The sequence below is a fragment of the Citrus sinensis genome, chromosome 6 (genome assembly GCF_022201045.2).
Source record: "Citrus sinensis cultivar Valencia sweet orange chromosome 6, DVS_A1.0, whole genome shotgun sequence".
NCBI classification, from domain to species: Eukaryota; Viridiplantae; Streptophyta; class Magnoliopsida; order Sapindales; family Rutaceae; genus Citrus; species Citrus sinensis.
In genome coordinates this window covers 5,387,612-5,459,700 of record NC_068561.1, presented here as the reverse complement: position 1 = coordinate 5,459,700, position 72,089 = coordinate 5,387,612, and the positions used below count along the sequence as shown (strand labels likewise).

Below are 72,089 nucleotides of genomic sequence, written 5' to 3'. Positions count from 1 at the left end.
AAAGATGTTTTAAAAGCAGTACGATATACCCAAAGTGTATCAATTAGTCGAAGAGACTAATCTTTACGGTTTGGATTAACTGTCTTTTCTAAAATTTGTTTTATCTCCCTATTTGCTAATTTAACTTGACCACTTATTTGACGGTAATAAGGGGTAGCAACCTTATGTGTAATTTCATATTTCTTTATTGATGACTCAAATGGCTTATTATAAAAATACTTACCTCCATCACTGATAATGGCTCGAGGTATTCCAAATTTGCTCAAAATATTTTCTTTAAAAAAGTGGATCACAATCTTGTGATCATTGTGCCAACAAGGAATCGCCTCGATCCATTTTGAAACATAATCAACAGCAACCAAAATGTATACAAATCCAAATGATGATGGAAAAGGGCCCATAAAATCAATTTCCCAACAATTAAAGATTTCAATGACAAGGATGGGGTTTAAAGGCATCATGTTTCGCTTTGAAATGACCCTACCATTTGACAATTCTTACACATTTTACAGAATGCATGTGAATCTTTAAATAATGTAGGCCAATAAAATCTACACTGCAATATTTTTGCAGCTGTCTTTTTTGAAGAAAATGGCCACCTCATGCTTTAGAATGACAAAATTGAATGACCCTACTTACCTCATCGTCTGGTATGCATCTTCGAAAAATTTGATCGGAGTAGTACTTGAACATGTATGGTTCATCCTAGTAAAAGCTTTTCACTTCTGTTAAGAATTTCTTTTTGTCTTGGGAACTCCAGCCACATGGCATTTCACCTGTTGCAAGATAATTAACAATATTAGCATACCAAGGCATTTTGTTTATAGAAAACAAAAATTCATCAGGGAAAGAATCATTGATGGGTATTGTTTCAATTGAAGACTCATTTGTAAATCTTGAAAGATGATCTGCAACAACATTTTCAGCACCTTTTTTGTCCTTGATTGTCAAATTAAATTCTTGAAGTAGCAAAATCTATCATATCAACCTTGGTTTGGCATCCTATTTTGACATTAAATATCTCACAGTAGCATGATCAGAATAAACAACAGTAGATGAACCAATTAAATACGAATGAAATTTATCCAATGCAAATATTACAACAAGTAGTTCTTTCTCAGTTGTAGTGTAATTCATTTAAGCACTATTCAAAGTTCTACTTGCATAATAGATGACAAAGGGCTTACCTTCCTTTCTTTGACCCAGAACAGCGCCAATGACATAATCACTAGCATTACACATTAGCTCAAAAGGTAAAGACCAATCAGGGGGTTGTATTATTGGGGCTGATGTCAAAAGACTAATTATCTTTTCAAAAGCTTGTTGACAATCTGTAGTCCATTCAAATTGTGTGTCTTTTATTAGGAGGTTACAAATTGGTCTAGATAAGGCACTAAAATCTTTTATAGACCTCCTATAAAATCCTGCACGTCCTAAAAAAGAACGAACTTCTCTAATTGTCTTTGGTGATGGTAATTTTGAAATGACTTCAACTTTGACTTTATCAACTTCGATTCTTTTTTAAGACACAATATGGCGTAAGACAATTCCAGAAGTGGTCATGAAATGACATTTTTCCCAATTTAAAACTAGTCCTTTTTCTTTGCACCTTTTCAAAACATTTTCTAGATTATCAAGACATGTATCAAAAGAATTACCAAATACAATTAAATCATCCATAAAAACCTCTAGACAATTTTCAACCATATCACTAAAAATGCTTAGCATGCACCTTTGAAATGTTACAAGAGCATTACAAAGTCCAAAGGGCATTCTCCTAAATGCAAATGTTCCAAATGGGCATGTGAATATGGTCTTTTCCTGGTCTTCTAAGGCTATAGGGATTTGATAATAGCCAGAGTAGCCATCAAGAAAGCAGTAGTATAGATGTCCAGCTACTCTTTCGAGAATTTGGTCTAGAAATATAAGGGAAAAATGATTTTTTCTATTGGCATCATTTAATTTTCTGTAATCAATGCACATGCACCAACTAGATGGAATTCGTGTTGGGATTGGTTCACCTTTTTCATTTTTTACAACAATTATTCTAGATTTTTTTGGTATTACTTGTGTTGGACTTACCCATTTACTATCAGAGATAGGGTAGATAATTCCTACATCTAGTAGTTTAAGGACCTCATTCTTTACCACTTCTTTTATATGAGGATTTAGTCTTCTTTGTGGTTGACGAGTTGTTTTGGCATTTTCCTCTAAGTGTATTCGGTGTGTGCAAATTAAAGGATTAATGCCTTTTATGTCTTTTAAGGTCCGACCAAATGCAATTTTATGTCTTTTTAGTACAGATAACAACTCACCTTCTTGATCATGTGTGAGCTGAGAAGAAATTACCACCGGATATGTCTGTTGCTCTCTAAGATAGGCATACTTCAATTTTTGTGGTAAGGGCTTTAATTCGAGCTCTAGTGCTTCCTCTTCGTTTGCTTCTTCAGGTTGTACCGTATCTTCTAAGTTCGATTGGTCATCGTCACCTATAGGTACCTGCATAGAATCAAGTGTAAGGCATATGTTAGCAGTATCAAAATCTAATTCCTTACTTGATTTAACAGAACCAGCAAAATAAATTTCTGCAGAGTTTGTAAAATTCTCATCCTGAATGTGTTCCTCAATGATTGGCTCGATGAGATCAATTTTCTCATTCTCATTATCATCATCTTCTTAGTGGTGAGGTTGTTTACACATGTTGAACACATTGAGTTCTAGTGTCATGTTGCCGAATGATAAGTTCATTAATCTATTCCTGCAATTTATCAAAGCATTAGCAGTAGCTAAAAATGATCGACCCAATATAACAGGAATTTGTTGGCATTCATTAGCAATTGGTTCCGTTTCCAAAATAATAAAATCCACAGGATATATGAATTTATCGACCTAGACTAATACATCTTCAATTATTCCTTTTGGAACTTTAATCGATCTATCAGCAAGTAAAAGAGTAGTAGAAGTTGATTTTAACTCACCGAGATTGAATTGTTGGTACACTGAGTAAGGAAGCAAATTAACACTGGCACCAAGATCAAGTAAAGCATGTCCAATTTTATGATCCCTAATAGTGCAAGAAATAGTTGGACAACTAGGATCCTTGTATTTCAAAGCACTATTGGTTGAGAGAATAGAACTTACCTGTTCTGCTAGAAAAGCTCTCTTTTGCACCTTATGTTTCCTTTTCATCGTGCACAGATCTTTCAGAAATTTAGCATAAAAAGGTACCTATTTAATGACATCCAGTAGAAGAATGTTAGCTTTTACTTGTTTAAAAACTTCATAAATTTCTGGACTGTGGTTTGATTTCTTTGGCTTGATTAGTGCTTGAGGAAATGAGGGTACAAGAGGAGAGTTGGTTATTTCTTCATGGGTTAAAGGTTCGATAAACTCTTCCTTATTTTCTAAAATTGAATCTTTACTAGTTTCACGAGGGTCCACAATATGTTTTTCAACCACTTTACCACCACGAAGGATTATAACCGATTTGACTTGACTCATATTTTGGTTTCCTGAATTTCCCATCTGAGTATGTTGTTGACTCTTGGGGTTTGGTTTAGGTTGAGCAGGAAACTTTCCTTTTTCATGTATGGTTAGAGCAGATGTAAATTTGGAGATAGTTTTTGTCAAATTGGTTAAGGTTTGCATCGTTTGGTTATTGATCGACTCTTTTTTTTTTTTAATAAACGAATGCAATGTGTCTTCCAGAGTTTTTCTTGGTGGTGGGACATATGGTGGGTAACTTTGGGAGTTTTGGAAATTTTGACATGGAGGGACTGGTTGTGAAGGTTGTGCATGATTGTCATTTCTCCAACTGAAATTTGGGTGGTTTCTCCAACCAGAGTTGTAAGTTTGGGAGTATGGATTTGGATTTGGCCTTTTGAAATTGTCAACGACATTTACTTGTTCATACAAACTTTCTCTCAGAGCTGGTAAAGTTGGACAGTCCTACGTAGAATGGTCAGTAGAATCGCAAACATAACATGAAATATTTTGAATAGACTTTACATGATCATTCTTTTTCGACTCTAATGCTTCGACTTTTCTAGCTAATGATGCAAATTTGGCTTGAAAATCATGGTCTTCTCTAAGGTTATGCATGCCTCCACCAGATGGAGATGACTGGGGTTTACATGATGACTCATAAGAACCAAATGTATCCCAGTGTTGTGCATTTTCTGCTATATAGTCAAGATAGTCTAATGCATTTTCAGGACTTTTATCCCTTAACTCACCATTACACATCATTTCAACGACTTGTCTACCTTGGGATGTTAATCCATCGTAGAAATAAGACACTAATCTCTATGCTTCAAAATCGTGATGTGGGCAAATGTTATGTAGTTCTTTAAACCTATCCCAATATTGGTAGAGGGTTTCTCCTGATTTTTTAGTGAAAGTGGTGATTTGTCTTTTGAAAGAATTTGTTCTATGGGGTGGGAAGAATTTTTTCAAAAATTGTGCTTGCATTTCATCCCAAGTTCTGATGGATTCTAACCTAAGATTTTGTAGCCAAATTTTAGCTTTATCCTTAAATGAGAAAGGAAAAAACTTAAGCCTGATTATATTTATGCTACAATTTTGATCAGTACATGTGTTACAGACTTCCTCAAATTCCCTTAAATGCAAATATGGATTTTCATACTCAAAACCATGAAAAGTAGGAAGAATTTGAATGATACCAGGTTTGAAATTAAAATGTGATGCATCAGAAAGGAAAACTATGCATGATGGTGACCCTGTACTAGTAGGATGCATGAAGTCTCTAAGGGTCCTAGGTTGTTCATGAACATTTTGCAAGGCTTGGTCATTTTCGTGCTCCAAACAATTTTCAGCTCCTATGTCAGCCATATTTAAGGGTGGTGAAGGTGATTTTTTAATTAATCTACCACTATTTGTACAAGACCAACGACGCATGCAATGCTAATGATGTGTGCTAAACTAATGATGGAAAAACGCTAAATGAAAATTGTAGAAATAAAAATAAACTGGAAATTAAATAAGTAAAAAAATACGAAATAAAAATAAACAAACTGAAAATAAATAAATAAATTAAGTGGTGAAACCAGCCATTAAAAGAAACAGTTTAGGCGGTATTTTAAAACCAGACATATAATAAAACATAAAATTAAATAAATTAATGCACAAAAATAAATAAACTGAAATTAAAATGCTAGGCGGTAGAACCGACCATATAAATAAAAATACATAAATTAACAAAATTTAAATAACAGTTAGGCAGTAGAACCGACCATTTAAAATAAATGCGGAAAGCAAATTGAAGAAATTTAAATAAATAAATTTGATTTGGGGACTGATTTGCAAGGGTTTTTGGATTAAGATGAAGTTTCTCACAAATGTTATGGATAATGTTAAGGTTTGAAAAGAAGAGGGGTGCTAACTGAAGTTTTACAAAAAGAGAATAAAATAGAATCACGGAAAGATGGTAACGACAAAACAAAAAAAAATTAAAATAAAGTAAAGACAAACTAATACAAAATTTAGAAAACTCCCCAGCAACGGCGCCAAAAACTTGACGTGGCTCAAAAGTATATTACTCTCAAGTATAAGAGTGTCTAGTTATAATATAACCCGGTGAGACCGGAGTCGAACCACGGGGAGTTTTAAATCTAGTAAAACTAAGAAAATTAATTGTGGGGAAAAAAAATTATTTGAAATCAATTTAAAAATAAGCTAAGGTTTAGGATCCACTCTCTGTATTCAAACTATAATTTTAATACTCTCTCATTTATATTTTGACTCACTTTTACTAATTAATTATTACATCATTTAATTCTATATGTGTGGATAAATATAGAATAAAGTACCTAATGTGCCACACTTTATTAATGTGTCGACATTATGTCAAAATACCATAAATACCAGTGAGATTTATAAATTAACATGATATAAAAATAATTAGAAAAGAATTAAATAACTTAAAAACTCATTTGAGAAAATAATAATAATTAATAATTTGAAACATTGAGCTTCACCATACACCTCAGCTTAATAAAATTAGCTACTCATATTGAAAGAAAACACAACACTCTTTTTATTTGATAAACTTTTTGAAATATATTACAAAGAAAATTGATACAAAAGGAAACAAGAAAAGAAAAGAAACAAAGATATAAATTCTTCAGTCTCGGTTTCAGCTCTCAAAATAGCTCTCCCTCTTCTGGCCTGCATCCCCTTGCCTTTTATAGGCAAGGGAATCGTCTTCTTTTATTTTATTTTATTAATATTAATATTTTATTTTATTTTTATATTATATATATCTATATATTGAATTGTGTGATGGTTAGGAGGCGTGATGGCCTCCTGACCAACACCAACATGTTTTTGTTCTTTTTATTATTTTATTTTATTTTATTTATTATTTATTATTTATTATTATATCTCTTCAATTTTATTCTAGTAGTTCTTCTTTGTTCCCGCTTTCAATTCAAATTCTATTTTTATTCCTGAAAAATATTTACAAGATAAAAATTAACAAATTACGAATTAGTTTAACATAAAATATATTTGGGGAGTATTAAAATAATTTAGAAATAATGAATGCATTAATCGACACAATAAGTGAAAAACTAATAATTTTATCCTTATTAAATGTACACTTTTTAGTGTCAATTAGTACTTCTTACTGCGGCTACTGTTACCATCATTATTTGGACGCTCCAACACAAAGGTCCAAGGGTCTGGCTCCGGTATATAAGCTTGTAACATATCAAGTAGCTCATTAGCAGTGTGAGGACAAATAAAAAGCTTTTTCGCTGTGGAAGGAATGAAATAATTTTTTATTGCATGGTTAAGAAATGCGATGAAGCCATCATAAAAGTTATTGACATTTAACAAACCGAATAGTTTCTGGTAAATGTGCAGATGGGCCCAAGATGCTAGTGTGATAAGTGCCTCCAGTGTTGCAAGATTTCCTGAAAGGAAAATAAAAGCATCAGCATGATTAAGTATTTCAGTTATTCTTTCTTGCATACCTGAGCCGACTAACTCTTCTCCAGTCGGTGAGTCAGATAAACTACCCAAAGAGTTTAGAGCTCTTGGGATGATGCCTAACACTTAACTTCCTCTAACAAAAGCAACTTTTGAGACCAATTTTGATAACCCTCGGTTACCCCCTCCATACACCAAGTGTAATTTTCTTTCTGCTATACTTCGACCAAATCTATGACTGCCTCAATGAACTCTTTATGTTTGCCATAGTTAAATCCAGAAAGCACACAAATGTTCTGGAATTGTCTATGGGGAGTAGCTGCCATTGGGATACTGTTGTGAAAATTTTAATATACTCGCAAGCGCACGAATCTAGAAATAGAATAATGGTAACGAGGTCGATCCCACAGGGATTGTTATAAATTTAAAAGTCTAATTTAAATCTAAAATTAATATTAATTCTAACCTAGTTGACCAAATTGAGTTTCTAAGAAAATTAAACCAATTAAACTAAGGAAGCAATTAAAATAAAGGAGAATTCAATAAGATAAGAATTACCAAGTCTTTAGAATCCACCACTATTCAACTAATAATTATCTAATTATTAATTAATCCTCAATTTTACAGTGACAACTCGAAATCAATTTATGTCATCTCATGGATATAACAATTAAGCCCAAATAAAATTAATCTTGTGTAGGTTCTTTTTCTGCTTAATAATATGACATCTAAGAATCTCATGTAAACATATTGAATAACAAAGAGTCAAAGTTTCTTAAGCACTCCATGTAAACAATTTAATGAAAGACATAGAATCAAAGATAATCATGTATAAACTTTATAAATCTAAGCATAGATTTAATCGAATATTAATCCTAACAATCAATAATGCATGACAAAATTGATGAAAAGATTTTATTAACATCCAATTAATCATGTGAAATAAAAATCATAATCATCAAAGAATATATATAGGGAATTAATTAAATAAAAAGATAATTATTTCATTGAATAAGGTTTCATCCTTAACCTCAGTATAAGAAAATTAGTTAGACATACTTGAATTGGGAGCAACAAAATAAATAAAATCAGCCATGGAAAGCCGAAGTGCTGCTGCCGCTACCTCTATTCTCTCTGTCTCGCGTCCTCCCTTTTGTTTCCGTCCTCTGGCGGCTACATCATTCAAAAGCCAAAACTCTCTTTTTATAATGCTTAGCCACCGAATCCTCTTTGTCTACTAATTAAAATCCTTTTCCAATTATCAAACAAAGCTTCCATAATAACGCCACCATAAGCCATTAATTCCACTTTTGAAAGTCAAGTGTGGGCCCCATTTAAATTTATTTCCACTTTTGCAATGCCATGCACGTGCAACTCAATTGGAGAATTGAGATTCAATGCAAATTGCTCTTGGCTCTTAACTCTGTCACGGCTTCAATTAATATTCTCCCAAATTGTTATTCTTTTTGCACTTTTTATTTCCAATCTCCAATTAATTCCCTATGCAATAAAATAATTCAATTAATTAAAAATAACAAATAAAAATAACTAGTAATTAGATAATAAATGGTAAAATATGTATATAAATTATGCTCATCAAATACTTCTCAAAAATAATTTGTGAGTGCTTGACAAAAAATCATATTTAAGAATCTTAGTGACAGTGGGTCACAGCTGTGTATGAGGTAGCATGTCAGTGTCAAATAACACGTAAAGCACATGGCTCGCGAGTCAAAAAGGAAATAGTAAAAAGGAAAAAGTAAACAGTGATAGAATAAAATTATTAAAGACAATAATGCAAATGATAAAACAATAGTGAAATAAAACAATAGTAAAGTAAAAGGATATTTACATGTAGTTACGACTGTGGCTCACATCTTCCTCTGGTTTTACGTCCAGAAACAACTTGAACACCCTCTATGGGTCGAGGATAGGCTTCCCATCCAGTTTTCTTATAAACTGGTAAACAGGGTCGTTTATAGTCAGATTCCCGAGACTATATCGTGCATGCTCTTTCTAGAATAATGGCCATAACTAGAGAATCGCTCCTTGCACATATCCACTAGGATGCGTTTCAAGAGACAAAAGGATATCATCCAATGACTCTTTATTCAAGCCATCCCTAATGAATTGAATCTTATCTTCCCTGTTATCAGACACCATTTCTAAAGAATATGAGTTTTTATTGCATTTCATTCTGGCACATTTATGACAAGCAACAGAAATTCTTCAAGCTCTTTGTTTTCTTACATAATTACTTTTACCACAACCAGGCATGTATGCTATAAATTTTGGAGGTAACTCACCTGCCAATCGTACTTTGGCCTCGATTAACCAACGGATATCAGCAGGTATGTTATTCCTCATGAGCAATCACATGCGTTCGGACCGAACTTTATAGATTGTAAGGAGGGCATTCTGAGAAAGTGAAGGGAATCGATTGTGAAGCTTTGCTAGAATCTCGTTTATGTCCATACATTCGCCTCAGAATATCAGTTATTATGGGAAACTGAAGTAACCGACTTGATTGTCACGGAGTACTGTTATCCGCCACTTCACTGGGGTGACAAACTAAAGCACACAAACAAAGAAAAACAAACTAAAACACATAAAGAAAATTATAATGGTCCTCTTATTGAATTTACCTCAAGCTCCAACTGGATGTTGTAGACACTTCTCTCAATGTCTCTGAGTTGGCTTTCTAAATCCTCAACATAGGATACTAACTCTGGTGGTTGCAGAGCCCAAATACGATGTGTTTTATAAAATCGAATATGCCTTTTGAGATGAGATTTTACACGTTAAAGTGGTTTAAGAATGTCCAGGAGGAACTGTTTAGCTATGGCACTTATGATTAACAATGATAAGAGAAAATTTAATGGTTAAACAAACACACTTATGCAAAAATAATTTCAATTAGCAAAAGAATAATAAAAAGAAAGAAAAAAAATCAAATCACCAAAAAGAAAGAAAAAACTCAATTCAAATTTGGTGGGTCACTCAAACTTATTTCGGTGTCTTCTTCATGTGGTTGGTACTCTAGATATGACTTTAATCTTTGACCATTACCTTTAAACATGACACTGTTCTTTGGGTCCTTAATTTCAATTGCCCCATGTGGAAAAACAGTATGAACAATAAAGGGGCCAGACCATCGAGAGCGTAACTTACCTGGGAATAGATACAAGCGAGAATTGAATAAAAGCACTTTCTGACCTGGAGTGAAAGATTTTCTCATAATTTGCTTGTCATGAAAGACTTTTATTCGCTGCTTGTAAATCTTGACATTTTCATATGCATCATTGCGAATTTCTTCAAGTTCTGCCAGTTGTAATATTCTTTCTGAGCTAGTTTGATGCATGTCAAAGTTGAATTTCTTGATGACCCAGTACGCACGACACTCGAGTTCCACAAGTAGGTGGCAAGCTTTTCCATACACTAGCCTGTAGGGTGACATCCCAATCGGGGTCTTGAAAGCCGTTCTATATGCCCATAATGCATCATCAAGTCTTAATGACCAATCTTTTATGTCTGGCCTCACCGTCTTTTCTAATGTGCTTTATTTCTCGATTGGAGATCTCAATTTGGCCACTAGTTTGCGGATGATATGGGGTCGCCACTTTGTGAGTGATTGAATACTTTGTCAAAAGAGCTTTAAATGCTTTGTTACAAAAGTGGACACCACCATCACTGATTATTGCTCGAGTGAATCCAAAGCGTGAAACAATGTTGCTTTTCAAAAATCCTATCACCACCTTGTGATCATTGGTTCTACATGGAATTGCTTCTACCCATTTCGATACGTAGTCAACAGCAACCAATATGTATTGATGGCAAAAAAAATGGGGAAATGGTCCCATGAAGTCGATACCCCACACATAAAAAATCTCAACCACTAAAATTGGATTTAGTGGCATCATATTCCTTCGTGTAATGCTCCCCATTCGTTGACACCTATCACACGAAGAACAGAAAGTATAAGCGTCTCGAAATATAGTTGGCCAATAGAAACCAGATTGTAAAACTTTAGTAGCTGTTTTCTTAGCACTGAAATGGCCTCCGCAAGCTTGTTTATGGCATAATGAAAGGATATTATGAATTTCACTTTCTGGGACACATCATCTAACAATTTGATCTGCACAATACTTGAACAAATATGGGTCATCCTAAAAGAAATTCTTTATTTCTGTAAAAAATTTGGCCTTGTCTTGCTTGGTCCAATGCTCTAGAAGTTTACCTATAACAAGATAATTCACGATGTCAACATACCATGGTAATACTTCCACACTCATTAATTGTTCATCTGGAAATGACTCATTCAATGTTAATGGTTCTGTAATTGTGTCAAAATAGAGATAAGAGAGATGGTCAGCCACAACATTCTCTATGCCTTTCTTATCTTTAAATTCTAAGTTGAATTCCTGCAAAAGTAACACCCAACGAATTAGTCTAGCTTTTTCATCTTTCTTTATGAGAAGATATTTAAGAGCAGTATGATCTGTGAATACAATTATTTTACAACCAATGAGATAAGATCGAAATTTTTCCAATGCAAATATCACTGCTAGCATTTCTTTTTTAGTAGTTGAATAATTCAATTGTGCATCATTCAATGTCATACTAGCATAGTAAATAACATAAGGAATTCGATCAATTCTTTGTCTTAATACTGCTCATACTGCATAATCTGATGCATCACACATGAGCTTGAATGGTAAGCTCCAGTTTTGGGGCTAAATGATGGGTGATGATGTCAACAACTACTTTAATTTTTCAAATGCCACAAGACATGAATCATCAAAGATAAAAATGTACATTCTTAGCAAGTAGATTGCATAAGGGTCTAGAAACTTTGCTAAAATCTTTAATGAAACGTCTATAAAAACTAGCATGCCCAAGGAAAGATCTTACTTCTCTACCTGGATAAGCACGTCCTCCACAATACCACGAGGTATTTTTGTGGACCGATTTGCAAACTATAACACCACTGGAGTTGGGTGTAATTCGCCCAGTCCAAGTTTCACAAATACTGAATAAGGCAACAGATTTACACTAGCTCCTAAATTCAATAAAGCATTCTCAATTGTGTGGTTTCTTATACTACATGAGATGGTAGGGGAGCCTAGGTGTTTGCATTTTAGAGGAATTTTGTGTTGGAGTATAGAACTAATGTGTTCTATTAAAAATGCCTTCTTTTGAGCGTGAATATTTCTCTTTTTAGTACAAAGGTCTTTAAGAAACTTGGCATAAGATGAAACTTATTTTATAACATCAAGTAAAAAGATGTTAACACTTACCTGTTCGAAGATTTCAAGAATCTCACCTGTGGATTTTTCCTTCTTTCCTTTAGCTAACCTCTGAGGAAATGGAGCTTTGGGAACATATTCTGGTGGGTTGGTTTTTTCTTTCTCTTCCGATGGTGAGTCCTCAACATTCACATGTACAATTTGATTTTCTTTTGTCACCGGCATCTCCACTTTGTTGTCGACTTCTTTTCCTTTTCGCAAGGTCATGACTACTTTGACCTCTCCATGCTGCTGTAGTGAACTGGTACTTATTTTATATACTCCTTTAGAATTAGGCACTGGTTGACTTGGAAACTTGCCTTTCTCAACAGTCATTGCCAAGGTATGAACTGAAGAAGTAAGTTGTCCCACCATTTTCTCGAGGCTTGAAATTGATTAGGCTTGTGAATTGAAGCCTGCTCTCATCTCATTTCGTAGTTCATCAATGGTGCGGTTCTGTTACTCAATCGTGGAGTGAGTAACATTCCTGAAATTCTGGAATGCATCCTCCCATGGTTTGGGTTGAGAGTAGTTCTGGTTCTGATTGTATGGTCTAAATGGTGGCTGAGAGGCTTGAGGAATTGGTTGCATTGGTGGAGCTGGAGCTGCTGGTCCATTCTGTTGGAATCCTTGAGACCATGAAAAATTGGGGTGGTCTCTCCATCCAGGGTTATATGTGTTGGAGTATGGATTGTAATTTGATGGTTTTCTCATTACACCTATGGCATTGGCTTGATCTGAGTATGAGTCATGGTCATGTGGTTCTGTTGATTTAGCAGTCGATAACGATGCTATTTGTCGAGAGAGACCATCAACCATCTCCTTGACTTCTTTTATTCTCAAAGTTGACTCGCCAATATGAACCTCATTCACTCCTTTAATGCTTTTAATATTCCTGAGTGATCGACTCCGTTGTTGGAAATTATCTGCTTGTCGCTGGAAGAATTCCCAAATCTTTGATGTATTTTTTGACATTAGTTCTCCCCCACTTGTTGCCATTAGTCATTCTTGCACATTCAGCAATAATCCCTCCAAAAAGTATTGGCATTGGAGCCATTTCTCGTACCCATGATGTGGACACTTTAAGAGTAGCCCATTGAATCGCTCCCATGTTTCGAAAAACTACTTGTCTTCTCTCTGGGTAAACTCTAAAATTTCCCTGCGAATAGCATTGGTTTTATGCACTGTGAAATATTTATTCAAAAATTTTGTAACCATTTGTTCCCATGATGTAATGCTATTAGTAGGCAATGTATTGAGCCATGAATGAGCTCTATCCTTTAAAGAAAATGGGAATAGTCTAAATTTAACATCATCATCTGAAAAATTCTCATATTTAAATGTTTAACAAACAGTTTGAAAATCATTCAAATGATTGTATGGGTCCTCATTTTCTAGGCCATAAAATGTTGGGAGACAATTTAGTACACTAGGTTTTAACTCAAAACTCCTAGCAGCTACATTTAGGTATCTTATGCATGATGTGCTCAAATTAGCTAAGGGACTAAAGTAGTGCTTAAATGGCCTCTCCTGTGGTGCTTGTTGTTGGTGCAAATCCATTTCACTTTTATCTTTAATTACAATGTGTTTGTGTGTGCGAAGTGTTTTCTCAAGTTTAAGGTCTATAGGCTCAAGACTAGGTAATAATAACCTTCGACCATGCATTCAATGAATAAAAAAAATTGAGAACAAAATTAATAAAAATAAACCAGAAGGAGAAATTACGGTACTAACCTTATCACGCTGTTAAAACCTTTCTATAAAAACACACTAAAAAAATACGTGAAATAAATTAACTAAAAATAAATTAAATTACAGAATTGTAAAGAATAGAGAAAGAAAAGAAATTTTCTTTCCTCTAAATGCAGATTCATTTTTTTCCTTTTTTTTAATAAGAAAACAAATAAAAGAAATTATTCACAAAAATTAATTCTACGAATTAAAATAACTTACCTCCCTAGCAACGGCGCCAAAAACTTGTTGTGCAAATTTTATTAAACTCGCAAGTGCACGAATCTATTGTAGAATAGATCAATGATGACGAGTGTCGATCCCATGAGGAGGTGAATTTTAATTATATGTAGAATTAATTTTCTATGAGGGTGGTTGGATTTGTGGTGAAAGTGATTTAGACTATCTTAGAATTTAAATTGAAATGACGGAATTAAATCAAATTGGAAATTATTATAATTGGAGCACTTGGGTATCTGGAGCCGCATCAACATGCATGATGAGCTAAATATTCCGTATTAGTGCCAATTAAATCATGAGGGGAGAATCTATACCTCATGAATTATACTCTAATCAATATGGTGCTAAGCGCTTATCGTGCCAAATAATAGTAACCTTGTACTATGGAGCCGGTGAAACCAGGGTGGTATCTAGACAAGATTATTATTATTTATCGACGAAAAGTCAAAACATCCACAAAAATTAGAAGGGAAGAGAAAATAAATTTACCAAATAAAGCCCATAGCACATGTTGAGACTTCACCTTCAACCCAAGTTTGAAAGAAAATTAGCTACTCATAATTGAACTAGTGGCAAAATGAAAATTTATTAAAATACGTAGAAAATACAAGATGGAGAAGGAATTACAGAAAATAGAGCCCAAAAATGGATTCAGAGATATCAAATTAGGGGGGAGAGCTCCCCTTTTTATAGATACATTGAGTAAATGATGGCCATCGGATTAAAAACAGTTTGGACGCTCAGGATTGCGCCACATAATCAGTTAACAGTATGCGGTTTGACCGCACGGTTTGACCACGCAGTTTGAACAATCAACCAGTTTGAACAGTGACGCGGTTTGGTTGAAAATAATTCTGTGCATATGCATGTACCGTACACGTAATTTTTGGTCCACTAACATGCTGCCATGTCACCGATCAACAGTGCATAAGAATTCTCTCCAATGGAATCGTGACACCTCATCAGTCAATGCCACATCATCGGTCAATGCCACGTCATCGATCCGTCTATGTGAACAGTGTCGTGAGCAGTAACGTAGACAATACCGTATATGTGAATAGTACCGTACATGTGAACAGTGACATTTTTCCGTCTGATTTCTCGTTCATTGTAAAATGACCATGATGCCCCTAAAATACATAAAATACTTAATTAAAATAAAGCACACATAATTAAATCACAAGAAGCTTAAATACATAAAAGTAAGGGTGTTAATAAAACTTGAAGTGTAAAATGATGATTTTCTCCTTTATAAATATACATTTTCTAACACTCAACAGTTGCTGCCATCGACATAAATCCGAATTTTCTAAACTCAAAATTTTAAATTTTTAGTATTTTATAATCATGAAGAAAACCATAAATTTTTCTCAATTATTCATCATTAAAAGGCTCTGATACTACTTGTGAGAAAATAATCATTTAGTAAAGACCATCAGCTAAAGGATCCCTCTAAGTTACGTTTATTGTAAGATACAATCAGTGAAAAGACTAGTTGGTGAATAAACGTTTGCCAAGTGGATACATAAGTGATAAAATTAAACTGGTTTAAGCGGTTGAAACCGGTTACCAAAAACAAGCAATGCGAGATACTCCCTTCTACAGCCGGTCTTGACTGGCGTAACGGCGTCGTTTTCACCTTCAAATTCCCATCCCTTCCAACTTAATCCAATCGTCGTCAAAATTCAATCCTCCACCACCGAAGTCGTTACGGCTCACAAGAGAAGAAACGTGACTGATGCTTGGTTAAATTTTCTATTTATTTTCAGAAACTATTTTCTTTCTCCCTTTTCGGTTGGTTGTAACGCTGATGTTCTTTGGTTACTTGAGAGTTACAAATTGAATGGATGAATCAGGAATTGGCCTTCATGATTGTTAAGGTTATTAATTATATGTTTTTCGATACATAAATAGTCAAGCGATAGGTATTGGTAAATTATAGGGCTCATTGTGAAGGAGAAAACAACAACAATTAAAATTGAATTTTAGGGCTCAAAAGTTGGGACATCGGGGTATAATGACCGGAGAGGCATTGCAGATATCTCCGGCGAACGATCCTCGTGGAAGTCCCGCAAAGGAGCAGCAAGTCACTGGCGTTGGCATAATCCTCCAGATCACGATGCTTGTACTCTCTTTCGTCCTCGGCCACGTCCTTCGTCGTCACAAATTCTATTATCTTCTGGAAGCCAACGCTTCTCTTCTCATAGGTATTATTTTAATTACTTTTATTCCTTTCTTTTCTTTTTTCTTTTTCTGGCTAATTTTACTTTAATTGCTGGCTGAATAATTATCCTTGCATCGTATATTTTTCAGGTTTAATTGTTGGTGCACTGGCTAATATCTCTAATACTGAAACAAATATTAGGTATTCATTTTCTTTTAATGAATTAATGTCACTGGATTTTCCATTTTTGCTTCTATGATGTGATCCTAAAACTCTAGTTGCTCAGGTGCAACCTGTCTCGTCATGATTTTGTTTTCCTGGCAGAAAGCTTTTATTTTTAACTTTGGAGCCATTGTGACATTTGCTATTTTTGGAACCGTTTTAGCTTCAATGGTCACGAGTATACCAGTTAGTGTCCTCTTTCTATTGTGCTCTTCATTTTCTTTTTGGGCTCGCTTTAATTGTTAAAAGTTTGTTTTACATGCTGACTAAGAAGCTAACTGTATGATTGCCCACCTCAGATTAGGAAGGGTATGTAGACGATCTTTTTAAGATGGGTGGTATTTCCATGTTGATTGGGCTTACCAATAACCTGCATTTTCTATTTAGTTTAGATAAAGATTTGAGAGTTTTATGTCTTATATACTGGAAACAAATATATATACTTTTATTTTTCTTTTCATTTGTTTTCTTTATATTTTTATTGTACTGAAAACATTTGAAGTGGTTGATATGTGAAATTCAAAATTATCAATGGTTTACAATTTCAAGAATTTGTAACTTTGAATTCTATTTATTATTATGTAATTCAAAACTCTTCCTCAGTGTTGTTTCTAGATTTATCTGGGATAAGATAAAAGGAGAAGGGAGAACTGGTTACTAAATTACATAGTAGTTGCCTTCTATTAATTTGATTGTGCATATCCACTTCCTATTTTGTTTGATCTTGTTCTAAATAATATGATATCTTATTCTAAGAAATTTTGCTAGAAAAAGCAAATAGGATATTTGCCTTATTTGGTGACGCTATCCAACTTGATTGTGTGACTTAAATACATATTTAATTTTGTAGGTTTCAAGAGCTGGATCCTTCTGTAACTGGACTTGGTGCAGAAGCTGTATATCGTGATAAGAAAGGTTAGGAGAAAGTGATTTTTAAGTTGGCTGGATTTGCATGTTGCTTAAATTCGAGGTTTCATCTGCTTTGGTTTTCATTATCTGTATTTGATTTTTTTTTCTTAATGGTTGGTGTGCTTATATGGTGTTTGTAGTTAGTTCCCATCTGATGCATTGGTTTTTGGGGAATCTGTTTTGAACGATGCAGTAAGTCTTTGTTGATAGCTATGATGCCCAATTTTCTTGCGAGTGAAATTTCTGTTTTATCCGGATAAACATTTAATGTGTGAGAATTGATCTTTTTGTATGTTTCACAAATGGTAGATGGCGATATCCTTGTACCGGTATGTAAAATTTGCATTTGTCATAACCAGTTAGATCATTATGTGGGTTAGGATTTGGGATTGAAGTAAGCTGTTCTTGATATGCAGGACAATGTCCTTAGTGAGAAGTCATGCTTCATCTGGGCAAAATTTTTTTCTGGTGATTGTCAGGTTTCTTGAGACCTTTGTTGGCTCAATGTCTGCAGGTAGTTTTTTCAATCTATCTTGCAGTTTTGCCAAAAATTATACTTTCCGTTATAATTTATATCATCTATAGTTTTGGGTGTTCTGCTTTATATTCACTGTGTATTTTGCTTATTTATCCTGTTCTGGCCTTTTTTCATGCTCTGGTTAGTTATTGTCGTGTAAGACAAACAGTTGTGGTAGAGTGAGAGCTAGGGCTTATTCCTGCTTAGGAGCCATATATATAGATCCTATATCAATAATGCAGTATTGCTATATTAATCCCTTTTTTCATGTCATTTGTAATAATGCAGTATTGTTTTGCAGGTGTTGGAGTTGGATTTATTTCTGCTTTGTTATCCTTTTTTTGTTGGGGCTTTATTGATTAAATTTGTTGTACTGACTTTTATCTATTACAATGTTTTGTGAAACCTTAATTCCCTAAACCTTTTCAAGTATGCCGGATTGGATATTGACAAGTGAGTACTGCATATGTATTATTTATTCTAAGGCCAAAAATCCATCGTGCATAAGAAGATCTTGATTAAAACATTTTGCTGTGATTCTCTGTTCAGTCTCCAGAACTTAGAGTGCTGTCTCTTTGTTCTTTTTCCATATTTCTCGTAAGTAGATAGTGAGGGAAATTGAGGATTGGACTAAGAAATCCTGGAGGATAGATAGCAGTAAGTTACAAACTGTTGAAATGAAGATGCAGAAAAGTTCCAGATCTGTCAAAGAGAAGGAACTTGCACAGCAGGCTATGTACTCCCAAGAAAAAGAAAGTCTCTTAGAGCTGGTAGAAAAGGGAAAAATTGCAGCTAGAACTGAGAAGAGCAGACAAATTGCGAGTATCGAGGGTTGCAGCCGACGAGATGAAAATCCGGCTGTTGGAGCACGTAAAAAGTGCAATTGGGAATTGTTCTTGCTTAATTTTCAGGACATGTAGAATACTTGTGTAGACAAAAAACGGTCTGATTCTTCCATTTATTTATCGTACTTAAATGGCTACTTAAGTTAGCAATGCTATTTTTATTTTTTAATTATGCCAATGTGAAGTATTCCTTGTAGTAGTTGCACAATTTTTTGGTGTATCAAACCTTGATTCAATTAAAGGTAATAGACGTACTCTTTTCAGGCACATAAGTGTTGCAAAGCCAGAATTAATGTTTGCACAAGAATGAAATAATAATGGCATTTGAAATTTACATTATACACTTGTACAAAAGCAACACTTAAGAAATTAACTGACGGTTTCCATACAAAATTCCAATCTGCAACCAGCAACCTTTATAGTAACAAATTAAAATCTGCAATATTGTCATCTTTTTGAAGAGGTTACAAGGTAGTAGTGCCAAAAAATCCCCAGGAATACATGCTCAACGACCTAATAACAGCTTTGATATGAAGAATAGTTCAAAAAAAATATCAGCAAAATGCAAGGCATCCAGCCATCTTACTCCACGCAGGAAGGTCTGCAAAACTTGAAATTTTAATAAGAAAGCAGAATTTCAACATCAACTGTAATGGTTAATGCAGCTACAAAAGCAAAGGAACAATTTATTGTAATTGTTCAAACTTTTAAGTAAAAGATTTTGCGTATTTCGAATAAACCATTCAAAATTTGAGTTTATTCGAAATGAAAATAGACATGTGCTTCTTAAGATGAAGAGCACATTTTCAGATCTGTTTAAATTTCAGCCTCAGTAGCAAATGGCAAACTTTGGCTGACTCACACAAGTAATCATGAGTGAAAACAACGTGGAAATTTTCAGAACTTAATTTCATACTCACATATCCAGAAAAATCAGTCATAAACCCATTTTAATCCATAGTTTCCAGAACAAGACCACAAAAACTTTTACATGTCATTTCCCAAACTTTGTCACCAGTAAACTAGGAAGTAGATAATGGTTGATCAAACAAATTACATATAGTTCTGCATGAACAATGAAGTTATTAATGGATTAATCGGTTAGAATAGTCTTCAATATATATGACAAAGAAAATGGAACAAATAGCCATCTGAGTCAGATATGTTTAGCACCGGCATGATGGAACATTACAATAAGGATATATGCAGACCAGATTTATAAAATATGGACAGCAGTAGAATGTTTAAAAAGATAAAAAATTGCAAAGACAGAAGCCAAAAGTAATCAACTATACCACTGAAAAATATTAGCATATTAATAAAAAATAGCACGTTTTGGTAGATATCTGATTAAGTAGCAACTACGAAATTTAAGTTATGTTTCCACCATAACTAATATGTATGCCACAACAATTTCACAAAATGAAATAACATTTACAAGAGTATATATCTTATAATACCACATGAAAAGCCAGGTAATTACAGGTTACATCCTAGATTCTGAGCTTCCATCGATATTTCTGTTGGTCCGAGTGGAGGTATTATGGGGTGATTCTTCTATGCCATTGTCCGACATGTGGTCACTACAATCATTCCTGCCATATATGTTTGTTGGGATGGGTGATGGATTCCTCGTGCAAGTTCTAACCGTATGACCAAGCTTGTTACATCGACTGCATTTTCTTTGTTTTTTTTGGGCCTTTTTCGGCTGTTTCGGTGCCCCTTTTGTTAATACAAGCATAGGGTCTCAAATTACATCGGGATTTCTCTCAAAATCTTGTTCAGTTGTTGTCAAGGACATAGATTGGAGCCGCAATGTCAGGCTGTGGATTCCTTTCATCGCTTCTTTGTATGCTTTGAGGCTGTTGCCAGCAAGATACTGCAAGCTCTTGCATGCTGCATTGACTAAACCTATACGCACCAGTTTGCTCATGTACACCTTCTCTGCTTGGTCATCATTTTGCGGAGGGTTGTTTATCTTTGCAGTTTTAAGCCACCGCATCAGTTGCATACATTCTGGAATTGATTGAACATCCTCAGCCTTTAAAACCGTATATGAATGTGAACAAGGTATGCCCAGCCTCTCTAGAAGTTGGCACTGACATGCAGCAAGCTTGGTTTGGTGATGGAATACAACCTTCCACTCTTTGTTTGCCTTTCGGAACTCCCCGATGCTGTAAGTCCGGGTGCTTATGTCATCCACATATCCTTTGATAAAAAGCAATCCCTCCTTATTCAGTTCCGTACGGACTTTCTCAAACATGGACTTCGTGTAAATTTCCCCAGCTTGCTGCTCATATTGTCTTAGGTGGGTGCACAATACCGGTGACCCATATGAGCTGTCAAAATCATCTTTTCCCTCCATCTCTCGCTGTTTGCTCATTAACCTGTCAATTTGATCCACAAATTCGATTAATCGAAGTTTCCTATTCACATAATAGTTCAAGAAAGCATTAAATCCCTCGCATCTCTGTGTGCTTCGCATCCCCCCCAAGAACTGCCATTTGAAATAAGGTTCTGCCCATAAATTTCTGTCAACATACATTTTCTTCACCCATTCATTACTTTCAACTTGATGTTTACGCACCATCGCATCCCATTTATCTTGAAAATCTTGATGGTCCTTTGTGTAGAGCATGCAATCCTTAAAGTCAGCCGTAAATTCTGTTCTCCCGACATTTGATTGTGCATTCCTCTCAAGGTGCCAACAGCACAGCCTATGGATTGATTGTGGAAGTGTTGTTGAAATTGCTTTGCGCATTGCTTTGTCTCCGTCAGTCAAGACTGCCTTTGGATGTTTACCCTCCATAGCATGCAAAAATGTCACCAACAACCACGTATAGGCCTGTTCAGTTTCTGCCGTCAGCAAAGCAAACCCAAAGATTGTTGTTTTATAGTGGTGGTTAATGCCTACAATAACAACTAAGGGTTTGAGGTAAGCATTTGTCCGGTAAGTTGTGTCGAATGCAATAACATCTCCAAATATTGCATAATCTGCCCTACAACCACCATCACACCAAAAAATATCACCCAATCTATGTTCGTCGTCAATTGTGTACTCGAAATAGAAAGAAGGGTCAGAACTTTTCTTCCCATTCAGATATGCTATGCACGACTCAGAATCAAAATCCTGTAGTTGTTTTCGCTTCTGACTTGCAACCACATTTTCTACATCCCTTCTCATGTAGCCGACCTCGCTATATCCACCAGAACATTGGACCATGTACTCATGAATCTGAGAAGGCCTTATGCCCACACGGTGCATTACAGAAGCAGTTGCCAAATCCACCTAAGAAACCTTCCTGTGTGCCCGAATGTAATGAACATGATGCGGCAGGGTCAAGTTATGATTGTGATATGCTGTCAAGATTGTTGAGATCCAGGCACCTTTTTTTTCATCAAACAGAATCCGTAGTCCTGCCCTGCATCCAGTTCTAGTTAGGGGCCTTGCTGCCCTTTTCCTGTTGGTGTTCTCCAAATACTTACAAGGCTTGAACCCTTCCCTGCTGCAAACCCATCTCCGACCCTTCACTTTGCCATTCCCATCAATGCGCTTTGCATCTTTCCTTACTCCAAAACCCTTCAACTTGGCATACAAGAAATACAAACTCTCTGCCTCATCTTCATTGGCAAATTCACTTCCTACAGCAAAACGATTCTCCAACATTTCATATGTAGCTTCCTGTTGTATGATGCCCGACTGCGGATTAGTACTTGTTTCATTCGGTAAAGCACGCCTACCCAGAGTATTGGCAACCAGACCGTACCAAGTCCATAGCTCCAAATACACTCTACCAATATAGTGTTCGTCCCCGTCGAACTTAACAAATACTAGAACGGATCCATTCACATCATCCATCTGAACATGTGTTTCAATACCCCCCGATGACAGCACTAGGGTTAAGGGTTTCAAGTGTTGCAGATATACGACATATAAAGTAAGTAAAAAAAATTGATAAAAACGATTCTTAAGTACCGAGTAGTGCTTGTTGGAATCACCAAAACTTATTATGAGTACGACTGGAAAGATGAACAGAAGTAAACTAACCTGGGCTTGTTCGTTTCTTTTAGTTGGAGTTGTTGCTGAAAGCTCAACTGGTGAAAAAACAAGTTTTCTCTCCTCATTTCGGTTTATGTTTTTTAACTTTTGAACTAAGAACGGTGGGTTGGTAAAGGTGAAAGTGAAATTAGTGGCAGGTGGAGTGGAAAGTGAGATGTGTTTGGTAAAATTGAAAGTACAAGGCGTGGTTGGGAGCACTGAACATATTTTGGACTCTGGAGTGGGTCAAAGGGTAGCGTATCTTTGGGTCAGTTTCAAAACGGAGACTTCAAATCAGTTGACTATTTACAGCAATAGTTGTCTCCCTATTGGATGGGACTTTTTGTTTTATTGCATTTTTCACTGAACCAAAAAAAGTCATTTCCATAGAGTAATGCCTAAATCACTGTACCGATAAACTAATTTGACCTCATAGAATAATGAAAGATAAAATACATAATACAGAAAAACATATGGAAATATATCAAATGGACCGACTAAAATTTGTTAACAAAATCAAGAACGCAAACAATGTTTCTAAACTATCCCTGGGCTATTTTGCAATTACACATTAACAAACTTTAATTTTAATTTCTTCTTTATCGAGAACACATTAAACATGGTTAAATTTCTAGAAAATCGTGACAACAACAACCAAGAGGTTATTGTCCCATCAAAAGGGGGGACCTACAACGCCACTGCCTTTGAAAACCTCACTTCCTCACGTCACATCCCATACAGGGGTATGGGGTTGTGGCAATTATTTGCACAAGCAACTGTTGTTGCGTGTGGCGTACTTTACACGTAACGTAGAACCAGCCCAGCATTAAATGGTTCAATATATTGCACGCGTGCAGCTTTGCTTTATCAGGAAGAAATTGCTCAATTATATTGTTTCATTTTTATTTTAATTCTTATTGTACGTAAGGAAAATTCATTCGGACATTAACTGTGGGTCTGTGCAAAATTCCCGCTTATTCAAATTCATGTGTAAGTGGTAGGTGAATGGCGGAATTGCATAACATTTTCTAGCTTATTGTTGACATTCTGTAGAAGTAATTATAATTTCGCGATGCTTAAGAATTGAGAGGAACGACCATATATGTGAGTGTGGTGATATGCGTAACAACTTAATAATAATATGCAATTTCTCAACATAACCCAATAAATTTAAATCAAATTTTTATACTTCTACTGTGAATGCGGAATTTCATAAATAACAAGCTATGTTGAAGGTATGTGCAAGACATCGGTGGGAGGCTTGAAAACATTTGAAGCGTACGCAATTTTGTGAATCAAATAATGAGCTATGGAGATGGTTGACAATACAAGGGTTATGTTTAGCACGTAAGATTAGATTAGATTCATGAATCTATATAGTCATAAATAAAAATTATAATTTAATAAGTAATAACTGAGAAAAATTTAGTATACCAGTTATTGTGTAACCATAATATAATAATCAAATAAAAAACATAAAATATTCTAAGCATTACACGTGAATTTTTAACAAATATTTTAAAATATGATACGAAATCATGTAATTAATAGGTGTTCCATTATTCGTTAAGATTTATAATGTCAGGCTACGTTTGGCACGGAAGATTTAATTGGATTGACTATATGATCTGGATTCGATTAGATTATTAAATAAATTATAATTTAAATCATTAAAATTTAAATTCATTATGTATCAAAATTACATAATATTCAAATGATAAAAGGGATGTTACTTAATAAATAATGTTTTAATTATATAATATAATATGAATAAAGTATTTAACATTAAATGTTAATACAAATAACTAAATGAAAGAAGATGTCATACGTACAATAAAAAAATAAATTACTTAATGTTAATGGAACCATGAATAAAACTAAATAGATAAATAATAACAATACATAAATAAAGAAATACAAATAAATAATAATAAGACAAAGATTGTTAGTCTAATCCCCCTTAAACTATGAAAAAATGAGGATAACTAATCCATTCAAATGTATTAACTACATTTGAATTTAGTCCACTTAATCTAATCTAAGTGTGTTTGCCAAACATGAGAGTACACTCAAATGTTATCCAAACAATTAGTCTAATTCCACACTTTGACGTTCTCCCAAACACGACATATAAAGTAGTACCGAGTAGTATTTTTATTACAATCCAATAATGCAATAAATTATTACGTTGTTTAATTTATTGATAAATTAAACCAATATATAAGTAACCAAAATTATTTATATCAACAGTTCGTGGAAGTGAGGCCACCTTTCTAACTAGATCATATATTATAAGTAAAAATTATTTAATTTATTATAGTTGTTCATTAACCAAAATTATAGTAATTAATATTATGTGTAAATAAAAAATGAGATAATATAAAGTATCATGAGTTGGAAGTTTCCTTCTAAGATATTGTCCCATCAAAAGAACGGTGTGAAGTAAACATATTAATCGATGTATACTTCAAAATTTACTTTCAAGAGGCTAATAGTTTCAATGTTTATGTATGTATCTGATTTAAACATTTCTTTCAATAACACCTAAGTTGTACTTTATAAGATTTCCTTGGTTCCTATGCACTTCGTGTTCTTCTTATTTTCAAATGCATAGGTTTGACTAGTAGTATGGCGTCAAAGTTTAATGTCATCTACATATATATTTACACCATAATTTATAACAGTTATTATCAGTTTTTTAGACAAGTGTAAAATTATGGCCACTTGTACACATAATATTTCATGCTGATGAAAACATTAGGCAGAGATCAGATTCATTGGACAAAAATTGGCACATATCATAAAATAGAGAATTTTAATTAGGAGCATTGTTAAAGATAAATAGCCAATATTTCAGTATAAGAGAAAATAACATTAGATTTATGCAACTCTCGTATGTCTCTTATATTAATGTTGCTCCTCTCGTAACCTCATTTTTCCAACCCCTTTTAAAATGATAATGACACATGGCAACTATAACATTATAAGGCTTAGATTCATTAACCAAGAAAATGATTTAAAGGCAAGGATTTTGTCCCAGGCCATCTAACAACGTGATTGAATAGCAGGATAATTGAAGTATCGATTGCAGCTGAAATAAATAAACTATATTGAAAATACATGTATAGTAGTGAATATTAACTGTGGTGTCATACAATCGTAATTGTCTATGTTATTGATTTTATTCCTTATTTAAATTATGATAGGATCGTAATTTAAATAAAAAAAATAAAGGTAAAGGTGAATATATTATTTTCAGAAAGCAATAGCCGTAACTTGGGCGATTCCATATGCAAATTAACGCAATTGGCTACCACTTAATCTTTGGAAAAACAGGAAAAATAAACTAAATTACTAAGGCAATCCCTAACAGAAATCCACAGCACATAGCAAAAGCAATTTGGTCAAGCAAGCGGCCAAGCTCCGTCGTTTCTATCCAATAATCATATGTCAGAGGAGTTGCCGAATGGGGTGGCAAAGAGAAAGTTAAATCAGATTACGATGTAAGAAAATTTCGTGCCATGCCGATGGATTTTGTAACTGCTTCCTTTTCGCGCCACAAAGGCTATCCTGTGATACAAAGTCAAAGCGATTGTATAAATACGGATGGGGGCTGGTGTTCGCGGAAAATGTTTGGCAGGAAAAAAAAAGTAGATAGCAAAACTGGAGACAGTCTTGATGATCAATGTGTGGTTGACTGTATCGTAAAGCAAAGCTCGCCTGTTGCAAAGTGTAATGATATTCAGTTGATATACTTACATGTGTAATGATGGAAAACTCTGCCATGTGTGATAAACATTCTTCAACCAAAGAAGGTGGGACAGAAAAGGAACTGGGTCAGATTGGGAAACGGAGATTCGCAACTGACGAGACGGATGGCGGGGGAAATCCGACAATTAGTAAAAGGAAAGGGAAGAGAAAGGTGTTTAGATCATTGTTTCAGTCTTTGCAGTATGGAGAAGACTTGGTCCAAAGCTGTACTCGCCACCTAGCAACGGTAGAAGAAAAATTGGCAGAGAAAAGGGGGAAGGCTGCAGGGGGTCTCCATGATAATGAATCAAATAAATGCAGAGGCAAAGATAAAGGTGGTTCGGCAGTGAAAATTTCTGATGATGAGGTTTGGAGAGACTTATACTCAGAATCTGATTCTGATTCAGATGATGCCATTTACAAGGAGTTGGGAAAAGCAATACACAGACTCGAAGATGCAATTAAGTCTGTAGGCATCCCTAGCAAAAGCGTGGTTCAGAATCCGTTTGCAGTTGAAGATTCAGAAAGTGAAGACGACCCTTTGCCGCATATAAGCGACAACGACGATGAAATGGAAGGTTATGATTCAGAATATGAGTGGGTTCAAGTGGAGGACAACTTCGACGAAACTCCTGACCTGTTGCACGGGAGGAGTTTAACATTTTCACCACGAGATGACAGCAAAATTAATTTGCATTTGGGGAAAAATTTTGATAATGGACTCGTGTTTCGCCACGCAGTTAAGGCTGTAGCAGTAAGGGATGGTTTCAACCTATGCCGCATTACCAACAATGAGCAATGTGTGTCCGCTGAATGCTCAGACATTACATGTGACTGGCATATAGAGGGAAGAAAGATTGGCCGAGGTCCTATGTTTGAAGTGACGAACATTAATCCCATCCATAACTGCCTGCCGAAGGGAGGAAACAAAATAGGGAGTTCGAGGTGGATAGCGTATACTTTCCTACACGAGTGGAATGGAGATTCTGAGGTTACTTTAAAGAGAGTGGGTGATGAAATCCGTCGCGTATATGGGTTTGATTGTCCGAAGACTAAACTGCTGGAAGCGCAAAAAATGGGCCGGGAAATTCTAGGCGCTGACCATGCTGATTCATACACATGTCTTGGCCAGCTGGCTACTGTAATTGAGGACATGGACAGCTCGCACAAAGTCCATGTCGAAACCGAATGGTGCACTGATTCACAGCAACCAAGGTTCAAAGGATTCTTTCTTTGTTTGCGTGAAACTGTTTGGGGTTTTGCCTTTCGCTGTAGGCATTTTATTGCGCTTGATGGATGGCGTCTTGGGGGTGAATTCGGTGGGGTTATGTTGACTGCCGTAGGAATCGATGCCAATGATGGAATATGGCCTGTTGCCGTTTACGAAGTTGAAGAGGAATCAAACTCCACTTGGTATAATTTCTTACTCAAGCTAGGTGAAATGTTGCGGGTGGATAATGGGGAAGGTTTTTGCTTTATTTCAGATGGTGAGAACGGTGTTGAGGATGCTTTAGAAGCCTTAATGTGTAGGGCGGAGATAAGAATTTGTGCTCAGACTGTTTATGAGCGGATGAAGGCAAAATTCCCAAGCAATATACTGTGGCAGTTGTTTTGGGGGGCTTGTCGCAGCACTAATGCAACAGAATTCTACAGACACTTGGATGAAATAAAGGTATTAGATGAGAGGTGTTATGAATGGCTGATGGAATCTAAATGGGAAAGGTGGGCTTTGCATTGCATGCCTGCTTGGGCAAAATGTACCCATGTTACGAACAAAATGGGGAAAAAGTTTTTTTTCTGGATGCATGAATACTTTGCACAAAGCATCACGCGAAGAATGGAAGCGATCGTGAGGAAGACAAGAGATTTGTTCGAGAGGAGGTATGCAGCGTGGTTGCCATGGAAAGGGAAGCTTCCACCAGTTGTTCGTGAAAAGGTAAACAACGCAATCGAGGCTGCAAGAGAGATGAATGTGGAAGCAACTGAGGGCCAAGTCATGCATGTTTTAGAGAATGGCATTAGTCGAGTTAGCGTTGATATTAAAAAGCAATGTTGTGACTGTGGCAGCTGGCAGCTTAGTGGAATCCCTTGTGCTCACGCATCAAAATGCATCTTGAATGTTGGGAGAGAGGTCGACGACTTCGTTGATCCATTGCTAACAAAAGATAGATATTTGTCAACATATGCCGTAATGATGCAACTGCTTCCTGAGGAGAAATGTTGGCCAAGTTCCAAGTTTGAATCAATATTGCCACCGCAAAATGCCAACACTCCCGATCTGACCATACATAAGGCCAAAAACAGCGAGTTATGTTGTTCAAAAGTAAAACAAGTTAGTGTGGTAATGTCTCTTTACTTAATTCAGCCATGTGGATTATCTGAATATCTCTAGTAACATCAGGTTAAATTTCGGTGTAGTACTACATTGTAATGAAATACTTGCTCCATGTCTGCAGGATTTGCTTGAAGAAGGAGAAGTTTCTGCTCCCACAAGCGTGTATTGCTGCTCGAATATTCACGGTAGCTCAGAGGACTATAGCAGTAAGTTGTTTCTAACTTACACTACACAGCAGTATATTCAATTTAATTCATGTTATAGTTTGTTTGTCGTTCATACTCTTACTCTTTAAGTAATAACAAATCTATAATTATGCAATCATTATTATGAAGCAGGATCCTTTTGATATATGATAAACTGAGCAGTGATGGTTTTTTGTTGACTTGGAGGAGGAAGTCCAGAGGACTGCAATTTTTTGGTCCTTACCGCTGATATTATGGTTTGTAATATATACATAATCATACGTGACTCTGGGCAACTTTTTGTGACTATAGTGATGGTAGTTTTTTATGTAGAAACAATGATGATCGTGTTGTAACCTTGGATTTATATCTTCAAAGCCAGCAACTTGTTTATGAATATTGTTTGAATTTTGCAGCCCTAAACGCATATATTTGTTGCTTCCTTTTGATCCTGAATTTTAGTGGTTATGGTTGCACAGAAGAATGTCGTCTGTGTATTCAGTGTTATTAATCTACAGTGGTCATCAATTATTACATTGGTTCCTCTTGCAGCGTTTGGAAATTCACAATAAGCCCCATCAGTGTGGGTCTTTCTATATGCATTTGCGTCTAACCTTCTGCAAGATTGTGTCTGTGATGTGTGAGCCACCAACTGAAACAATTATCTGATAGTTTTTTTGTTCTAATTATTATATCAGTGTTATTAATCTACAATTATTTCATGACAAAATTAATTAAAGATCACTCAACAAAATCCCACCTCAGTAGCATATACGCGTGGGTCAATAATAGTGGATCTGCCTTTTCGCTCGCCGAAATCAGCTCACTTTTCCATCCCCAGTAGTCTCAGAGTTAGATCATTGATCATTTGGATATGATGGGCGGAGTGAAAACTGATACTTTGAATATTAAGTCCGGTTTTTTTAAGTTTTCTTGTCCGGAGAGGCTTGCCTAAACTTCCAAGAAACGAAAATTGGAATTTATCCTCATAATTAATTTGTAACAAGAGGATTGTCATTTTCTGCAAAATTGATCGGGATTCAGAGGATTATATACGTAAACGTAATGGTTAAAAATTCGACAACAAACAAGATAGATTTTGTTGATTGCGTTTAGTAGGTGGCCATAATAGTTGGACAAAGTTCGTGAGCAATCAGCTGAAACAATTATCTGATAGTTTTTTTTGTTCTAATTATTATATCATTGTTATATACAAATATCAACTACGAAAATTGAGTCACAACAACACTACAAGATTCATCGATTCAATTATTAACTACAAAAATTGAGTTCTGCTGTGCATCTAATTTTTTAATCTCCTGCTTTTACTGATTCCTGGGTTGCTGCCAGTGGCTTCTCCACCATAAGTGGAATTCCTGATATCCCGAAATAGCCCTTTACGACGCACAACCGCCTTCCCATGCTTCAACTCAGTTTCTTCCAATTAGAGAAGAAACTGAGATTCGAATTCAGATTCACGCATCAAGTAAATAATTGAACAAAGAATTTCCAACACAATACTCTCTATTTCTTTCTTGGATTCGTAATGGGAACCATCTTGCAATGTAAATATCACACCTACTAGTTTTCCATCACTTCTGTAAACCTCTAACCTATGAAGGCCCACATCTTTCAACTTTCTAATGATGGCAGCAGGATTCTTCAATGCCCATGGATGAGCAAGTACTGCCAACCCACTCGTTCTATGTATCAATTCAACTGCTACCTCTGCCAGAGGTTGACTTCCCCTACAACCACAGCAAACAGAAACTTTATAGTCAGTTTCATCTATTCGAAATATGCATTAACTATATTCTATACATTTTTCAACAGCACCCACTGGTTCATTACGTGGAGTATGCATGTCCCCCATCATAGAGATATCTGCAAATGCATGTTTCAGATTCTCCACATGGCCTGCTTCAACCATAGCACGAGCCACATGCAGTCTTCCAGGAGCAACTCCTTTGCCAGCAATCTTTGCCACGTTCTCCCACTTAAGAGGTAACTTCAGTTTATTTAGTTTCAAGATCATGTCTTTAGCACGTAGGAAACGGCCATCCCTTATGTTACCCAATAAATTTTCCAGTTCTTCATACTTTGATGGCCCATAGCTACTATAGTATGCAAGGATGTGAACTGGTTCCTGTATGCCTCTGTGAAACCCCTGTTCTTCTCCATCTGATGCAAATTGGCAGCAGCAATTAACCATAGGAAGCAATGAAAGGAAATATTGAATAAGCTGATAAAATGAGATACACTCACCTGATAAGACATGTGCCATTTTCCATCTACAGCTGCCATTAGCCATGACTTCATAAACAAGCAAGAGTTCATTTTTCTCATGACACCAACCCAGTAGTTGCACCAAATTCTTGTGCCTTAACCTGCTAATAATCTTCACCTCAGATGCATATTCCTTTATCCCCTGTTTTGACCCTAGTGACACTCTTTTAACAGCGATTTACGAGTTGGTTTCCCTAAAAAAACCCTTTATAAACACCACCAAAACCTCCATGTCCTAATTTCTGATCATCATTGAAATCATTTGTCGCTAGAGCCAATTCTTTATACGGAAACCTCTTCGGTGTTGCTCCTCTTTCAAATTAATCATCAATGTACTCGCTGAATCCTTGATTGTCTTCTTCATCACCATCTTTTCTCTTCCTCCCAATGCCAGCAAGCCAAATGATCAAAACCACCCCACCAACCAAAAACCCTCCGCCAAGACACAATCCCATAACCAGAGCTGTTATGTTTTTCCTTCTACTTTTTGGATTAAAGACAGGATTAGTAGTCTCATCATCCATTTCTAAACTTGAATTAAACTCCCACGAGTAAATGCTAAATATCGCGAAATCTACTCCAGTCGCCATTGAGAAACCAAAAGTGACAAACTCAGGTAAGTGTTGCCTTAAATCAACCTGATAATCAAGGCCTTGCATCACTACTGAATTATTTCTCAAGCCACTGAAAGCAACACTCAGATTATGAGTACTAGAATTATAACTAATCCATGCCTCGTTTCTTCTCCCACTTTTAACATCACTCCGTAAAAGATACATTTTTCTTTGATTGCACATAGTTGATATCGACACCAACATAAACATCAGATTTCTGCAACAAATGGGATCGATGAGTTCAGTGGCTCGTTGTTTTATTTATCAATAATAATTAAGAAGGCAGTCCCAGCAAATTAAAAATAAAATAAAAGGAAAAAAATTGAACAATTGTTGAAAAGAAAAATTCCATGTATAATTACTCAAATGCAAATTTTAAGAACGTAGCTAAGTGAACTTCCATTGACTGACTATCTTCAACCTAATAATATTTTAAAACTACTTATTAATCAATCTGACAACAAGTAATCGAAAGCGTTCAAGAGCTACTACTTGTATAAAATAATCTATCAACCAAACAAAATTAATTCGAAAATTAAAAAAATAAAAAGAAACGAGAAGGAGAACTAACAACCTGATCCATGTGGGCGTGGGAGATAAAGAGGAAATTTTGAGAGATAGCTCGAGAATGGCGTTCTCGATTTATCGAATGATAAATCGAGAGAGGGGCAAATTATGCAGGTCTCGTGGCCTGCTATCGACAATTCTCCCACTTTCTACCCTTGTAATTGTATCCCCCCCTCACTCTTCTCCTCTTCTTTGGCTTTCCTGCCCTTCTGTAATTCAATGGCAGCAGAGCAAGCAATCAATCGCCTGGATTTGCAAAAAAAGCATTAAAACCGTTTAATCCGGTAGCCCATTTCTTCAATTAACCAATTCAGCCGGTTGCCATGCGAGGTCAGTCTCTCTTTATCCGTTCGATCGAAGTGCAAGACATCTGACGGTTTCAAATGTGCTGATCGTATGTTACGTTAAACGTAACTTAGGGATTGCCTCAGCTAAAACCCAAGAACATTCATGTTGTGTCATCAAGAATCAATAATTGAATATGCGGGAGCATACCTGAATCCAAGATGATAAATTACCCTCTAAATTTTATGGTTGGCCTTCCTGATTAACACATTTTACTAGAGAGTCCTTTAAGTTTCTCATCACACTATTTTTAATGATGGAATATAAAAAAAAAATAGAATGTTACGTGTGATTTGGGAACCATTACCCCTTATATGGATAACTTTTCTATTTTTATTAGGTATTCCTATTTCAGCCCATCATAGAAATATAAATTATCTTTTAAGTTTCTACGCATTAAAGACCCCATACTTGTCGGATGCATTAAAGCCCAAATTTTCAAAAACCTTAATAGATCACTTTTAATTGGGCTTTACTTTATATTTAATTCGCAACACATAATTATTCACATATAAAGATATAACAATGTTGGATTAAGGATCCAACAAGTCCTTCTCAGGCGCAAGCGTTTTTAATTATGTTTTTTGAAGGTTTAATATAGTCAGTTTCAATTTACTATCAAACCATATAGTCTAATAGAGTCATTGTTCTATTAACTATAAAGACAAATAACTTAAGAGTATATTCATATTAAAAAGTTAAGAGTGTCTTATCGCGGGCCACTCGATTTTTTAGCCAAAGAGGTTAAATTGAGCCAAGGTGTACTAGCTTGGCTTTGCTATATTGCTCTCTCTTCTTTCTATCTTTTCCATAACATCTTAACTTAGCTAGCCAAGAAGTTCAAGGTTTACTTAGTAACTTCTAGGTAAAAGTTGCCTAAGTACTATATGGGTTTATTGCACAAAATACTCATCCCATGACAACCAAGACCTAAATATTTATGTATAAATATATGCATATAGAAATTGTAATGGCTAATTAATTAATTAAGAGAGCGAGGACAAAGTCTTGAGGTGATATGGAGGCAACAATATGCACACTGAGGTGAACCATTTGAAATTTTCTTCTGTCATTTAGCTTCTAGTGGACATGGTGTTATTTTTTTTAGTTATTATTATGATTTTCGATATTTGGAATTTCCACCCAAAATTCTCTTACATTCAATAATCTCATACACCATACACAATATAAGAAGGTAAAATAATATTATTTTGACCTTTTCTAAATACTAATTAATTGTGTATGTCAACTTAATGATGACGACCAATTTAATGACCACTAATTATTGTTAATATTTCCAAACATTTATTAGGGGTGTTCCGAATCCAATCTGATCCGCTCAATCAATTTAGTCCGTAAAAATCTGATTTGTGGATTGATAGATTGGATTAGACTGAAAATTTAAAAATCCACAGTCAATGGATCATATATGGATTTACTTTTGTAAATCTGCAAAAAAAAAAGAAAAATATTTATTTAATTAAAAAATATTATAAATGTCGAATTACATAATGAAATTAGCATTATAATTTGTCTTAGCCATTATCAAATAATAATATGAAATAAAAAAATTAAATATAGAAATATAAATTGTAAAAACTCTAAAACAAAATAAAAATCTTAAGCTAAATAAATTACTAATCACATAACGCCAAGTCACCAATAATTGGTAAACAAAAAACCCTAAGCTTCCCCACCACCACACGCACTACCAGTAGTGCAGCACCTATTACCGACTCATTAAATTGTCGACGTCGATTTAAAGGATGTCATGGCGGTCGATTCCCATGAGAGCAAGCCATCTTCTTCACCGAGTCCAACGAGCCACTTCACAATCACTACTTCCGGCTGAACAATTTCAGTATCGCAGCCTTCGAGATCACTACCCTTAGGCCTCTCCCAGTTCCCATCGTCAATGACTTCATGATCACTACTTTTCGACTGGTGTAATGGCCCTAGAGAAGAATCACGACCTTGTTTGGTTTCAGAAACTTCACATTTCAACTCTTGCTCCTTACACACTCTCAGCTTTCTCTGGGTTTTTGCATGTTTGTCCTTCTTCAATTGATTAGGAATATGCTCGTTATTCACTATATTTTTAAAGATTTTTTATGATGCCACTTTGACACTTTCTAGTTCTTTATATGTGACATCCAATACTTTTTTCACACCAATTATGTTTGGTTCATAAACAATTGCAAGCTTGGAGGGATAGTAAGGATTTATTTTTAAAGATAATGGTTGAGAATATGAAAAGAAGTATGATAAGTAAAGGTGCTAGATTTTTACCTTCATACATATTTATAGCTTGTGGGGAACTTGTCATAATTGTTGGCCTCGATTCCGGTAGGTTGACTACCTGAAAAAGGCACTTTGATGCCCAAGTAGTATTTGATCAAGGTTAAAGAGATGAGAATGGAGGAGAAAATGAGTTTTCTCTCTCTAAAATGAACATTGCTTTTTGAAGGCCACAGACCTCTTTCTCTTATAGATGAGTCTCTACTTATAGATGACGAGTGATGTCGATTTAGGGTTTTGCTTTGAACCCTCAACCTAATGACATGTTTCACCCATCATTTATGTACACGTGGAGGTGAATTTAATCGTAGGGAATTATTCTGCACATTCATATTTCCATGTTGTTTTGACTTTTAGGTGTGATTCCTTGGACTATTGGATTACGGAACTAATTTCCCCTTCTTGTGATATTTATGAACTCTAGAGGAATTTTTCCTTAGGTGTCACTCCCCAGAATAGCTTGGGTGTTATTTTCTTGGAATAACTTGAGTGTTATTTCGCCGGAATAGCTTTTTTTAATTGACAGGATGGACATGTGGCATGGTTTGGTGCCTTTTAGAATATGACACCTACAATACGTATTAGGGAAATTATGAATCAGTCAACCCTTATTTGTTTGTTTCTATATTACTTGATCCTTGGCATAAAAAATATTTTTTGAGATATTGTTTTGTATTATTTTTGGGTGAATTTAAAGTTAATTAGTTAGTTGTTAAAGTGCAGAATAATTTAAGTAGTTTGTATGATGAAAAGGAGTTATAGGTTGATTACTGAGGTTGATGCTAAGCTGGTGTTGGATTCAGGTTATATGTAGATTTTAAAAGACAATATTTCTATAGAGTGCAAAACAAAGTGGATGTTTACTTGACCAAATCATATGAGAATCTAAAAAATGAAAGTTTTGAAATATTAGATTGGTGGAAGATAAATTTTTCCAAATATCCAATTTTCTCTTATGTTGTTCGATATATTTTGGCCATGCCTTTCTCCACAGTGACGTCTGAGTTAACATTTGGCACTAGTGGTCGTATTCTAGATCCACATCAGTGCTCACTATCTACAAGGACAGTGGAGGCACTGATTTGCACACAAAATTGGTTGCTCTCAACTCCGACAAACCTTGATGAAGTAATAAGTAAGATTGAACATATTGAGGCAGGTAACATGAAACAACTTAACTTTAATTGTATTTGCTGATTATTATTTGACTTTATATTATTAATTCTATTTTTTAAAATTGACATTTTTCTTTTGCAAAGATTTTGGGAGCTGATAAGAATATATTTGATGAAGCTTGATAGCATTTGAAGGGATGGTAAGGGTAAATATTTATTAATTTTTTATTAAATAACAGTTCTTTATTTGTTATGTATTTCAATTATGTGTATTTTGTTCAAGTTAAAGTACGAAATACAAATTGGCGGCAGACATTTTTCATTTTGGTGTGTCATAATTTGAAACTTTAAATGTGTTATTGTAATTTTATTTCAACAATTGATTTTGATATGTTATATTTTGAAATTTTGAATCACTACTAGAAAAATGAGCTACCATGACAGAGAATATATGTCATCTGACCCCTCTTATGACAGAGTTTTCATCTGTCATTGTAGCCCCTCTCACATATCTATGACAACATTTTATCTATCACATGTTCCTATGACAGTGTATATCTATCACGCATATGTTACGAACCAAACGACGTCGTTTTGCAACGCTTTTGAGAATTAATTGGAAATTTTAGCAGGTAATTTAAATTATATTGAATTTGGTGGGCTTTTTCAAAATCTTTCATATATTAATGATTCACGTTCTCTGTCATGAGATTTAAGGTTTAAAAAAACAAAATTATTATTTTTAATTTTGAAATTATAATAATACTAATTAATATTATTTAAATTCCAGAATTTTGAAATAGAAATAACAAAAGCCACATTTTAAAATTTGAATTAACTGAAATAAAAATTACGTTCAAATTCATAAAAACTATCAAATACCGAATATCACCATATACTAAAAATTTCAATTACTTGAAACTTCCAACAAATAGTATCATCAAAATACATGGTGAATCAAATAAGAGTAGCTCATAAATTCTCTACAATATTCAATCACTACCCCATCATTAGAAAAACAATTAATTCGTAAAAAGAACACTGATAGTAAATTCCCAAGAGCCACCAACATCACCTGAAACACATATTACATTTAGATGAGTGCTAGAAGAATATATATTAGTGTATTGGCCACTTACAATTAACCCAATTCATGATAAAGTATTTTTCCAAGATTACAAATTAATTAACGCACAACATCTAACAACACAAAACCTCAATTACATAATTAAATAAAATCCATCAAAATTCGATCCTCTTCTCTTGATTTCCCTTATTCTCCTAAAGTTTCACCATCCTTTTCTTTATTTCTACTCTTTTTTTTTTTTAATCTTCTCTTTATTCTTCTTCCACTGTATTTGTTCAAATTTGTTTATCAATCTAAGTTCTAAACACATATTACACTGAGACTTCAAGCAACGCAAATCCATTTAACTTGTTCATTAGGGCAAGACAATCTTGGCTAAGAAGCAGCATGTGGAAGTGTTTCAAAATGACTAGAGAAAGACTTGCTCTAGAACTATGAAAATTATCATATAAAAAGAAATAGAAAAACACTAAATAAACAAACCACCTAAAGATTTCATCACATAAAGCAAGGGAAAATTATGTGCGATTTCATCACATGAAGCAAGGGAAAAATTATTATCACATCCCACTTCACAAAACTCATTACATACCTTACCTCAAGGCATTACCTCAAGAACAGATACTCTGAAAAATCACGGATATCATTTGCCCTGGAATGATCAGCAGAAAACAAAAAAGTTAACAAAGTGCTGCAGCAACGATATCAGAACAATTTCAAACTTAGATAGATTCTCACTTGGGGAGTCCAATATTCTCATCAAACCTTTGACTTTTATAAAATTTCACCAGATGGAGCAAACCAACTCAATCAATTTCCAGTACAATAGTGCGTATATATCATATATCAATATTGAGAACTGGTAAGTGCAACATGGTCCACAAACCAAAACATTTCCAACTAATAAAGCACAATACGTGACAAATCAAATAAAAAAAATATCTTCCAAAAAGTTCAACATGTCAATTAAGAGAAAAATTATAGGATTCATATCAGTGCATCCATAAATGGCCTAGTTTCTCTGTCAAGAAGTTAGTCATAAGCACAAGTCAAAATAAATCATTTCACTGAAATGCTAGAAGACCAAGCAAATAAGCACAATCACCACCACACAAAGCATTTGCATTTCCAAAAATGTAGTTCACAAAGATTTTACAGAAGATATCTTTCTAATAGAAAAACACAAGCACCAATCAATTGTAATGGGTTTGAGAAATACCAAAGTAGTTTTCACAGTTGAAGAATAGTCTCTCACAAAAATTCACTTTATACAAATACCTCTGGTGAATAGATTTTGCATACATTTTGGTGGACCTACCATGTGCTCAATATATTTAATAAATAAAGGTGAGAATAATAACAATACCTTAGATGTTGTATTAGCTAAGGCAAACTTTGCTTCAATCCGAACTCTCCAAAAGGCCTAGAAACAATAGAAAAATTCCTTAATTGTATTTCATTAAGAGTAAGTCAAATCAAAATCACATATACCTCTAAATTTGGTTAACTTGTCACTAAGGAAATTATTAGTGTGCCAACAAATTTGAAAGAAAGACGGGGCAGAATGTCTAGACTGCTGTAATTGCTCGTGCCTGAGCAACAACATCTCCATTCTTCTCTAACTGATTTATCTGATAAATCATAACAGTCATGTAAGATTGTTATCCAATTAATTAAGTAAACAATGTTAAAAGTTTGTATCGCCACCATCTACTCAATAAAGAACAATGAAGAAGTAAAAACAGAGAAGCCATCACTCCACACTAAAAAAATTTCTCTCACTTTCTCGCCAGCCAAACACTCATTTTCCTCTCTCAAAACCTCGTCTTACCACTCAAAACCCACTAAATTTCAGCTCAAATTCTGCCAAAATTTTATCCTAATTCGAAGATGTAGTAGCTAACTCGCTGTCTTTCTCACGTCGCCAACTCCTCGTAGTACAATCTTCTCCGATCCGACTCCACGTAAATAGCACACTGCCACTCACGTGTCACGGAATCGTTCCACGAAGGCCATAAAGCGGAGTCATTGGCACGTTAGTCCACGAACTCGAAGTCAGTCCTATAAGGCCATGGAGCGGCTTTATTTTTTTTGGCATAATTTTAGGAATTTTGATAAATTTATGGTGATTGTTGTCTCTTCAAAAAAAAAAAAAAAAGAACTAATCACTTACCTCTCCCGAAAGAAGTCAGTAACAGTGGCTCGAACTTGAAGAAGATCAGTTGTTCAAGCTATAAAAGGGAAATGGGAATAGCCAGCAAGCTGTGGAGTGGGGATGAAGATGACGACAAAGACGAACAACAGCAATTTGTTGTCGGCAAGTGTGATGGTGTATTTTTGTGTGATTCGGTTTGGATGTAGAAATTAGGGTTTTCTATGTGAAGTTCAAAGGAGTGTCCAACACTTAGAATTTTTTTTAAAGGTTTCAAGACACGGTGTCGTTTAATGCCCAGATTGGCCAATCTTAAACTCATCGTTTCATTACTATATAATATGCTATCATGTGTAAGTGACAGATAAAGAAACTATCACAAATCTATCATGCCTTATTGATATATGAAAATTCTATCACATATGTGTCATATTTTTGTGATAAATGCCTAATTTTCTAATATCTATCACAAAAATTCTGTCATAGTAGCCTGTTTTTCTAGTAGTGAATGTATTATTCTAACTTTATTTAAATAATTAATTTATTTAAATCTTATTCAATTTTGAATTTGACTGGTAGCAAAATTATTTTTATATTAAATTTTTTTATTTTATTAGTTCATGGATTGGATAGAATGAAAAAAATTTTAATCCACAAAACAATCTGCAAAATGATGGATTGGGTTAAATCCGTAGATGTATGAATTGGATTTGAATTGAATTTAACCAATCCGTGGATTGGATTAGATTAAATTGAAAATTTATAATCCGTAAAATCGTGGATCGGATACGGATTGATATCCAATCCGCAAAATCCAATCCACGAACACCCCTAACATTTATGAGAGGCAAAATTTGGTGAAACGACTGATTTTGAACGCAATTTGGCTCAGTTCTGCTTCGCTCAACCTGGAATCTAAATTTCAAATTGAGTTTAGCTTCTAGCCAATTTTAAAATTATTATAAAATTTAATATTTTTTATATGTATTGCTCTTTCTTTGATGAAAATTACAAAAAAAAGACAAACAAATTACAATAAAATTTTAATTAAATTTTACCATCATCTAGAATAAATTAATTAATTTGTAAACATGCTTTTTTATAACAAAATATTTATTATTACGTATATTATTCCTTCATTGATTCACAATTATTTTGAGTTTATAAAAAATTATATCGTATATTAAGATTTAAAGATAGCCAAGTTTGTAAAGATATTTTAGTTTAATTAAGTTTATAATAGTCTATTTTATATAGTTTTCTCTAATAATAGAATTATGGTTGCATGAAATAAGATTTCATATGAATTTTAAAGGGCAATGAAAAGCATTACTCTTTAAAATTTTTAGGCTCAGTTCAGGCCGCGGCAAGTTATTAATCTGAAATTGTTATATTTATTTTTTAAATACATTTATTTTAATTCTTAATGCAACCATTTACAAGTAAAATGTTAAGGCCAAAACCCAAAGGCCACTAACAGCATTTTAAATTTTTACTCTTATGAACTTTTCATTTTTTTAACTTCTAAGAATTCATTCTTAAAAAATAATATTAAGAATTCATTTAAAAAAAAATTCCAGGCTCGAAAAAAGCTCGATCCAAATAGGCCTAAGCTTTTCCGAAACTTGAGCTTAAGTCAACAATTAATGGTCGAGTCAGTCTCAGGTTTGGCCCATATTCCATCTCTAATATTGCACAGGCGCTAATTATACACTAAGGTGGGGTTTATTCTTTTGTCCAAAATATGAATAGATTTGTGTTAGTTTAAACTCTAAATAGAGCTAACATGTCTGAATCTAAATAACATTTGTTTTGTTTGAATCGCTAAAAATAAGTATTATATTATTTTATTTTTTAACTAAAAAATCTGAAAACCAATATTTTTACATTTGTGTGCTTTTAAATTAGAAATATTAACCAAATAATAAACATCTCAAAGAACATAAATAAGGAATATTTTATCACAACAAAATTCATATTTAATTGAATACGACCATTTAATATTCTAAATGAGAACATGTTAATCAATTTTATTATAGTTTATGATGTTTTTATTTGAAAAACTTTCATAAAAAGTTATAAAATAAATAATGGTAATTTGAAGAAAATAAAATGATAAAAATAATATTAGCCTATCACTATATTGTCACAAGTTATGGAGATGGATAATTATACTAATTGATATATTTTATGAGTAATGATACAGCCGCAAACTCTTGTACAAACTTATTTTGTACAAACTGACGTGGCATTAATTCATTGGTTGAATGAAAATATAAATTAATAAAAACAAATCATGTGGGCCAAGTGATGTTTAATTCAACCAATCTTATCATGCCACATCAGTTTGTACAAAATAAATTTGTACAAGAGTTTGTGGCTGTATCATTACTCATATTTTATTTAGGAATGTATGAAAATTAATTAATTAGATATGGATATTTTGGAGAATATCTTTTTATGATGTCATTTGGACTTTTAAGATTAAGTAAAAACTTAAAAAAATTGCCTTAATAACTTAATAATTTAATAACTGAAAATTTTCGTTAAGTTGAAAAACAAACTTAATCACTTAACCCATTAAAATTAAGACAATATTATTTTGAATTGTTATTTTGTCAAAACAAAAATGAAAACGAAAATGAAAATGGTATTTTGGAGTTACTATATTTTGAATTTAAACAATATTTCGTATTATTTTTGTATATGTATCATAAGTATGAAAAGAGTAACAAGCGTTTGATAAACATGATTGAAAATAATAAAAACAATGAATGTGTGTTGGATAATATTATTTTTAGCAACAAGTTTTTCGTGAATACTTAGGTTTTACTAATTTTAAGAGTTATGTAAGATTAAACATTTTATTCAATCCCTACCTGATGAAAGAATTACATTTTAAAAATTATTACAAATATGTTTATTTTTAACATTAATAAAAGTTAGCACTGTAAGCTATAAATTCATAATTCTGTTCCTTTTCTTTTTTATTCATGACCACACACGTGCTCATGTGCAAAACTCAACATTAATAAAACAATTTTTTTCGCCTTTCATCTCCTTTCTCCATTTCTGTCCATTTACTATTTTCTCAGTTTCTTCGTCTTCTGCTAATTGCTGCAATGATAATGCTTTAATGGTTGAATTTCAGCTTGAAGAACTAAGGCCAGCAACAATGGCGCTGGATTTTAACATAAAACAAATTTATTGAAATCTAACTCAATGAATCACTTTTAGATTTCAAAATAATCAGCTTTCTAAATAAATTCATAACATGGTTGGTAAACATAGATTATGAAACAGTAACTTTACAATAAATTTGGTATGCATGTTCGATAAATTGAACCTAAATATATGGTGTCTATATACAATAACTAAAATGTCCTTATTTTGTATTAAAAAATGAAATTTTATCCAGATTTCAAATAATTATTAAGCAATTATCAAATATGTACCAAATAATCTTTAATTAACAAATGAAGAACTTGTTTGATTAGCCAAAAAAAATTTATTCAATAAGTAGGGTAAAAGCTTGTTTAGTCCCTATATTATGAGGTTAGTGTCCATTTAGTCCTTGTATTTTTAAAAACACCTCAAAACGTCCCTGCTACTAAATATTGACACTCATGCCATTATTTTTTATTATTTTTAACTTGTTTTTACAATATTACACTTTTACAATAATATTTCTTTTTTGGATATTAATAAAAAATTAAATTATCAAATTAAACTCAAAAATAAAATAAAAACAAAAAATGTATATATTAATTTTTGTGGAAGCTCACGTATGTCTAAAAAATTAATATCGTAAAAAAAGTAAATTTTTGTCGCCAAGATCATCGTAACAGCGATATTAATTATTGACATAAGTTCACAAAATAGGTGCCATTAGATTGAGAATCTTGTTATCTACTCAATGGTAGAATTGCTGTTAGCGTAGGAGGCTTGATGGAGGATCATGAGTCATCCAAGTGTGTGTGGAAACCATGAGGCAGTCGATCAATGGCGGTGGCTCATGTTGTAAAACCGCTTGAATCTAGGTTGGATTTTGCCATTCTATCAGATGTTGGTGATGGCTCACCTTCGTTGGCCTCTATATAATGGAGTCGTGGTGGCCGCTTTACTTTTGAAGGTTCGTGCACGGCCACCAATTTCGTTTCGCTGACGATTCCATCATCATTGTGTAGGGCGAACAATTTTGAATCTAAATACATGAGGGATGTCATGTTAACAGTATTTCATTAGAAGCAGACAATGTCATCGGATGAAATTACCCGAAGCCAACGATGGCTTATCGATTTTTATTTAAAAATTTTAGTTAGAAATAAATTAACTTATTTTTGTTTAGGGTATGTTTGGAAATATGTTTTTAAGATGACGATAATTTTGTATGATATATTACAAAATCAGATCATAGAAAAATCTTACTTCCAAAAGTTTCTCCCAACAACTTTTAAGGTTTAGTACAAAAATGAATTACTTGAGAATTAAATTTTCAAATAATCTATTTTAGAAAGTGTTTATCAAATATTTTGGGTGTTGGATTGTCTAATACAATAAAACCTTTATAAATTAATAATATCGTGTCTATGCAAAACATTTTAATTTAAAGAGTATCAATTAACTGATAAATTAATAATTTATTAATTTACAAAGAGCATACACAATTCAATGAACACATACTTTAATCAACTAAAAATTTATTGTATTTTACTAATCTACTCTGTTGAAAATGAATTAATCCACTAAATATGAATTAAATTAACAAAAGAATTTAAAATTCTTGTAATTTTATAATTCAACCCTTAGACATCCAGAAGCAATAAGTAAAATTAGAGATGCGATCCAACTATATTTAAATTTCAATAAAAAGAAGTATCAATAGAGTTATATTTTATTTAATAAAATATCATAAAAATTATATTTGTAATTTTAGAAAATTATTAATTTATGATATGAATGGGACCACAAAGTTGTATGAAGGTTTTCAAAAAAAAAATTATCTTATTAATTTAGTCCTTTATCCCAAGTCGGAACTGCGAAAAATTATTATGTAGAAGTTGTTAATTTATCAAGTATTAAATTATAGAGATTTTATTGTAAGTGATTATTTGACAATCTAAAACAATCTCAAACATGCTCTAAGTAAATTAAGTCATTAAGTAAAAAAAAAAAAAAAAGAGTACCTAAATTTTGCATAAAATATATGTTAATTGCTAAATCCCAGGTGCATGTACCTGCACTAGAGTCTAGGCAATACTTTAGCAATTTTTCAAAGGATCTCTCTATGGTGCTATTTTTTTTTTTTTTACAGCATCAATAATGTAATAAATATACACTTAAATTTTGAACAATGGTGTAAAATATTTGTATAAATAAAAATATATAAATTCTTTATAAATTTTTAAAAATAATGGATCACAACTTGTCTCTTTCGTAATGAATTCAGAAGTATCTTTATTTAATTTGAATTCATGAACTTAATTTTAAAGGTTACCTATTGTTTATTAAATAACTAATTATTTATCTACTTAATTGAGCTAACAACAAAGATTAAAATATTCAAATCCAAGGGTCTAGAACAATCTCATTAATAATATTGTAAAAAATATATAGCATAAATGAAAAATTCTTTCTTTAAATTATCATATGATATGTGACTAAATCATAGATAAGTGTTTATTTTTAAGGGAATTTACGTGCTATGTAGACATCGTGACAAAATCTATGATGATTATTTATAGTAATATACGGTTAAGATTTAATTAGTTTTATATTTTTATTCAATCACTATCACGTGTTTATTTCTAAAAAGTTAATAAAAAGGCTAGCTCAACGCTGAATCTAAATTTCTTGTTAGAATATATTGGCAGGATGAATAGGCGAGCAAAATTAAGGTACAACATTTGAAGAAATGAAGAGCAATGAAATATTTTGAAGTTAAAGCAACACACAAAAATATATAATTTCTTTTTGACTTCCTATTGATACGGGGGACAGAATGCTTGTTTAAAAGCGTGTGAAGTAAAAATGAAAATGAACCATTCTAAAATACAATCAAGTTAAAAAAGTGTGTATTTATGCTGATGGCTGCAGTTATTTAGAAATTTTTATGATTAAAAAGTGCTTCCATCCAGTGATTCCCCGTTGCTTTTCAGGACTCAGAAATACTTTACATCACCAGATGTTCTGCTATCTGCCGCTAAATTATCCATTTGCTTCCACTGCTTGACGTGTTGATGCTGCTATTTCGTTTGGTGATTCTCTGCTGCTTACTTGACTTGGTAAAGCACTTCCGTCCGCTAATTTCTTGCTAGTCTTACGATTTGTATTTTTGGATTTCTTTTTGTTTAGTGCAGAAAGTGATTTACTGCGTGAAGATCTCCTTTCATTTTCGTTTGGTGATACCTTCTGGCTTAAGCAATGATGTGATTTCTTGCTGCTCTTTTTCCTTGAAGGTCCTATTTCCTTTGAATTTATCAAGTTGCCGCTGACTTGACCTCGTGACGAAGCAATCCTTTCTGGGTTGCTTCCAGAATTATTAGATGATTCCAAATTTTCACTTTCTCTAACACTTCTTGCATTGTCGTTGTCATAGGTGTTTTCATTTTTTTGATGGCCATCTGAAGAATATCCCTCTGAGTGTGATCCATTATCTTCATTATAATATTCTGAGCCATCTTCATCAGAACCACTGTATTCATCCTCGTCAGATGGGATGATCGGATCAGGGATAGGCTCCTTAGAATTTGAAAGGAAACTTAGAGCTGTCACAACATCACTCATCAATGGACGCGCCCCTGCTTCCTCTTGTAGACACATTGCTGCTATTGCCACCGCTTCATTCAAACCTTTTTCCGGGAATTGTTTTCTAAGTAGAGGATCTGCCATATCTGGAAACCTTTTTGGATCTCTGAATATGGGTTGTGCCTGTTAAAACACAAAACAGTGAATAAATCATGCAAGCACCGACCGAACACATTGTTTTAATTGCTGTCTGATTACAAGAGTAGATGATAACTTGTTACCCAAGCTATTAGATTTTGTTCATCTACTGGTCTCGTAGTGTCGATGACTCTTCTTCCAGTGATGAGCTCTAGTAAAATAACTCCAAAACTGTATACATCTGATTTAACGGTGAGTTCACCCGATCTCGCATATTCTGGAGCACAATAGCCATAGGTTCCCATTACTCTCGATGTAACATTCATTTTCTCCCCTTGAGGGCCAAGCTTGGCTAATCCAAAATCGGAGAGCTTTGGATCCAAATTTGCACCTAACAAGATGTTTGATGATTTCAAATCGCGGTAAATTACTGGTGGGTTGGCCTTATCATGCAAGTACTCCAGTCCTTGAGCGGCACCCGATGCTATTTTCATTCTTGTTGTCCAATCTAATGGTTTCTTTGTTTCATTTACATCTATAAAATTAAAACTAACTGATGGAATTAGTATGTGTTTTTTGGACACGAAACATTGACTCTGATGCTTTACATATTAGAGGATTCAACAAAGTATGCATACCTAGTAAATGATCATCCACGGAACCTCCAGACATAAATTCATAAACCAAAAGCCTCTGATCTCCATCAGCACAATATCCAATTAAATTGACCAGATTTGGATGGTGTAGAAGGCTCAGCATCAAGACTTCAACAAGAAATTCTTTGTTTCCTTGCATTCCATTCCTGTCTAGTTGTTTCACTGCCACAACCTGTGTATATATAATATATTCACCATGCATTGTAGTGAAGCAAATTATGTATTAAACTCCACCTGGAAACCAGTACGGTCTACCAACTCTCTCGTCCAAAATTTAACAAAATGTGAATATAAATTTATATGTTATAATGGTGCTCAAGTTTGGACGTCTGAATTTTACAATATTTGGATTTGAACTAGAATCAGAGTTATACAGTATTGTAAAATAACTGTACAATGTTGTACAACTCTGATTGTTGTAAACCCAAACATCCTTACTAGGCACGACCCTCTCTCTCTCTCTTTCTCTCTCTCTCTCTATATATATATATAAAAGAAACAGGAGTAAATAGAGAAGTCAAATGTATAAAAAAAATGTTAATAATAGATTAAATTACCTGACCGTTAGACTGAAGCGTCCCTTTATAGACTCTTCCGAATCCCCCTTCACCCAACAGACATTCCTGACGGAAATTCTTTGTTGCAGCGGCTAACTCACGGAAGGTGAATGTTTGTGCGTTTATATTTTTAGTTTCATCTTGTTTTGTTCCTTCATTTCTGTGTATAGCTGCTGGTGGTGCTGGCGGTTGCTTTTGCTTCTTGCTCTCTGAACCAAAAGAAGACAATATACAACAAGAATAATAACAGTAGTAATAATAATGATGATGATGATGATATGCGCTCCCAAATTTATTATCTTCAAATTGATACGCACTCTCTCAAAAAAAATAAAAAAAAAGGGACATGGGACATTTTGATTTGCATCTTCTTGATTTTCTTTAACAAATTATCAAAATATTGGCACTGACCGGAATATGTATTGATGATGATAATCATGTTATTTTAATGGTAGATAATGTTATGTATGCCGATTCGTTCAACTCATAGAATCGCTGGAGTTGATTCAAAAAGCTTGGATTAGATTTCAGTGACGCTATGCTTATAAAAGTAATATATAATTCTGGTCCTTTTTCCTTTAAGTTATACTGCGCCCAACCTTTTCTACATTAAACTAAAAACTTGAATCCTAAAAATGCATAATGCTGGTTTTGCTTACATAATTGAAATTATATCCAAAATTATCTTGAATATAATTACACTCTTTCGATCAGTGCTCGCCGTTAATCCCAAAACTTAAGCCGATAGTCGTCGTGTAATGTATTTCCTTTCTAGACTCCTAACAAGGTGGATTGTTTGAAACGACTTGGTCTCTAGAATTTTGGTCAAAACATGAACATTAGTCATTGAGATTGAATATAAGGGCATACCGGGCTCTTTGCATTCATCGCGAGGAGGTAATGAACGTTCCACATAATTTTTATTTGCTTTCTTGCTTTTTTGTGACTGGAAACATGGAAAGCAATTCATCTTTTATCGATAAAATAATCAAATAATTGAAAAATTAGGGAGGGAGATGAAAAATGGTGATTCGATTTTGCAGAGGATCTCCCTCCCCGGGGAAAATGGAAGGATCCCTCTATCCGTTGGAGCTCGAAGATGAATCGGAAAAAGCAATTAACAAGATTAACATGCGAAGATCAATAATAACGCATTATGGCACAAACAAGAAGGAGAAGAGGAAGATACAACATTAATTCTTTGGGAGAAAATTGAGGAGAATTGAGTGGACAATTTGGAATGTTTCGTTTCCATCGTTGTAAAAAGACAGCATTGAATTACAAACTAGTGGATATTCAAAATTCTGTTAGACATGCTGTTTCTGGTATTTTTATTTATGATTATTTTGTTTACACCCTTGCTACCCTATTTGTGACACCTTCGATTTCGTGTGAACGCTCTTTTTAATTTTTCATTGATCAGTTATTGGTTTAAATTTAGAATAGGTACAGGATGAATATTAGCTATCATTTCTAAAAGTCTTACTGAGTTGGTTTTCAAGTCCAATTCTGTATCTTTAAGTCTGTGCAGGTAAGGATTAAACAAATCTACAGAATTTTTTTTTCCATATTTAGTAATTATTCTATTTTTTTACACAAGTTGACCAATCATTCAAGTCCTGGTTTCGATCAATTTGATTAATCACCACAATTCGAATTTCATCACTGCTTCAGCATAACTTATTTATATTCCAAAAACAAAAAGAAAATACGGTAAAAGAAAAGAAATTTGTCATTTTAATGTATTGAAGGTGGTAATGGGATTTGAGCAAAACTTCTTAGTTGAGATGGTTAGACACATCTTTTATCTCATCCTTTAGTTTGAGGATTCAAATCTCTATATGGGTGTGAAAGTTTATTTTTCGATTACTTTCTTTAATTCCAAAATTCCAGAGACCATTCTGCTAGATGTATACAGGTCCCGAAGACATTGAATTGTAATCAATTTTTGTACTCTTTAATCTAATTTTAAAAAAACTGTAGTTGCATGATGCCACAAAGGGAATAGTGGGACAATTTTTTATTTGTATTATTTGATAAACATGAGTTGAGATGGTTGAAATTTATATTTGTTGTGAATCTTTATAATGATTGAGCAACCATTAGATAACAAGCTCAGCGATATGCTGGTGCTCTCAAAGCCTAAATTTGGGCTCCGGTGGAACTATTTCACTTCTCTAAAACGCATACAAACTTTGCTTCTAATTTATTTATTTATTTATTTTTTGCGTGAGTTTTGAAAATGCTGTCATAAGTCAAAAAGTTTATTTTTTATATATTTAAAAAGGTTTTTTTTTTTAATGTCACTTCCTAAATTTAATTTAATACTTGCGCTCTCTAAATATTTATTTTCATAAAATCAACTTGCTAGAAATATTCTCAAGTTAATAATTTGATAAAATAAATAAATTTATTTAATTATGTTAAATATATTTTTATAATAATTAGCTATGAAAATAATTTTAAATAAGAATAAAATTATTTGTAAACACTTTTTATTTAATCCGAGGGTAAACCAAATAATTCAACATTCAGATCTCACTTGGGTAATTATCTTCCTTCGAAGTAGAGTTATTTCAATCCATAGGATGTGTCTCATTGGTCTAAAGCATGATATAATTAGAATCTTCATCTTTAAAATAATTTCTCGGCATAGATCTATTGCTCATGTATAAATATTGAGAATAAATAATACAATTTACAACTTCTCACCTTAATTAAATAATGCTTTACACTAATATATTATACTAATTTAAGTATCTTTGTTTGGGGGCTTGGGTCTAGTATAGGATTGAGTGACCTCTCACATCACTTGGAAAGGATGTTGGTAATGATCTTACAAGAGATGACATCTCGTACACTGGCAACAGAGCTTTTGGATGGGCTTGGGCCATATCAAAACTAAAACTATGATGTGAAGTTTGAAGTAGATAATATCTTGTTAATGGACAAAACTACGTTACAGACTCTGTATGTAACAGCTCAATGAAAATTAGTCTTGTATCAGCTAAGTTCCAACAACTTTTCCTCTCTCCTGCAACGCGTGGATGCTCCTCATTTGCTGCGTTACATACAGAATCTGTAACGTAGCAAGGTCCCTTGTTAATATGTAGATTATAGATGGTATCTGAGACACTCTCAACTACAAGAATGCAGATGGTCATTGTCAACAAGGACATTGGCTAAAAAAAATTCACACAAAAGTCTTGTCTCTGGGACAAGTTTGATTGTCTTGTCTGCATGACAAGTTATTAGTGGAGTCTTAGTTTCGTTTGTCTTTTCTTTCTCCTACATAATGGCTGCTAATGATGCCTCACTGGAGCATGATGTTAATCGAGGGTATGCTAATATATCACTCGAAGAGGAGGAGGAAGGTGGATTAATTGTGGTCGGGGATGAGGAGATTGGTGATGGCAAGGAGAGAATTGATTCCCGTTTCTGTTTGGTAGGTCGATTCCTCACGGATAAAGTGATAAATTTTGCGGCTATGAAACACACCATGGCCTCACTGTGGCGTCCTGGTAAGGGGGTTTGCATTCGAGATTTATCCCCTACTCTTTTTCTATTTCAATTCTTTCATGAAATTGATGTTAAAAGGGTGTTGGAATCGGGCCCTTGGACATTTGATCAACACATTTTACTTGTTAAACGACTGGAAGAGAATGAGCAACCGCAAAATATTCCACTCTTTTTTACCTCATTCTGGATTCAAGTGTACAACTTACCAGTTGGGTTCATGTCGGAGAAAATCTTGAAGGATATTGGAAGCTACATTGGAGTCTTTGTGGCGTCGGATGAGAATAATTTGATGGGTATTTGGAAAAATTACATGCGAATTCGGGTGACTACAGATGTGCGAAAACCTCTGAAACGAAGAATGAAGCTGAAGAAAGCAGGTGGTGATTGGCTTTGGATTGATTTTAAATACGAGCGGCTGAATATTTTTTGCTTCATCTGTGGATTATTGGGGCATACTGAAAAACAATGCCCAAAGCTGTATGAGTCTCCGTATGGTGGTCTAGACAAACCTTATGGGCATTGGTTGAAAGCACCGACTAGGAGATCTACACTGAATTATGGCGATCGATGGCTGCGATCGGTGCCGCCAACACAGTCTGAGAAGGAAGATGGAAAGTCCACGAATCAAGCAGTTGCCATGCAAGTTGATTCGGGTAATACCAATAAATCCGGAGTTGCCGTGCCAAGTAGTTTGATTATTGGCAAACACGCGGGGATTATGGTACCATTCCAGGAAGGTGGTGAGAAAGCTACAAAAGGAAATAATTCCAAAGGAAAGTCAACAGAAGAGCTAGCTCATTTTAGTCGTGAAAAGGAAAATGTGGAAGAATTAGAGTCTGGGCTTGTTGTTAGCGAGGCTAAAAGAAGGAGATCACAAGATCAGATTCCACACATTGGGGGCTTTGATGGGGAAGGCACATCTCAGTCTGGAGAGTTTCAATTGGGCTCAAAAAATGGACTAGCGGTGGGACCTGTAATTCAGGCCCACCGAGGTCAATGAGTACCTTAAGCTGGAACTGCCGTGGATTGGGCCAACCACGGACAGTTCGGATGCTAACAGAATTGGTCATGAGCAGGAAACCATCTTTTATTTTTCTTATTGAAACTTTGTGCAGTAGAAGTAAATTAGAGAGTATTAAAAGGCAATTAAATTATGATGGGCTTTTTGTTGTTGAAAGAATGGGTCGGAGCGGTGGGCTTGCACTCTTATGGAAGGCTCCCAGCAGTGTTACTCTGTTAAAATATGCGACTAATTTCATTGATGTTGAGGTGGAAGTGCCGGAGCTGGGAAAGTGGAGGTTGACTGGTTTTTATGGGTTTCCGGAGTCTAGCCGGCGCCGTGAATCGTGGGATTTGCTCCGCTTATTGGCTGGGTCGTCTAATCTTCCGTGGGTTTGCATAGGTGACTTTAATGACTTACTAGCGGCTACTGAGAAGCGAGGCAGAATTGCTCATCCAAATTAGAAGCTGATGGGATTTCAAAGTGCAATTGCTGATTGTCAGCTGATTGATCTTGGTGTTACTGGCTATCAATTTACCTGGGAAAGGGCTCGAGGAACCGATAAGTGGGTCGAAGAAAGGCTTGACAGAGCCTTGGTGTCTGAGTCATGGCTACACCGTTTCAATGAGGCCAAGGTATTTAGCTTAGAATCTACTTGCTCGGATCATCTTCCTATTCTTTTGGAGCTTCAACCGACAGGGCCAGTTTCGAGAAATAAAAGATTTCGTTTTGAAAATGTGTGGTTGCGGGAGATTGATTGTTGTGAGGTTGTACGGAATAATTGGCTTTCTCCTACTGGTAGCTCCATTCAACAAAAAATTTTATCTTGTGGGGCAGCTCTGATGGATTGGGGTGGGTATCTAGCTCGGGACTTTCGTAAACGGAAGCTGGAGTGTCGAAAGCAAATGGCTCTGTTAAGGGGTCGTCGAGATTGTAAGGGAATAACTGAGTTCACGAAGGTAAGAAACCGTTATAATGAATTGTTACATGGTCATGAAGTGTTTTGGAAGCAGCGAGCAAAGTCGCTTTGGCTAAAAGAGGGAGATAAGAACACTCATTACTTTCATGCCTCGGCTTCAACCCGGAAACGGCAAAATTCGTTTGGGAATCTTCGAAACAATCAGGGAGATTGGTGCACCAATGTAGAAGAGGTTGATGAGGTGATCATTAATTATTTCCATAATTTATTTCAATCTAATGGCTGCAATAGTGCTGAGGTCATTCATTGTGTGGAGACAAAAATTACAAACGAGCAGAATTCCATGCTCTTAACCCCTTTCTCTGCCACGGATGTTAAGGAAGCACTCTTTGATATGCATCCCGACAAATCTCCTGGGCCAGACGGCATGAATCCAGCCTTTTACCAAAGATTCTGGCACATTGTTGGTGAGGATGTAATTTCGGCTTGTTTACAATTTGTAAAAGACTGTTCCTTTCCAGCAGGTTTAAACGACACTTCACTTGTGTTGATTCCAAAGAATCAAAAGCCTGAAATTTTATCTGACATGCGGCCAATTGCTCTGTGTAATGTACTTTATAAAATTATATCCAAAATGTTGGCTAACCGAATGAAATTAGTACTTGATTTGGTTATATCAGATTCTCAAAGCGCTTTTGTCCCGGGTAGAGCCATCACTGACAACATAATAATCTCGGCGGAAATCATGCATTTCTTAAAGCGGAAAAGGCAAGGAAAGCATGGAGTAGCGGCTATGAAAATAGATATGTCCAAGGCATACGACAGGGTTGAATAGGGCTTCCTGCAAGCAATGATGCTTAAGCTGGGGTTTGATCCTAAATGGGTAGAGCTGGTTATGCTTTGCGTGTCAACAGTCCGCTATAGTGTGCTACGAGAGGGTAAAGAAGTTGGGCCAATAATCCCTTGTAGAGGACTTCGCCAAGGAGATCCATTATCCCCGTATCTTTTCATTATATGTGCGGAGGGGTTAAGTTCTTTGTTTCGAAGTCAGGAACGAAGTGGTTTACTGCATGGGGTTAAAGTTGCGAGAGGTGCTCCTATGATATCTCATTTATTTTTTGCTGACGATAGCTTCCTTTTCTTTAAGGCAACTCACAATGAAGCTGCGTTGGTTAAGCAAGTGTTGACAGTGTATGGTAAAGCCGCTGGACAGGTGGTTAATTTCAGCAAGTCATCAATATCATTCAGTGCTAATGTAAGCGAGGCCAACGTTTGGCAGCTGTGTGAGCTTCTGGAGGTTAATGCAACCACTAACCATGGAGCTTATCTTGGTCTTTCGTCTTACATTGGCAGAAAGAAAAAAGAGGTGTTCCATTATATTCGGGATAGGGTATGGAAGAGACTTCAAGGATGGAGTGCGAAAATGCTCTCACGGGCTGGCAAAGAAATCTTATTAAAGACGGTAGCTCTTGCAATGCCTAATTACGCTATAAGTGTTTATCTTTTGCCAAAAGATTTATGCAGAGAGTTAGAAGGGATGATGAATTCATATTGGTGGCGCAACAATCACAGTAGTGGCAAGGGGATTAATTGGATGAAGTGGAAATATCTGTGCAATCCAAAGGGGCATGGTGGTCTTAGGTTTAAGCAGTTACATTCTTTTAATATTGCGTTGCTAAGGAAACAAGTATGGCACATTTTAACCCGACCTGAGTCTCTTATGTCTAAAGTGCTGAAAGCTCGCTACTTTCCGCGAACTTCTGTCCTTAAAGCTTCTTTGGGACACAACCCGAGCTTTGTGTGGAGGTCTATGTTAGCTGCCAAGGATGTGGTAGTGCAAGGGAGTAGATTGCAGGTTGGGAGTGGACACAATATTTCTATCGGAAATGACCCTTGGCTGCCCGATATTACTGATGGTTTTATTTCAACAGAGCTTAATGAGGAGCTTGCTGCAGCACCTGTTGACTGTTTAATGGTTCCCAACCAACGGATCTGGGATTTTGATGTTGTGTCAGACCTATTTAATGCAAGGGATAAGGAGTTAATCTTACAAATCCCTCTCAGCTCCAGAAGAGATAATGATGCATGGTACTGGCAGGCCAACCCTCGCGGATGCTATACGGTACGCAGCTGTTACAAGTTATTAAATCCTATTACCTCTGATTCGTTTGCTGGTGTGTGGAGGAAACTGTGGAGATTGAATGTTCCTAGTAAAATTAAGAATTTTATTTGGAGGGCTGCCAAAAATGTGTTGCCTACTGCTGTTAATTTACTCTCTAGAAGGGTGGATATTATTTCCACGTGTGCTGTGTGTAATGCCAATGAGGAGACAGTCATGCATGCGTTAATCGAGTGCAGCTTTGCCAAGACTTGTTGGTTCTCTTCTCCTGTGGGTTTTGTTGGCTACTGCACCTCTTTCTTGACTTGGCTGGAGCATATTTTTGCATATTGCAGTGCAGATGATTGTAATATAGCTATGATGATTTGTTGGCGCATTTGGATCCATCGAAATGATAAGATATGGAACCAGAAAAATGGCTCTGTTTTGCAAGTGCTTAATTCAGCTGGGCAGTTGCTTTATCAATGGCAGACAGCTAAGAAACAATTGTACTTTGTTGATACTGGGGTGCATTAGTTGGCTCATGGGGCTGTGAGCTGGGAAAAGCCTGAATTTGGCTGGGTTAAGTGCAACGTAGACGCTGCAGTTTTTGCATCTCAGGGAAGGATCGGACTTGGCTGTGTTATTCGCAACTCAGAGGGTGAGTTTTTGGCTGCAAGATGTGTTGGCAGGCATGGTGCTTTTAGTGCAAGGGAGGCTGAAGCTCTTGGTATCCGGGAGGCTCTTAGCTGGCTGAAAGAGTACAAGCTTCCATGTGTTATTGTTGAGATGGACTGCCTTCAAGTTTTTCAAGCTTTGACTGAGGGTTTCTCTGGCCCTAATGGCTTTGGTTTAATCATTGAGGATTGCCGGGAGTTAGCTCTAGTATTAGGAGAAGTGAAATTCTCTTTTGTCCGTAGATCTGCGAATTTTGCTGCTCATTCTGTTGCGAGGGCAGGAAATTCTATGACAGATTCTCGAGTGTGGAATTGTGCTCCACCTCCATGGCTACTAAACAGTTTGTAATTTGTTTTTGCTTAATGAAATCTCTTTCAAAAAAAAAAAAAAAAAAAAAACAAGGACATTGGCTCTATAGGAGGTAGGTTCTAATATCTCACATTGCTTGGGACTAGCAAGATGCTTTTTGTGTATGCTTGGGGCCATACTAACAACAAAACCGTAAGGTGAAGGATGCGTTCGTGAAGCCTAAATCAAATAATATCATACCAGTGGGCAAATCGATCACTACACTATCAAAGCCACTCTCCACTAGAAGTGTGTGAATAGTCATTGCCAGCAAGGACGCTAGGCCCTAAAAGGGGTAGATTGCGATATCTCACATTGCTTGAGAATGATGTTGGTAATGAGCCTGCGAGGGATGACCTCCCTTAGACTAACAAGAGGTCTATACAAAGAACAAAATTATGTGGGTGAAGGACGAGAGCATGAAAATGAAAGTAGACAGTATCTTGCTATGGGGCAAGTAGTTACAATATCTTGCTAGTAGGCAGGTTGTTTCAGATGTTATTAGTGTGCTTCCGAATCTTGGGGAGGAAGTTAGTTGTAGGTTGCTAGTAGGCAGGTTGTTACATATTTGACTTACTTTTGGTATTAAACATTTATTACATGTGTAGCAAGCTTAACTTTGATTGGACTAAAACTAAATTCAAATTTAGTCCTAAAATTACCGGATTAATTATCCCAAATTAAAAAAAAATCATTTATGCAATTTTTTTCACGTTTTACTCAATTTTTATTTATTACTTAACATTTGTTAAATGATTATTTAATTTTTTTTGTTCATGATTTACTTCAAATTTAGTTTTTATTTATGGAGTTAAATTGTTACTTTCACTTATGCGTACTAACTCATGAGATTAATTAGAGTTAAAAAAAAATCATGAGATTAATTTTTCATTACCTGTACATTTAATAATTTACCAATAAATAACAATTTAATAAATTGTTGCAATAATTGATTATAGTATATTTAATATTCACTCAGGTAATAATAAAAATAACCACAAAAATTAATAATATCAGCAATTAATTGATTATATATAATCTTAATTTGCTAATATTTTGATAAAATAAAATACATTTAAAATATATTATAAATAATAAATTAAAATTTTAAATAGTTTTATTCATTTTTGTTTATCATAAAACTTGTAAATCACTATTAATTAGGACTCGTTTGGGATTACTTTTAGAAGGATCAAAAGTGATTTTAAAAAGGTAAAAACTAATTTTAGTTTTCGTTAAATTTTTACAAAATTACTTTTAGTAAAATCACTCAATCTTACAGTAGATTTTGAAAACTAGAAAAGGAATAACTTTTCAGAATCTAATTTTCAAATTAGTTTTATACTTCATACAATTACATATACAACCTCAAAGGTATTATAAAATAAATCAAAGATTATTCTTATTAACTAGAAAATAAAATCATTAACTTTAAAGAGATTATTATTACTACCAATTATATTGAGATAACAAGATAAAAAATAAATAAAAGTACTAAATATCAAATATTTATTTTAGTTATCAATAATTATATATACATAATAAAGAATATTTTATACATATGTTTATAAACGTGTAAATAATTAAATTTTATTCAATATTATGTCTAATTTGGCCATTACATTCCTAAAATAATTTCACAGTAAGATTTACCAAACATACATAAGGGATTTTAAAACTCACAACAGTTTTAAAAATAAATTCTGTCAAATGTTTAATTGATTCTCTTAAAAATTATTTTTATAGCATAAATAACAGTAATTATTCTAAAAGCTACAACATTACTAAACTAGTCCTGAGTGTAAAATAAAACATAAATTAACTAAATGGAATATAATACTTGTATATAGAAAATAAAACAAGTAAATTAGTAGAAGAGTGGTAAGTTGGTTTATTATAGGTAAATAAAAACAAAAATTTATAAATATAATATAAAAATTGTAATCAACATTAAACGTAAAATGAAACATAAATTAAGTAAATGGAATATAATGTTGGGAAAATATGCTCTTTAAAAGCATATGTGTTTATTTAATTGTAATAAATAATTTTTTCTGATTAATAAAATAAATGAGGTATTTTATTCAAATATCTTAATTGCATTAATATTTGTATTAAAGTCCATTTAATCATATTATATGTATTTATGTGATCACCATGTGGATTCACAGAAGACATAAATACAAGTTATCTTATGATTAAATAAATTTAGTTCGCAGTTGATAAATAAAGTTGGGCACTTTATTTAGGTATAGACTGTAATAAATTCATTGAATGATTTGTCTTAATCATGTATGAATTTATTGATGTAGTACGACTACATTGAACAGGATCACATATGAGATTTAATTAACTTTGTAATAACTGTCAGACTTATTAAATCTCATAGGCATTGATTTTATTGTAATCTTAATCTTGAGTTAATTATGATTTCATGATTGTGATTGTTATTTCATTTGAGTTACCTATGGGCACGACACATCCTTGTGGTCAAGATTACCCGGTATCTTGGTGGGAGCAATTATGAGTATTGGAGTTATGGATTAACAATATAGAATTTGTACAACACATCTCTTGATAGGTTTTCGGTACTTGATCATAGAATTCTCTGGCCAGAGTGTGTCAACATATTTAGTATGTTGAAAATGATCATTAGAGAAAACTAGTAAGGATCAAGGAATAAGATGTTATTAAATTGATTGGACAGTTGAGATATCAATTTAATTAACGATGTGGTACAAAGGATTGTGCAGTAAAGAAATCAATGTGGCTTGGGACGAATTATTATTCGAGCATACAATTATGGAAGTCAGTTCCAATCTTTTAGTGGAGTAGATTTGGAATTAAATAATTGGGCTAGTTTAATTACATGCCTAATTATTGTAGCCACTATTGTATGTTCCCAAATGATCCCCGGGTTAGCTCATTTAATTGATTGCACCACTACTGGACTAATAAGTAAGATAACTAGCAATTTGGGTCAAAAGCCTAAATATATCATTTAGTGGGAGGCTCCATTTAATTAGCTTTTGTATAAGGGGCCTTATGTTATTTTACAAGGTGGGTCCCCTATTGAAAAAGCAAATAACGTGGGTTTTGATTTTTCATTATTTTGGAGCCTAGGGTTTTCACTAAAGGGAGATATATAAGGCTTATTTTTCTCAACAGAGAAAAAGAAGCAGCCACTTTATACAGATCAGAGAATAAGATTTTTCTCTCGATTATTGAGAGAAAAATTTTCTCGTGCTAGTTGCTTTGGTAGTGATAAAGGCGCCCACACGTCAAGTGCAGATCGAACCTGAGTCATAACCTGGAAGATCATTGGTGACAGTTCGTGATCTAGCAAGCGTGGTGGCGACGGATCGTGATCTAACAGGAGTGGTGGTGGCAGATCGTGATCTAGGAGCCTAAATCACTTCAGCGGAAAAAGCCAACTCGGATTTTCAAGGTACGATTTCTAGAATACGAATTCTTATATATTATATGAGAGCGATCTTCAAAAGGTTTAATAAAAATTTAAAAACCTACTTTTTCCCCAACAATTGGTATCAGAGACATCTCATATTAATATATAAGAATTTCGTATGAAATCATTCTTGAAATTTATGTATTAGAGTGGCACAATTTATTCAGATATATATTAATTGTTTAATATATGAATAAAGCATGTTTTGTTTTGTCTTAATTCATGGTTAGATTTTCCGTTGTATTTTTTCTTTGGATCTGTAACAAGAGGGGTGATTTTTTATCATCATGTTTCTCTCTTGATTTATTTTACTGTTATAGAATTTTTGTAAGCCAAAAATTGGCCTAGGAAATTTGTAATTTAATCTCGGATTTTCAAGATCGGAGCGACGGAGGCCGGAAATTTTGACAGCGGCAACCAGCAGCAAGCAGCGCGCGGCCAGCAGCACATGCTGCCAGCAAGCGCGCGCTGCATGCGCAGCGGCAGCAGCGCGCGGCTCGCAGCACACGCTGCCAGCAGCAGCAGCACGCAGCAGCCAGCGCTTGCGGGAAGCGTGGCTTGTGCGCGCAGCACGCGCTGGCACAGGCTGCTCGCGCAGCAAACAGCGCGCGCGGCCAGCGTGGCCAGTAGCGCCAGCTGCACGAGCAGCAAGTTGCGTGCGCGAGTTTGGAGCGTTTCCGGCGACATGGCGGCGGGTGGTTCGGCGTCGGAGATGGTCGGAAAATCATGAACAGCGGCTGGATTTTTTGGAGATGGCGGCTGGGGAAGAGAGGAAGAAAAATATGGATTTAGGGTTACATGGTTTTTATCATGGAGGTCCCTATGGTTCCATAATTTTTCATTTGGGTAGAAAGGTTTTTAATATTTTGCATTTAAATCCAAAAACAGTTTTGGGTTTAATGAATCCTAGTTTTAGGCCCAATTTCAATTGGGCTTAATGGATTAAAAATGCATAGACAAAATTAAATACATTAAATTTATTTTTGGTCCAAAAGTTTTATTTTAATAAAAAAATAATAATAATAAAACTATTTATTTATTTATTTCTTTTTAAAATTAAAAATTGGACCAATTATAAATTTAAAAGCCCAATTTCCCCTAGTCCATTAACAAAGACAAGATTATGGAAGATGGACATTGACAAGAAGCCCAATGAAGATTAGGCTTAGGTTAATGTATTTTTCATTATTAGGAAAGCCATGAATTAAGATTATTTAATTGTTTTTCTATATGTTATGTTTTGGATGATAACATGCCATGATAACATGTCATATAGAATAGGTAGTGCCACTCTATGCATAATGATACATATCATTCATTAATTATGAATTTCATTTTATTGTTTGAAATTTGCACATGCTTAATAATATTTGATATCATCTAGATAATATTATAGGAAGCATGCAATTAACAATATGTATGTTTTAAAAAGGAAAAACCAATTTTAAAATATTGAGTGGGAGAGGGAAAATTCAAGAAAATTTTCCCACGGGCTCCATTGTTAGTTCAATAATAAAATTATATATATACCTCGACTTCATGATACGGTGATGCTCCCTACGGAGGGTATATATATTAGATATTTTATTTGATGAACTTCAAAGATAAAATTGAAATATTTTTCAATCGATTGTTCACCCCAACGGTGACTATTGATATGAAAAATACGTAGATTGAAACAATGGTTATACACTCAACTAAAGTTTGTTATTAACCTTCCCAACGAAGCTCTGTTAACAAATTTAGGCCCAAAAAGATAACGATAATTATTTATCATGTCTTTACATGAAAGTAAATAATCTAATGGATAATTGGGTCTAGTAAGTGTAGACATGACTTCCCCAACGGATAGCTTGTCAAAGCGGTACTAGATTATCGTTACAATAAATTAAAATGCATTTATGGTTTTTTGCATTTTTGTCATTTATTGTGAATATTGTTTCAAAGTATTTATGCATGTTTATTTTGTTTTGTTTTTCAGAAAATGTCTTCCATCAACCCATTATTAATTATCCTTGTTAAAAATGAACTCACTGGCGAAAATTATTTAGATTGGAAACGCAATCTATTTAATATTCTCACTGCTAAGGGAAGCAAATATGTGTTGACCCAGCCTTGCCCTCCTGAACCATCTTTATACGATTATAGAAATCAGAGGGAGCCTTATGAGAAATGGTGCGAAGCTAACAAAATGGCTAAGCGCTATATATTGGCTTCGATTTCTGTGGAACTGCATAAGAAATATCGGAGCATGGAAACAGCCACTGAAATAATGGCTAGTCTTCATCAGATGTTTGGGCAAAATACCCATTTTGCCAGAGAAGCAGCATTAAAACGTATCACAGATACTAAGATGGAAGAGGGCACAAAAGTTCGTGATCATGTCCTCAAAATGATGGACTATTTGAATGAGGTAGAGATTCATGGTGTTCAAATCAATGATAAATCAAAGATTAACATGGTGATTGAATCTTTACCTGATACATTCAAAGAGTTTAAGGTCAGCTATATCTTAAACAATAAAGATATGACCTTAATTGAATTAATGCACGAACTACATGCTATAGAAGAATTTTATCATAGCAGAAAACTTTCTGAAAAAGGATTCCCTTCAAGGCTTAAGTCGAAAGACAAGAATGAGCAAGCAAGAGTTGGGATCAGCAAACTGTCCACTAAAAGAAGTGGCAAGCCAAAAGGCAAGTGTTACAAATGTGGACAGAAGGGTCACTGGAAGAAAGATTGTCCTAAGATTATTAAAATCAGGTATAGGAAATCTTTAAGCTTCCTAATTAGTTCAGATTTCTATTGATTCATACAATAATGAATTCTGAGATAACTAATCTTATTTGTAATTCATTTATTTGGTTTTCAGGAAACCAAGAGATTAAGTGAAGAAAGCTTCAAACAGCAGTTGAGGACGTGCTAGTTTATATCAATTGAAAGACTAGATCAATTTTACAAGACTTTAGTTTTGATATTTGTCTTTATATTAGAGGAATTTAATTTCGGTGGCTTGTTTTAATAAACAGGAGTACACTGTTATTTATGGATCCTCTGTTTATTACTTATTTTGGTTATTTATAAAGACAATTTATATCATAGAAGTACATTGATCTATTCAAAGTAAGATATAATGATAAAAAGTATATGCATTTATCTAAGAAAAGAAATGTTTCTTCTAACCAAAAATCACCTCTGATATTTATGCTTAAGTCATATAAACTATAATAAGATTTTAAGAAAATGATTAATGATAGACTTGTTGGCCTATTAAGATTGATCATTGTAACTCTATAAATCTTATTTAGAAAAGTAATATGACAAGGATGCTCTTCATGAGCTAAAAGCATAACATTGTATTTGATGATTTAGCGCATACAAATGTATACGGACTAATCATTTTACATGTTATAAGAGGTTATGAGTATTCTATCAATCTTGTTGATGAATATTCATTTTATTTATGTTTGTCTAAATGCGTCATGATTCCATTGCTTTTGAAATTCAAAAGAGAACGTGGATAAGACAGAAGCAATTAGACAGGAACATAAAAGAACTTCGATATGATCGAAACAAAGAATATCTCTATGGAGAATTCAAGTACTATTTGGTTGTCAATGAACACTATGATACAATAGTGTAATTAAATGGAGAAACAAGATTCTTTTGGATAAGACAAGATATATACTAAGTGGTTTATCATTTACCTTTTTTGATTCCAGATACTAGAATTTGAAACTACAAAGTTTATTGAACTAAGTTTCATCTATCTCGGTGTCTACTACTCCAAGATATTATGAAGAAGTCACAAACATAGTTTGAGACACATTCGTATTTGGAGTTTACTAGAATCAGAGATAGAGCAGATGAATTCGTGTTCAGAAGCTTGCATGTTTTAGGTATCTTAAAGGAATAAGGGAAAGTCTGAATTATTGTCCTCAAGATAGGAATGTATTTATAGAAATATTATTTACTTTCTTTGAGGAAGACTATATAATGACTTATAACCTAAGAGTAAGGTAAAACTAGAGAAGCAAAAGAGATCAGGTTGATGCTCAGCTTTCAACACCTGTTATAGAACAGGAAGAACAGCAACAACCAGCTGATCAGTACAGGATTATCCTTGAACAACCATCACTTTTAGAACCTCGTCGTAGTGGGAGGGTAACTAGGTTACCTGAGAGATACATGCTTTTGGGAGAAACCTATAAGGCTATCTCAGATGAACATGTATAAGATCCCACTAGTTACAACGAAGCTCTAATAGATAGATATGTTGAATTTTGGAAAAAGGCCATGAATTAAGAAATGGAATCTATGTATTCCAATAAAGTCTGGGAACTTGTAGAGGCACCAAATGGGGTAAAACCTATAGGGTGCAAGTGGATCTACAAGAGAAAAAGAGGAGTAGACGGAAAGGTGGAAACATTTAAAGCAAGATTAGTAGCCGAATGGTTTACTCAGAAAGAAGGAATCAATTATGAGGAAACCTTTTTCTCCGGTTGCTATGCTTAAATCCATCAGGATTCTGCTCTCCATTGCTGTAGTGCTAGATTATGAAATTTGGCAAATGGATGTCAAGACTGCCTTTCTTAAACGGGCATCTTGAAGAAAACATCTACATGCAGCAACCAGATGGATTTATACAAAAAGGCCAAGAACACATGGTATGTAAGTTGCAGAGATCCATTTATGGATTGAAGCAAGCATCCCGGTCATGGAACATCAGATTTGATCAAGCGATAAAATCGTTTGGATTCATTCAGAACATTGATGAACCATGTGTGTACAAGAAAATTCAAGAAAAATTTGTAACCTTCCTAATTCTTTATGTAGACGATATTCTTCTAATTGGAAACGATATAGGAGTGTTGACTACAATAAAGAGTTGGTTAGCAAAACAATTTGATATGAAAGACCTGGGAGAGGCAAGTTATATTCTTGGTATCAAGTTACTACGAGACCGGAAGAATAAAACTTTAGCCTTGTCTCAAGCGGTCTATATCGATAAGATATTGGCTAGATTTAGCATGGAAAATTCCAAGACTGGTTTATTACCATTCAGACATGGAATTACATTCTCTAAGGATCAATCACCTAAAACATCTGAAGAGATAGAGAGAATGAGACGAGTTCCCTATGCAACAGCTGTGGGAAGTCTCATGTATGCCATGCTTTGTACTAGGCCAGACATCTGTTTTGCGGTATGGATGGTTAGCAGATATCAATTTAATCCTGGACCTCAATACTGGACTGCAGTCAAGCATATTATAAAGTATTTGAAAAGAACTAAAAATTATATGCTTGTGTATTCTGGTGATGAACTTATTCCAGTGGGTTATACTGATTCTGACTTTAAGTCAGATAGGGATTCCAGAAAATCTACTTCTGGCTATGTGTTTGCATTGGGAAGTGGAGCTATTAGTTGGATGAGTGTGAAACAATCTTGTATCACAGACTCAATAACTAAAGCTGAATATGTGGCTACATCTGAAGCTGCAAAAGAAGCTATATGGCTCTGCAAGTTCCTACGAAATCTTGAGGTGGTACTTGTTGTAACTGCACCCCTTAAACTATTTTGTGATAATGGTGGTGCGGTAGCTCAATCTAAGGAACCAAGGAACCACAAGAAACAAAACATATTAAAAGGAAGTATAATCTTATAAGGGAATAGTGTAGAAAGGTTATATAAAAGTACCCCAAATGGCATTAGATGCTAAATTGCAGATCTTATTACAATGGCCATTAGTGGGAAACCTTTATAACCTGCACTTAGAGCCCTAGAGCATGTGCAATATGCCAGATATGCTTTGAGAGCTAGTGGGAGATTGTTGGGAAAATATGCTCTTTAAAAGCATATGTGTTTATTTAATTGTAATAAACAATTTTTTCTGATTAATAAAATAAATGAGGTATTTTATTCAAATATCTTAATTGCATTAATATTTGTATTAAAGTCCATTTAATCATATTATATGTATTTATGTGATCACCATGTGGATTCACAGAAGACATAAATACAAGTTATCTTATGATTAAATAAATTTAGTTCGCAGTTGATAAATAAAGTTGGGCACTTTATTTAGGTATAGACTGTAATAAATTCATTGAATGATTTGTCTTAATCACGTATGAATTTATTGATGTAGTACGACTACATTGAACAGGATCACATATGAGATTTAATTAACTTTGTAATAACTGTCAGACTTATTAAATCTCATAGGCATTGATTTTATTGTAATCTTAATCTTGAGTTAATTATGATTTCATGATTGTGATTGTTATTTCATTTGAGTTACCTATGGGCACGACACATCCTTGTGGTCAAGATTACCCGGTATCTTGGTGGGAGCAATTATGAGTATTGGAGTTATGGATTAACAATATAGAATTTGTACAACACATCTCTTGATAGGTTTTCGGTACTTGATCATAGAATTCTCTGGCCAGAGTGTGTCAACATATTTAGTATGTTGAAAATGATCATTAGAGAAAACTAGTAAGGATCAAGGAATAAGATGTTATTAAATTGATTGGATAGTTGAGATATCAATTTAATTAACGATGTGGTACAAAGGCTTGTGCAGTAAAGAAATCAATGTGGCTTGGGACGAATTATTATTCGAGCATACAATTATGGAAGTCAGTTCCAATCTTTTAGTGGAGTAGATTTGGAATTAAATAATTGGGCTAGTTTAATTACATGCCTAATTATTGTAGCCACTATTGTATGTTCCCAAATGATCCCCGGGTTAGCTCATTTAATTGATTGCACCACTACTGGACTAATAAGTAAGATAACTAGCAATTTGGGTCAAAAGCCTAAATATATCATTTAGTGGGAGGCTCCATTTAATTAGCTTTTGTATAAGGGGCCTTATGTTATTTTACAAGGTGGGTCCCCTATTGAAAAAGCAAATAACGTGGGTTTTGATTTTTCATTATTTTGGAGCCTAGGGTTTTCACTAAAGGGAGATATATAAGGCTTATTTTTCTCAACAGAGAAAAAGAAGCAGCCACTTTATACAGATCAGAGAATAAGATTTTTCTCTCGATTATTGAGAGAAAAATTTTCTCGTGCTAGTTGCTTTGGTAGTGATAAAGGCGCCCACACGTCAAGTGCAGATCGAACCTGAGTCATAACCTGGAAGATCATTGGTGACAGTTCGTGATCTAGCAAGCGTGGTGGCGACGGATCGTGATCTAACAGGAGTGGTGGTGGCAGATCGTGATCTAGGAGCCTAAATCACTTCAGCGGAAAAAGCCAACTCGGATTTTCAAGGTACGATTTCTAGAATACGAATTCTTATATATTATATGAGAGCGATCTTCAAAAGGTTTAATAAAAATTTAAAAACCTACTTTTTCCCCAACATATAAGACTTTCAAAGAAGGTAAAATAAGAAAATTAATATGAAAGTGGTATATTGGTATACTACTGATAAAAAAATAAAAAATAATAAATGTAATATAAAACTTGTAAATCAATAGTAGGTATAAAATAAAATTTAAATTAAGTAAATAGAATATAAGACGTGTAAATATAAGGTAAAAGAAGTAAATTAATATAGCAACAATAAATTAGTGTATTATTGATAAACAAAATGAAAACTTATTAATGTAACATAAAACCTGTGAATCAATATTAGGTGTAAAATAAGATAATGAAATATAAAACTTATAAATGGATGGTGCAGGTGCCATATTTCCATGGAAAGCAAAACATGCCACGTATCCTTGTCTTGAAATCTGAAAGAGCTAATCCAAATAATATCTTATTCCGGATGGGTCTCATGAGGAACTTACAAGGGAAAAAAATGAGGATAGAACGTATCCATTGCCTAAAGAAATCATTTTCAAAGACATCAGAAAAAATGGTGATTTTCACTTGCCTCCGCTCAACTATCTCCAACCAACATATAGATGGACATTATGTGTCCTAATTAGCACTAACCTCCCCCAAGCAAATGCTTAGTTTTTTTGACCGTTTCCATCAAAGGGAATTCCATAACTTCATAAAATTTAACAAGATCTTTTTAAAATTGGCTTTAATATATGATCGAATGCATATGTTATCAAATGACCTTTAATTTGAAGCAAATTATGAAAAATTGTTCAAATTTTTCATGAAATGTTAGTTCTTTCAAATAACTTAAAACATGATGCAAATTCTGGAAATTTTAGTTTAATATTTGATGAAATGTAGGTGCTCTCAAATAGATTTAAGTCTAAAGAAAATTATTTTAATTTTTGTTGAAATGGAGTTGTTGCCAAGTGGCTATAAACTTAAAGTAGATTTGAAAATTTACTTCAATATTTCATGAAAGGTAGGTGCTTTTAAATAGATTTAAGTACAAAGAAAATTAGATTATTTTTTGTTGAAATGGAGTTGTTGCCAAGTGGCTATAAACTTGAAGTAAATTTGAAATTTTACGTCAATATTTGATTAATGGAAGTGTTATTAAATTGTTTTCTTCTCTCTTTTTTTTTTTTTTTTTTTGCCTATTATTGTGTGAGCTTGTTAAAGATATCATGCAATTAATTACAATCTAATTCAATGCAAATATGAAATACAAAAGAGTATATTCTTCAATATTATATGACTTATGTCATTCAGTAGAAACTTTATTTTTGACTTATTTTATATCGTCTCATGTTTAATTTTTACATGTTGCAAAATAATCACTCATATTAACATCATTTTTATCCATTATTTCTTTCATAATTGTTTACTAAAGAGCGTTAGTGTATTTTCTCTCAATTGTCATCACACTTAATAGTCAAATGCTTGGGCTAGTGGACATCAATAATAATTTGCACATAAAGTCCATTTATGTGTGGGCTGGGGATATTAAAGGAGAGGTTAATGAAAATTACCCTAAGAATAGAAAAAGTGTATATGGAATAATCATATATTTTTCTAATAAGGAGACCCAAGTCAATGCATACAAGGTAGAATGAGTGGCACATGTCATAGGAATGGAATTAGGGTATCGAATAAAACTATAATTTCATGTCACCTATGTTTGTAAATAGAGCCTTACCCTTAAGAGAAAGGGTCTTTGACCATTTAAAGGATGCCTTGTCCAGTTCAAGGAAATGTTGACATAAATACTCTCATAACATTGATTTTGATGATAACAAACCATATGTGTCATTAGTTAAGGACGTTGGAGTCTTTAAAATTGGATAAATTTATTAAGTTGTACATTGTTTCTAACAAGTTTAACATTCTTGAGAAAATCGGATAACCGTTAATAATTAATGGCAAACCGATTTCATAAGGTTTAAAATGTTGTTTTGATTATGGAAAATAACAGCAAACCATTAATGGGAAAACGACTAATCGATAATTTCCAAAAAGGATTTGTTTTTACAGATAAAATATTGTTTTGATTCTAGATAATAACGGTGAACCGTTTATGAGAAAACGACTAATCGATAATTTCCAGAGAGGAATTTGCTTTGTAGACGGTGAACTGTTTAGTGTAAATAGCTAGCTGATAAACTCCTTACAGGTCACTGGAAAATAACAGCTAATCGATATACAGTTAATGGCGATCAGACATTTTAAAAATTCTTCATAACGGTCACTTGCACGAGGTCAAAACAATAATCCAATATAGGTTAATGGCCATTCAATTATCTCCAGAAAGTCAACAACGACTAGTTTTCTTCTCTAACTATAAAAATGTTCAATCAAATCCAAATCAAAATGGATTCTACAATTAACATCGAGCTTGTTATTATGCATTTAATCTTTCTTATGCTTAAAACCTGTTAGATCACACCTTGAACTTTTATTTGTAAACATATACATTGTGTGAAGAAACTTTTGTATAATCTTGATCAAATTGAGTGTTTGAGAGTGTGGAAAATACTTAGGTTTAGAGGTTTGGGATAACCTCTTGGTATAAAGGTTGATTGACAATTTCGAAGTTAATTGTAAAGATTTTGAATCCTTAAGATATAAGGCTTGGTTAGTAGAATTCTCAAGCCTGGTGAGCTTAAAGGTGTGGACATAGGTGGGGTTTGTCAAACCACGTAAAAATCTCGTATTTAATTACCTTTCCCTTCTCTTTTTACATTTTGATTGTTATTATTTGTTTGTTTGTTTTTTGCTTAATTTTATTAGACATTTCCATTAGATTTTGACTTAATTATGCCATAATTTTTAAAACCCCAATTGAAACGACTTGTCCCACACCCCAGGGCGAGTCTATCTAAATTCGTATAATCGAATCGATAATAATTATGATATCTAAGAATTCTATCAAAAATTCGACAGAATCTCCCCTATAAATAAAACATCCCCAAACCTGCAATTTACAAAACAATACTCTCAAAATAATTCAATATCCATACATCCTTCATAACCAACTTCTCAAGTCAACATACCAAATACCACCCAAATCTTTCTAATATTAAAATATAATGGTTATCCTTAATTACAAAATATAACAAATAAATACAATTCGCAATATCCCAAATATCATAATATTAAATCTACGCTCCTAGCACCATCATGTGGCCTCAATTTCAAATCTAACTATCGTTACTGGGTTGACCGATGTAAAACGGGGTGAGTATAAAACTCAGTGAGCTCAATGAGTGGATAATAGTTCTTGAAAAATAAATTTATTTAAAATGATTTAATCTTTCTCAAATAAATTTCATCAAAATATCATAAGAACTTATATAAACATATTCAATTCAAATCATGCACTGAAATAACTATATTATATAAATCTACATAAAATCAATGAAATCATAATACTTATAATATCAAATACTGAATACCAAAAACTATCACCAAACAAGTACCCAGGGGAATGATCTCATCATATCCGGACCTCGACGGATGGGCAATCAGGGAACCATCATGCCCTGGAGTTACAACGGATAGATGGGGAAATCCCATCGCATATCACATGTATCTCAACATTTGTATCTCTGTAATTATCATACTGCATGCATAAGCCCCCAAAAGGCAAAAACGCCCAAACACACGGCCCAAAGCCTTTATGTGTGTTCAGACGGGCCCCAAAGGCCTCTATCTCATCTCATCTGTATCTCTGTATTCATCTCATATTATCTGTATCTCTATATCTGGAGGGGAAGTGTACTGTCTAATAATTTTCCAAACAACTTTTTTATACACATGTTCATAAACATATAATCACATTTGAAATCTCATTTTCTTTTTATTTAACATATCTCAAATCCATTGAATTCTAATATCATGCATTTACTCAAAAACGACAATAAAATCATTAATCAAACTCATTCTTGATAACAATAAATATCAGCACGTAAATAAAAATCAATTTTCTAAAAAATCATTAAATCGAAGCATCAAAAACTTATTATCAAAACATGTTGTATTGTATGGTAAAATCAGAATACACTATGAAAATATATTTTGTATATTTCACTCACAGTGATGAAGTCCAGACTCGGTATCAACAATGTCCGCGAGTTGATTCTCGTTCGTGGATCCTCCTAATAAAGGAAACGACATAATCATTCTCCGTAAATTTGAAATACAACTAATTTTACATAATAATTCTCGAAACGAATATCTATCCACAATAAACTATTCTCGCATGCACAAAATTACCAAAATACCCCTACATGCCAAAATTACCAAAATGCCCCCAACATCATTATTTTACCAAAATTATCCTCATAATCTTCAATTACTAAATTGTCCTCAATTCATATCACAAAATTACCACAATGTCAGAAATTACGAAATTACCCTCAGCACGTAAAATTACCAAAATGTCCTTAACGACTTAAATTACCAAATTACCCTCAAAATCTCAAATTACCTCACTGCCCTAAACTAAAATTACCAAATTATCCACTGATTCCATAAATTACAAAGTTACCCTAAAGTTTTATGAATTTACCGAATTGCCCCTACCGGTCAACGGTGACCGGACTTCAGTTAATGATGATGGGAAGCTTAGGTCTGATGTTCAGACCTCGGTAAGTCCAACGGTGTCAGCGGTGACCTCCCACGCGCGGCGATGGCGGTGGATCGTGCTCTCAAAGCCGTGAGTTTTCCAAGTGGCCGATCGTCGACAATCCGGCTGTTTCAGGTGACAAGGTTGGTCGAAAAATAATGCTGGTGAAGTGAGGATTAGAACCCAGCTGGAGGTGTGCCCAAACTCCGGCGAAATCGACGGTGATGGAGATGGGTTTTTGGCCGTGAATTTTCGAGCTTCAAACGGCGGCGTTCCAATCGTTTTCTGGCAACGAGGACGGCTGGGTTATGACGGCCGGCTTCCAAGCTTCAGATCAGTACCAAGTTCAGC

At 34.2% G+C, this 72,089-nt stretch overlaps 6 protein-coding genes and 1 pseudogene across 21 annotated transcripts; 3 read left to right on the top strand and 4 right to left on the bottom strand.

Annotated features, from left to right (window-relative positions):
* Positions 1-56: 56 nt before the first annotated feature.
* LOC127903076 (uncharacterized) lies at positions 57-7,219 on the bottom strand (annotated as a pseudogene).
* Positions 7,220-15,781: 8,562 nt separating this feature from the next.
* LOC102623029 (sodium/hydrogen exchanger 6-like) lies at positions 15,782-19,131 on the top strand. Of its 12 annotated transcripts, none has more exons than XM_052443464.1 (9): positions 15,782-16,087; positions 16,246-16,414; positions 16,521-16,572; positions 17,444-17,507; positions 17,812-17,831; positions 17,919-18,016; positions 18,321-18,349; positions 18,441-18,472; positions 18,625-19,131. In XM_052443464.1, exons 1-9 carry the CDS (start codon positions 16,055-16,057, stop codon positions 18,626-18,628), a joined length of 501 nt encoding a protein of 166 aa, XP_052299424.1. In that variant the 5' UTR covers positions 15,782-16,054; the 3' UTR covers positions 18,629-19,131. The 12 variants fall into 12 exon arrangements, 5 of the variants coding, with proteins under 5 accessions (XP_052299424.1, XP_052299422.1, XP_052299425.1 ...); XM_052443462.1 differs by having other exon boundaries at positions 15,783-16,087; positions 18,569-19,131; XM_052443463.1 differs by having other exon boundaries at positions 15,786-16,087; positions 16,197-16,414; positions 18,569-19,131.
* A 1,480-nt stretch (positions 19,132-20,611) lies between these two features.
* LOC107178812 (protein FAR1-RELATED SEQUENCE 5-like) lies at positions 20,612-22,129 on the bottom strand. The gene has a single exon (XM_015534416.1). The coding sequence runs from the start codon at positions 22,127-22,129 to the stop codon at positions 20,612-20,614; it is 1,518 nt and encodes a 505-aa protein (XP_015389902.1).
* Positions 22,130-26,203: 4,074 nt separating this feature from the next.
* LOC102622519 (uncharacterized) lies at positions 26,204-29,636 on the top strand. Of its 4 annotated transcripts, none has more exons than XM_025092771.2 (3): positions 26,205-28,985; positions 29,110-29,194; positions 29,327-29,636. In XM_025092771.2, the coding sequence occupies exons 1-3, from the start codon at positions 26,670-26,672 to the stop codon at positions 29,335-29,337; spliced, it is 2,412 nt and encodes an 803-aa protein (XP_024948539.1). In that variant the 5' UTR covers positions 26,205-26,669; the 3' UTR covers positions 29,338-29,636. The 4 variants fall into 4 exon arrangements, with proteins under 4 accessions (XP_024948537.1, XP_024948539.1, XP_024948536.1 ...); XM_006491724.4 differs by having other exon boundaries at positions 26,206-28,994; positions 29,327-29,635; XM_025092769.2 differs by lacking the exon at positions 29,327-29,636 and having other exon boundaries at positions 26,204-28,985; positions 29,110-29,320.
* A 683-nt stretch (positions 29,637-30,319) lies between these two features.
* On the bottom strand, positions 30,320-32,883 carry LOC102622223 (uncharacterized). Of its 2 annotated transcripts, none has more exons than XM_052443697.1 (4): positions 32,648-32,883; positions 31,439-32,290; positions 31,025-31,354; positions 30,320-30,921 (listed from the first exon to the last, which is right to left on the bottom strand). In XM_052443697.1, the coding sequence occupies exons 2-4, from the start codon at positions 31,482-31,484 to the stop codon at positions 30,896-30,898; spliced, it is 402 nt and encodes a 133-aa protein (XP_052299657.1). In that variant the 5' UTR covers positions 31,485-32,290; positions 32,648-32,883; the 3' UTR covers positions 30,320-30,895. The 2 variants fall into 2 exon arrangements, with proteins under 2 accessions (XP_052299657.1, XP_052299656.1); XM_052443696.1 differs by having other exon boundaries at positions 31,014-31,354; positions 32,648-32,879.
* A 12,961-nt stretch (positions 32,884-45,844) lies between these two features.
* LOC102611264 (probable serine/threonine-protein kinase PBL25) lies at positions 45,845-48,705 on the bottom strand. The gene is made up of 5 exons (XM_006491764.3): positions 48,649-48,705; positions 47,736-47,942; positions 47,161-47,350; positions 46,666-47,057; positions 45,845-46,567 (listed from the first exon to the last, which is right to left on the bottom strand). Exons 1-5 carry the CDS (start codon positions 48,703-48,705, stop codon positions 45,845-45,847), a joined length of 1,569 nt encoding a protein of 522 aa, XP_006491827.3.
* Positions 48,706-51,030: 2,325 nt separating this feature from the next.
* LOC107178811 (uncharacterized) lies at positions 51,031-52,254 on the top strand. The gene has a single exon (XM_015534415.1). It carries the CDS (start codon positions 51,031-51,033, stop codon positions 52,252-52,254), a length of 1,224 nt encoding a protein of 407 aa, XP_015389901.1.
* Positions 52,255-72,089: the final 19,835 nt, after the last annotated feature.

Bases quoted from the DNA above. Each gene is read 5' to 3' on its own strand.
- LOC102623029 (XM_052443462.1), top strand. From the start codon at position 16,055: ATGAATCAGGAATTGGCCTTCATGATTGTTAAG. The intron at 18,350-18,440 runs TTATCCTTTTTT...AATTCCCTAAAC, and splicing joins TTGGATTTATTTCTGCTTTG to CTTTTCAAGTATGCCGGATT. The intron at 18,473-18,568 runs GTGAGTACTGCA...TTCTCTGTTCAG, and splicing joins GCCGGATTGGATATTGACAA to TCTCCAGAACTTAGAGTGCT.
- LOC107178812 (XM_015534416.1), bottom strand. From the start codon at position 22,129: ATGCACCGTGTGGGCATAAGGCCTTCTCAGATTCATGAGTACATGGTC.
- LOC102622519 (XM_025092768.2), top strand. From the start codon at position 26,670: ATGATGGAAAACTCTGCCATGTGTGATAAACATTCTTCAACCAAAGAA. The intron at 28,995-29,109 runs GTAATGTCTCTT...CCATGTCTGCAG, and splicing joins AAGTAAAACAAGTTAGTGTG to GATTTGCTTGAAGAAGGAGA.
- LOC102622223 (XM_052443696.1), bottom strand. From the start codon at position 31,484: ATGGCTAATGGCAGCTGTAGATGGAAAATGGCACATGTCTTATCAG. The intron at 31,355-31,438 runs GTGAGTGTATCT...AATTTGCATCAG, and splicing joins AATGGCACATGTCTTATCAG to ATGGAGAAGAACAGGGGTTT. The intron at 30,922-31,013 runs GTGGGTGCTGTT...CTGTGGTTGTAG, and splicing joins ATACTCCACGTAATGAACCA to GGGAAGTCAACCTCTGGCAG.
- LOC102611264 (XM_006491764.3), bottom strand. From the start codon at position 48,705: ATGAATTGCTTTCCATGTTTCCAGTCACAAAAAAGCAAGAAAGCAAAT. The intron at 47,351-47,735 runs GTAATTTAATCT...ATATATACACAG, and splicing joins CGCTTCAGTCTAACGGTCAG to GTTGTGGCAGTGAAACAACT. The intron at 47,058-47,160 runs GTATGCATACTT...TTAATTTTATAG, and splicing joins CGTGGATGATCATTTACTAG to ATGTAAATGAAACAAAGAAA.
- LOC107178811 (XM_015534415.1), top strand. From the start codon at position 51,031: ATGGCTGCTAATGATGCCTCACTGGAGCATGATGTTAATCGAGGGTAT.